Source organism: Camellia sinensis, chromosome 7 (genome assembly GCF_055761805.1).
Source record: "Camellia sinensis isolate YWXY chromosome 7, ASM5576180v1, whole genome shotgun sequence".
Lineage (NCBI taxonomy): Eukaryota > Viridiplantae > Streptophyta > Magnoliopsida > Ericales > Theaceae > Camellia > Camellia sinensis.
Window position 1 is genome coordinate 25863117 of NC_138967.1, and position 72089 is coordinate 25935205.

Sequence of the window (72089 nt, forward strand, 5' to 3'; positions counted from 1 at the left end):
CAGATGAATGGATGCAAACATGCTATCACACTGTATGCTAATTGAAACATGCCCTAATCTAACCATCATAAGTTGGTAAATAAAAGGGAGAAAGACGTGGGGTTGGAAGACATACATCACACGCACGCACACTTATTACAACATTGCCCTCGCTCGGAGGGTCTGAATAAATAATATACAGTCTGAATAAATAGTACAGTCTGAATAAATACAAAAACCCTAATTAATTGACAAATTTAACTAGGAAAGCAATAAGATGGCATGCAAATCTATGGACCGCCTTGGCTCTGTTCCAAATGGTGGATGATGCATGCTCGAGTCGCCTTTGCGCGGAAATCCATTGCGATGCCCCAATTAGCCTCTGTTTATAATTAAGCCTGGAGTATTGCACGAAGCTCCAAAAGATTGCCAGTTTCTGATTTGCTGCAACAGAGAGCAAGAATGGGGCATGACAAAGTATTTTCACACATGTATGCACGCCTACCCTTCAGGGAGTGTAGTCCTCGATCCTCGTGCCACCAATCACGCATTTCGATGCATGATGGCCGAGGAGTCGAAATGCACATCTCAATATGAAATGAATGCACATGAAAATACAACAAGACCTAAACTCCATCATGGGTAATCCGGAGTGTCGGCGACTGGGAATTGAGACACGTTCCGTCACTCGGAGTACGAAACGTCCCTCGTTTCCCGTGCTTGGGCTAACTCCTATCCCAAACACAATGCAATATGCATGACATGCATGAATGTAATCCTAACATGCAACCAAGCATACACAACGCTATGGAAGGGCGTACACAATGCACGATGTAGCGAGACATACACAATGCTCTAACATACAACCTAGCATATGCAATGCAATGAAATGAAATGGCATACACAATGCACAATGGACTTACACCAATATGAGTGGACCTTCGCCACACTCACATTAGTGGCCATTTAGATGAAAATGAGACACTCAAAATGCATGCACGTATGCACGCAAACCGAGGACCGAACCTAAGGCACCAACTGCCACTCTAACAAGGCATGGCAAGGCATGAAAGATGGCATTCAAACATGTAAATTTTAGCACTGAAATACGATGCAAAACGATCCCGAATCATGGATATATGGCACCCGATGCATGGAATGGTCCCGAAACTCAAAACTAGACATATATATTGACTTGTAGCTATACAAAGCATGCATTATTTGCCTATGAAGCACAAAGACAGAGCCAAGGCAGTCCCAAAACATGAATATTTCTAGTTCAAAGCATGGCCAAAAGATGCTAGCAAGGTGGCCTAACATAGCATGCAATTTTGACTAGCAAACATGGGTTACATGGCATGTACATGAAGCAGGTGAGAACTCATCAAACCAGAAAAAATTAGTGAATAAAACATGTGAAAATATGCCCAAATAATCACTGAAATATAGCCAATGTATGTAAAAATGAGGGGCTCCTTTGGAAGGGCATAGAAAGGGTAATTAAGCACATGCATCAAGGGCACTTAGCATGGCACAACCAACTCTGGAAATTAAATATGACAGCCCTAAATCTCACCAAATTGACCCTGAAATCAGTCTCAAAAATATGCAAAGAAAGGCCTCTTTGAAAGGCCTAAAAGATCCCCAAACAAGACAAGGAGAGAGGGGGTCGCCCCCTCTAATTTTGGCCCTCAAAAATGCGCCAAAGCCACTGAAAATCCACTGGATTTCAGTGGCTAAGAGGCCAAACCATGGCCAATGCAAGTGGTCTAATGCATAGCCCTAATCGTGAAGAGATGAAGCATGCATAGGGGAAGATGACTCCAAACAGAAAATAGACCATAATCAAACATGAATATGATGCCAAAACGGGACTTTTTTCAGTTTAGGTCGAGGTCCAAAAAGGATCACAAATAAGGCTCACAAATAAGGCTAATGTACCATGCAAAAACAACCCTAAAAGAGAGATTGAACAAACAGGGTAGCAAAAGGCCCCAAACAGCAAAGAGCCCTTCAACAAAATTGAAGAGGGACTCAAGAAAAGACACTTTACAGTTTATGGAAAATCTCAAATATGCTCACAAGTAAGGCTAAAATATGATGCAAAAATAGCCCCAAAAGAGAGATAGAGAGCAAGAGGTAGTAGCTGGCCTCAAACAGTGAAGAGCCCTTCAACAAAGTTGAAGAGGGGCTCAAAATAAAGCACTTTGCAGTTTGGCTCAAAGCCCAGAAATGCTCACAAGCGAGGCTAATATATCATGCAAGAAATAGCCCTAAAAGAGAGATAAAGGGAAAGGGTAGCAGATGGCCTCAAACAGAAAAAATTCCTTAATCAAACATGAAGATGAGCTCAAAATAAGACTGTTCCTAGTTGGGGTCGGAGCCCAAAAATGTAAGCAAAAGGGGCTAAGATATAGAACAAAATAGTGCAAAAATGGGGAGAATAGGAGCTTACCCTTGTAGCCCAACTTTGCAGCAGCCTTTGGTCCAAGGAAATGAGCTTTCAACCTCTGAAAATTACTTCCAAGGGGCTGGAATGGATGATGGTGGTGTGGTGCTATGGGTTGTAGGGTAAAATGGCCAAGAATTAAGGTGTTTGGAGGCTTGGAGTGGATAGATATAGGAGTGTATGTATCAATGGTGCCTCAGCTGGTTTCCAACCCTTAGAAATGGAGGAGGGGTGCTGGTTATATAGAGGGAGAGGTGTGAAGAAAAGGGGGGAAAAATGAATTCAAATTTCCCCCCCAAAAGGGCAGACCCTCGGGCAGGGGTCTGGTGCAAAACAGCTGGCACAGCTGTAATATACCAGGAGAGAGAAGAATGGCCGGCCAGGTTCAAGAGGTTCAGGTGGCCGGCCGGCCAGGGGTTAAAAGGGTCAACAAAGTTGCTGGTCGGCCACCCCAGAAAGGTGGCCTCCCATGTGTGTACAACACAGCTGTATGGTCAAAACCCAGAAAATGTAACCCAGGAGAGAGAAAAATCAACTTTTTTGAGGGGTTCAAAAGGGTCAGAAACAATTGATGGCCGACCTATCCATATTGGTGGCCTCCCAGGTGTGTACAACACAATGGTGTGGTGGAAAGTCAAAAAAAGTGGCCCGGGAATGGAATAAGTCAGCTTTCTAGTGAAGAAAACGGACAATGAAGAGCGACGAAGGAATAAAGCTGGTTTTCAGAACAATTGCTGGCCTCCCACCCTTCTACAATCTTCCTAACAATGAAAATAAGGTCTCTGCCAAAAATGAACCCAAACCGATGCAAAACGAAGGTTTTGGGGCCAAAATGCGCGGTCTGGGGGCCCGAAAACTGACTATTAGGCACCGGAAGTGCCGTATGACCATGAAGGTGGTCTCTCCGATCACAGTGTTCCTCTAACGGGAGGAAACAAGGTGTGTGCCAAAAACCTGAGCAAACGGAAGTAGTTAAGTGGTCCCGAACCGAGGCGCACGGCCGACGGCTCCGAAAATCGAAAACTGGGCTCCCAAACGGGAAAAATGGCCTATGACCACAAAACGTAGCCTACGGCCACTGAGAGATGGTCTACGAGACCTCTCCCTCCCTTTGGGAAGAGAAAACAGAGAAAACGGGACCTGGTTCACAAACCGAGGCAAAACACGAAAGAGCCCCGAAGTCCGGAGGCAAGGCTCGCAGCCGAGACTCTAAAACCTCAGAACGAGCACCATATGCATCATCACCGAGCGCTCAATTGGTGACATCTGAGTCTTAGGGCCGGTCAAAAATGGGGTGTCTACAGCCTGCGGGTCGTTGATGTTCGGCTTTGACTTATTGGCAATGTAGACACTTCGACACAAAATCGGCAATCTCTTCCTTCATTCCTGGCCACTAGAAATTAAGTTTCAAGTCTTGGTACATTTTTGTATTTCCTGGATGGATGGAAAGTTTTGAATTGTGGCCTTCCTGCGAAATTCGTCTTTTCAGTTCAGAATCATTCGGTACACACAACCTTCCCTGAAACTTCAATACATTATTTTCAAATCTAAAGTCCGGCCTTGGTTTGGATTCTCGTTCATCAATGATCTTTCTTAGAAAGTCATCTTGGTGTTGTTCTCTTTAATCTCCTCAATCAATGCCGGTTGAGCAGAAATAGCAGCCAATGTCCCACCTTGTTCACGCAAAACAATCTCAACTTCAAATTTTTCAAGATCACACAGTAGTTCTTTCTGTCCGGTGAGTAAACAAGCTAAATTCTCAATTGATTTCCTGCTCAATGCATCAGCAATGGTGTTAGCTTTCCCTGGATGGTACAAAATTTACAAGTCGTAGTCTTTTATCAGTTCTAACCATCACCGTTGTCTCATATTCAGTTCTTTCTATGTGAAGAAGTATTTCAAACTCATGTGGTTTGTGTACACCTCACATGTTGCCCCATAAAGGTAGTGACGCCAAATTTTCAATGCAAATACCATTGTAGCAAGTTCTAGGTCATGGGTCGTGTAATTCTTTTCATGTGGTCTCAGTTGTCAGGAAGCATACGCAATAACTCTACCATTCTGCAGTAATACACATCCCAAACCCTTATAAGAAACATCACTGAAAATAGTAAATCCATCCGTACCTGAGGGTAGAGTGAGAACCGGTGTAGTCACAAGTCAAGTCTTCAACTCCTGGAAGGCTGATTCCCTCTGATCGGTCTAATCAAATGATATCCCCTTTTGAGTCAACTGAGTCAATGGTAAGGAAATTTTGGAGAAGTCTTTCACAAATCTCCGGTAGTACCCGGCTAAACCTAAGAAACTTCGAACTTCAGTGACGTTCGACGGTCTAGGCCAATTCACTACTGCTTCAATCTTCTGTGGGTCAACTGAAATGCCATCCTTACTAATCACATGTCCCAAAAACATTACATTATCAAGCCAAAATTCACATTTCGCTAGTTTCACATAAAGTTTCTGTTCTCTTAAGGTCTGTAAGGCAATTCTCAAATGATGTTCATGTTCTTCCGTACTCTTGGAATAAATCAAAATGTCATCTATGAAAACATCTATAAATTCATCGAGGAATGGTTTGAAAACTCTGTTCATAAGGTCCATAAATGCAGCAGGTGCATTAGTAACTCCAAAAGGCATAACAAGAAAGCATAACAAGAAATTCGTAATGTCCGTACCTCATTCGGAAGGCTGTCTTTTCAATGTCCCCTGTCTTGACTTTCAACTGGTGGTATCCGGATTTAAGGTCAATTTTGGAGAACACTTGAACACCCTGTAACTGGTCAAACAAATCATTAATATGAGGTAATGGTTATTTGTTTTTCACTGTTACCTTGTTCAGTTCACGGTAGTCAATGCAAAGTCTCAGTGAGCCTGATGAACTTTTTATCTAACAATTCCTGCAACTAAACTTTTAGTTCTTTCAATTCAGTAGGTGCCATTCTGTAAGGTGCCTTGAAAACTGGCTGTGTACCCGGTAACACTTCAATGGTGAACTCAATCTCCCTATCAATCAAATCCCCTGGAAAATCATCTGGAAAACATCTGGGAATTCTCTGACTATAGGAATACTGTCCACATCAGCTTTAGTATCAGTAGGTACAGTCAATATGCAACATAGATACCCTTTACACCCCTTTCTAATTAGTTTAAAGGCTTTCATGGATGAAATCAGGTATGGGGGAGGTACTACTCCAACTCCGCTAAACACAAATTCAGGTAAACCAGGTGGACGGAAAACAACTTGTTTCGTTACACAGTCTATGGTAGCATGATATTTTGTTAACCAGTCCATTCCCAAAATTACATCAAAGTGGTCAATGTTCAAAGGCAGTAAATTAATATACAAATGTACATCCCCAACAATGACCTCACATGCAGGATACATATAAGCACAAGTCATGGATCCCCCAACGGGTGAAAATACAACTAATAAATAATTCACGGGTTCTAGTGGTCTATTTAATTTCTGTGAAAAAGCATGCGAGACACATGAATGTGTAGACCCGAATCAATTAGAATATATGCGTTTTGAGCACAAATTGAGAGGATACTTGACACAACTGTCTCGGTGTTCTGCACGTCTCCCGGTACAAGTGCAAACACCCGGCCTTGCCTCAGAGGCTCTTTTCCAGTAGCTTTGGGATTGGGTTACGGTGGAGCAGTTGATGCTGCGGCACTAGCTGCAGCTTTACTATTGCCTTGAGGAGTGGAAGGGCAATCTTTAACCATGTCGCCCACCTTACCACACCTATAACAAGCACCCGAAATTTTATAGCAAACCCCTTTGTGCTTTTTCCCACATTCAGAGTAGGGTGGTATGGAACCACTTCCCTGACTAGAACTATTCGTTGACCCAGTATTATGCTTTTTATTCGATGAGCTATTCTGGCCTTTTTTTAAACTTAAAGCCTCGTCTCTTGCCATGCCACTCAGTTGCTAGTGTTTCAGTCTGTTTTAATTCTTCGACATTCGACTCGGCTATTATTGCTCGGTCGAGGACATCCACGTATTTGAGCAGTTTCAGGACATTAATTCGATCCAGTATCTCAACATTAAGTCCACCTTCAAACTTCCTGGCCTTTTTATAATCAGTGTCCACCATGTGTGTTGCATATCTGGCGAGTTTAGTGAATTTAGGCTCATATTCTGCTACTGACATGGTACCTTGCTTCAACTATTCAAATTCGGTTACCTTGCGGTCCCTGACACACTGAGAGAAGTACTTTTTGAAGAAGGCTTCTTTAAACTGAGTCCAAGTCATGACATTATTTGCATCTCGGACAAGCATCCACCACCGCCTAGCTTCTTCTTGTAAGGTGAAGGTGGCCAATAACACTTTATGTGCCTCCGAACAAGGAAACACTTCGAACAATTTCTCGGTCTCCAAAACCCACGCTTCGGCCTTTAGTGGTTCAAGGCCTCCCTGGAATGATGGTGGTTTCATTTTACTAAACTTCTGTGTCAGCGCAATTATGTCATCATTAATATTCTATTCGGGTTGTACTGGAGGAGGTGGGGGCTGTTGGTTCTGTTGTTGTCTTAGGGCCTCCGTCAACAATTTAACCGTCCTTTCTAATCTTGCCATTCTGGCATCAGATGATTTTGTTTCATCAGCAGTTCTTGCATTGTCCATTTCACTATATGTAATACAGTAATCATAAGCATAGGAATTGCTTACTTAAGCACATTATCACATTAGCACATATATTTATGTCATGGCCACACACACTTTCATGCTCATGCAATGCCGTAATTACTTTTCTAGGACATCCTATAGCTCATTTGGACACGTGTGTGCAGTATAACTCATGCTTTAGTATCGCTCTGATATCATTCTGTCACGACCCAAACCCACCCCTATGGGTTTAGTATCGTAACCGGCTAGTAATCCGTGATTACCAAAGGCCTGCTTAACAGTAGAGAAAATAATACAAAGTACAGGGGCTGGCAGAAGCCAAAACAGTAAATAAAGATGTCCAATGAGCTGTGATATTTTGTATGCAAAAAGACTTTTCTAAACAAGCCACATGCAGAACCAAAACACATATACATTATATACACAAATATCCAGGTTAGGGACTAAATCCCTTCACCATAATTGTACAGTCTAGTCTTATTCAGTCAGTACAAAACAGAGACAAAAAGGGCGAGTCTAAAACACCCCACAGACAGCCTTGGCTTGACAAACTTGGAACCTCTCAGTGAGGCATAACGGTTGGCTTGACAAAACGGAAGCATAACCTGACGCCCCTAATTCCGGTCCGGTGCCTGGACACCTACATATAGATATAAACAGTGAGCTAAAGCCCAGTGAATAACAGCTATGTAAAGAGGTTAAGAATGAATGTCCTTTCAGTAATTAAACAGTCATATCAGTCATGTGTGATACATCCAATAGCAAAACAGTACAGTAGGTCTTAACAGACCGAACAGTCAGTTGATGGCCATCATAACAGTAAACAGTAGTAGTTCCAAACATTGGAACCGACAGAGCTCTCTGTAACACTAGTAGTAACAGTAACAGTAACAGTACAGTAACAGTAAGTTGCAATGGATACCACGAGTACAGTTCATAAAACTAGGACAAACATTCATTCAGTAAGCATTGTCATTTCAGAAAACAGTATAGTCATTCGTTCAGAAATATATATAATTGAACATATCTTTACAACATTGTTACTCACAGAGTTCCGGGCTACAGACAAGCTAATGAGCGTCCTCAGATGCCAACCCTACACAGTGATAGAACGAGCACACGCTAAGTTACACACTACGAAATCAATAACTTAGTCCCCTAACTTGACTTGGTGTGGTTCTGTATCATTATCCTCATTAAGAAGCCTTAAATTAGGCCGAGGAATGCCTAGGATGGAATGAGGATGCAAAGATGTACTTTAAAACACTTTTCAAAATTTGCTGAAATAGGGGTCCACGCTCGAGCGTGGCTTTCTACGCTCGAGCGGACATGTAGACAAAAGAGCTCCGCTCGAGCGTGACTTTCCCCGCTCGAGCGGACTGCAAACTCAAGAAAAGTACTGGATGTGCGATTTTCACACTCGATGAGCGCTCGACCTACGCTCGAGCGTGAGACTCAAGTCCTCGCTCGAGCAGACTGCAAAACACATGAACTTCTGGGCATATGCATTTCACGCTCGATCGTGACTTTCCACGCTCGAGTGGAAGTGCATGTACTCAGAGTGTACGCTCGAGCGTGAAGTCCCCCGCTCGAGCGTGGATCCAAAATCTGGAATTTCTAGATTGATACTCAAGCTCAAAACTCAACTTTTAAAGCTTCAAATTCGATCCCCTTGGGCTAATTTTCTGGAAAACTCTTGGAAACTCATAGTACAACATGTTTTTGAAGGTCATTTGTAAAATCAAGCCCAAAGGTAAGCCAATTGAACACAAAAAACTAAGTGTAGGCATGAAGAACAATGCAAGATCATACATGCATGAGTTCTCATGAGCTCTAGTGTTCCAAAACAAGATCAAATGCAATGTTGAGCTCAAAGTCATGATGAATTCATTGATCAAAACAAAGATATGAACATACATGAGGAAATTCTCACAAAACAACCTCAAAATTCAAGAATATGCACATGTATGCAAGGATTAATTCTCAATTCAACGTTTTAAACCAATTCTTGACTTTAAACTCCAAACTTCCATGAACCATGCAAGAAACAACCTAAACTCATGATCAAGAGGATGAATTCCTTACCTAGGTCTTGAATTCCGAATATAAAAGCCTAATTATGCAATCTCTCTTCAATTCCTCTAATTCTCCAAGCCAAATTCTCAATGAAACCAATATTCTCCTATTCTCCCTCTCTCTCTCTCTCTCTCTCTCTCTCTCTCTCTCTCTCTCTCTCTCTCTCTCTCTCTCTCGGTTTTGGTCTCAAAAAGGATGAAGAGATGATATGAATGCAACACTTAAGTGCAAACAAAGTTTGTAGAAAATGGCCACTCAATGGCAATTTGGTAAAATCCTCAAACTAATGTAATTTAACTTATTTAATCAAATTTAATCATCCCAAATCAATTTTTAATTAAACCTACCATAAAATCACATAAATTCTAATAAGCATATAACCTTAATCAATTTCTGGTTCGGTCGCCGATAAGACCTTCAATTCGCAATTCAAGGTTAAAACATGAACAGATCATTTAATGACTAACAGATAGAAATGCAATTAAACAGCATACTCATGCATTCAGTTCAGAATTTCAGTCTGATCAATTACTTATCATGCTTAATCAGAGATTAGCACTAATCAGAGGTGAGGGTTGTCACAATGAGTTACTTGGCAACATGGTAGAATCTAAGAATGGTTTTTATTACAGGTGGGTCCTCAATTTGCCTTATATACATTACTTCTGAGAGAATCATTACTGTGCATGTGTTTATCTTGCTTAGCACATTGTTCTTGTTTCCATACTATAAATTTATTTGATGGATGAGAGTCTTATCTTTATACTGTATCAAACATGAGCGACAGTGCATATTTTTAAATTGTTATCATACACAGTTATGGTGGAGGCATGAGTTCAGCAAAAGCAACACTAGAGAAAGACACAAAAGTTAGTTCTCCTTTAATTACCTTTGAAGGTTTGATTGACCTTGATTTTATGTAGTTTTCCCCTATTTTTATGGTTTATGCTAAGCATAGATCTATTAATTGAGTGAGAAAACTCCACTGTTTAACAACACAGATCTATTTTTATGGTTTTAACAACACAAAACCAGCCAAATAACATTTACACCCAAACAAAAAGTCCACTATTGCTTTGCCATAGATGGTTCAAGAACACAAAACCAGCATAATAACTTATACACCCAAACCAAGAACTCTCTAAAACTCTGAACACCAAACGTATAAGTTTACAACATTCATTTTAACATTAAACAAATTACAAGCATTACCATGTTAAAACCACTACACACTATGCTTGCCATTGTAAGGAATTTCATAGTTCCTACATTTGCCTCAAGCCACTCCAATCTTCGCTCCAATTTGTCCAAAGCTTCATGGTTTCTTTCAAAATCATTCCTCCACTCATCTTCATTGTTCCTATGGCTGGGATTAGGTCTCCATTGGATATTTGATTCATTGCCATGCTGGCTAGTAGGCGCCCACCATGCAAAGTAATCGCACTTGCCATCTGCACACTTGAAGTAAAGCCTCCCTAGATTTTTCAGTGAGTCTGATATCTTAACGGCCGCTTTTTTCTCACATTTGCAACATTGATTTTCAAAAAGGCGACCATCGTTGCTTGAACTAGTCGAGGTGTAAGCCATTGACATGTTACTCCTAACACTAGCATTTTCATATATAATTAGTACATTAGTCAGCAAAAACAAAAACAACTGTAATAATGTGAAATGGCCCATGGAAGCACAAAGCATTTTATTGAGGCATTTTATCATACACTTTCAATTCTCACACATGCCTTCAATTCATCATTTCAATAGGTTGATTTTTCTTCCAAAATGACAACACATTTCAGCATGTTTAAATTACTAACAAGTCTATTTGAACATGTCCGGAACATGAAATGAACCTAGGTCTTCATTGATAAAATGCCTCAACCGTGGGGTTCACAATGAAACAATGAAACAAAATGTCCAGAACATGGGAAATTCACACGTCCAAAACATGTCCAAACATGTTATCGAGGCATGTTTAAAAATTATGCTTTGTTATTTTTAGATGGTGAAATTGGTTAATTGATAACATTTTTTTGAAGACCTAGGTTTGAGCTTTGTATGACACAAAACAGAACAAAGCAAGAAAAACAAAAAATAATGGATAGATTTAAAAATGCAACAGTTTTTTGAAAAATCACACAGCAACATCGCTGGAAAAGGATTAATAAAAAAAATTCCAAAAATTTGACCTTTTCTTCGTTGTCAATGGAGGAGATTTGGGGATCTAGGGCTTGGGAATGGAGGAGATATTACGATCTAGGGCTTCGGTAAACAAAGCAACGTCGCCGAAAAACGCCGGAAGCCCTCCACCGCCGGCCAATGGGTTGGCTGAATTCAGTCTACTTGGTGGACCGAATCAGTAGAGAGAGAGATTGAAGCTTCATTTTTGGGTATGAGCCTTTGTTAATGGGTTTGTTCTATTTTGTGGGGTTGAATACAGTGAAGTAGAAAAGAGGGCTGAGCGTAGAGCGTGAATCACACGCGTCGAGGCATTCGCGCCTCACTTTGTCGAGGCGCCAATCATTTTTCTTTAAATTTTTATGCTAGATGAAATATGTAGTTTGGAATTACTTGTGGATGAAAACTTATAATAGTTGTTGACTTTAATTAAACAGGTTCAGAAATGGTTGATATATGTATTTTGTTGAATGTTCATAATTCAATTTATTTGTTGGTTTGAATGATTTTTGCAAATTACAGATTATATTGAATGAATTAGATGGATTATTATAAATTACAGGTTTATTTTGTTGGATGTTGGCAACCAAATTTTGGTTTTGTTTTTCTAGTTTTGGCGACCAATTGATTAGTCGGGAAAGATAAGTTATACTTTTGCCGACTAAATAAAATAGTCAGTGTATCACCAAGTACATTTAGCGACTAAATAATTAGTTGTTAAAATTATTAATTTTGGCAACCAAAGGATTTGGTCGCGAATAGGTCTATTGCCGACTAAAGTTTTACTTGTGCAAACATTTCTTTTGGCGACAAACATGTTTGGTCGTGGAATGTGACAATTGGCGACTAATTATTTTGGTCGTGGAATGTGACAATTGGAGACCAAACTAAGAGGTCGTAGAATGTCACCATTGGCGACCAAAATTTTTGGTCGTAGAATGTCGCAATTGGCGACCAAAATTTTTTAGTCGTGGAATGTCACAATTGGCGACCAAACTTTTTGGTCGTGGAATGTGACAATTGGCGACTAAGATATTTGGTCGGAAAAATATCACTTTTCGCGACCAAAGTGTTTTAGCGACAAAATGGATTAGTCGCAATAATGACATATTTAGCAACAAAAAATTTAGTTGGCAAATCCAACTTTTCTCGACCAACCAAAATTTTGGTCGTGAATTACTTTTGCTGACCCTCAATTGGCGACCAAAGTAGCGACCAAAAAAATTGATCACAGATAACTTTTGCCGACTAAAAATGACCTTTTAGCGACCAATTTTTTGGTCGACAAATGTGTTATTTCTTGCAGTGTATATCTTCTGTATAAATTTTCTGCCTCTGTATCAATACTCAAATAAAATATAAGGCATCTAATTGTTAAACTATATATTGTATAAAGCCTTCAATTCATTTAGTGTGAATAATCGTTTGTAGTGTACACATTTTCTTTTTCTTCAAAAAAAGAAAAAAAAATTGATAATAGCATGACACTTCTGTGAATAATTTATATATATATATATATATAATAGAGATAATTGTTGAAAAATCCAAGCTAAATAGAATATAAGACATTAGGTCCAGCAAATATTTTTTATTGGTGAGAAGTGTACCTTTTGTGAAATAGTTTGATAAAAAGTCCTTTCATTTGTTTTGAAAGACATTTTGTTTCTAATTTTACCCCTTAATTTATCGGTTAACTTTTTTTTTTTTTTATCTCTTTACTATTTTTTTTTTTTATTTTTTGGTGCCAATCTATTCAAATTTATATTTATTTGTTCAAATTTATATCTATTAGTTCAAATATATATATGTTCAATTTCTTCCACTTATTTGTTCAAATATCTATCCAAATTGTTTTATCTGTTTAATTTTTTCCTTTACCTGTTTAAATCTATTTGTAAATTTTTCTAACAAACAATCTTCAATCAGACCCTATAAGTTCAAAACTCCTATACGGGAAAATTATCTATTCAAAATTCCTATCTGTTGAAATCATTTTTTAATCTGTTAGAACAGATCCGTCCAAATTCTATTATTGTTCTAAATTTGAACAGATAATATTAAACACTACATATTTCATCATCAAATTTTTGATGAAAAATAATTGAGAGATTAAAAAAAATTATAATTGACATATGAAAAAAAAAATTCATCTATCCAAAATATATATTTCATCTGTCAATTTTTTTAAATCTGTCCAAAAAATATATTTGATCTGTCTAAAGACACTACTATTTGTCAATTTTTCAAAAATCTACTGCAATATATTTCATCATCATCATCATCATCATCAACAACAACACCACTACTACTGTTGCTGCTTCTGCTGTTGTTGCTGCTGCTATTAGTATTACGAGTAGTGCTTCGGATTCCCTGTACGGCAGCACGCCCAGCATCCCCACCTCCACGTGGGGGGCTGCCAATGGAGGAGAAAAAGAAAAAAAAAAAAAAAACAGTTTTTGGCCAATCAAAAGAGACCCCCAGCACCCCCACTGGGGGTCTCATGCATTTTCCTACTATTATTGCTTTGTCAATTTTTTATTTTATTTTAATCTCTCTGTACAAATTCTTCCTTCAAAAATGGGGCTCAGATATGGAGATGGGTGATCTGTGAAAAAGTAGTGTTATTTAGAAGCATAATGATCAACTTGCAGATCTGAAACAACAATAACGATAATATTAAACACGACGCTCACCAAGCAGATTGTTGATGATGTTGAAGAATGAAAATGGCGAGAGAGAGAGAGGGAATCTAGTGTACCAGATGTACCGTTACTGCATCTCCATGTACTGTGGCACAAATTTTGAGGCCTCAAACACCCCTTTCGGTGGCCAGCGGGCCTCAGCCGCCTTTCTCTCCCTCGCCCTTTTGGCCCCTTTCTCTAGTTCCACGTCGTCGTCCAAGAGGAGATCGCTTCCGGCGACATCAATTGCAGAATCCGATGGTACAAAACAGAGTCAATGGTTTTAGATCTACATTTCTGCTTCTTAGATCTGCAGTTCCTCAACTGCGAAGTAGATCTGGAGGTGACATCGGCACCGTTCTGAGCAACGTTGAGACTGACAATTTGGTGCCAATTTCCATCAAGTCTCCGGAGGATGCGTTGGTAGAGAGGTTTAGGGAGGTTCTCGAGGAGTTCGATCGCGAACGTCAGGCTTGCGAATCGGTGGACGACGACGAAGTGGAGGTTGGAGAGGTAAGGAGAGAGGAGAGTGAGGATGAGAGAGAGAGAGAGAGAGAGAGAGAGAGAGATAGACAGAGAGAGATTTAGGGTTTCTACAACGGAGAAAGAGATTTGAGGACTGAGAGTGAGAGAGAGAAAATCACAAAGAGAGAAGACACAGCATATTTTGGTTTTATGGATCAAAAATGCTAGAGGCTCCAAAAATTCTACCAAAAGTTTTACCAAATGTCTCACATGGGTGTGGGCCCCACACCCATGTGAGACATTTGGTAAAACTTTTGGTAGAATATTTGGGGTCTCTAGCATTACTCTTTATGGATAAAGTGTCTTAGGTTTCGTTTGGAAAGTAAATTATTATTTTTTTAATTATTTTAGTTTGAATTAAAAAGTTTGGTTTAGTTTGATGTGATATTTTGTATTATTAAATTAAAAAAATTGTTTTATTTTTTTCTGACTATTTTAACTCAAAAAATCCTCAAACCCAACATACTATGCATAAGCTTAAAGTTGGAGGGTTGACCCTTGATTAGAAATTTTTAAAATTAAATCTATAAACCGAGTGCACTATAAAATATATTAGTTCATAAATTATTTTCTATTCTTAAAATACTTGTAGACATGAAGCAAACAAAGAAAAATAAATATTAAAAAATAAATAATTTGAATTGGCAGGTATATCCGAATCAGGATCCTCTCCTTGCATTTCCTCATTATATTTCCTACTTGCAAGTCCATTGGGCCCACTTTTAGGCCCAATTTTGATAATCCAAACCGTTCATATTTTAAAATTTGTTTAGTATATCATACCTGTAAAAAATCAAGTTGCTCGGATATCAGAAACCATGTGCTCGGAAAACTCGAACTAAAAATTATTTTTTTAAAGAATTTAATAAACGGTTTTCCGAACACATATTTTCTGATATCCGATCAACTTGATTTTTAACAGGTATGATATACTGAACAAATCTTAAGTAAGACCGGTTTGGATTATCAAAATTGGGCCTAAAAGTGGGCCCAATGAGCTTGCAAGTAGGAAATGAAATGAGGAAATACAAGTAGGGGATCCTGATTCGGTATATCCATCACTATTAAGAAAAGTACTTTTTGTAATTATTACATGTCGTTACAAAGAATAAAAATACAGTCATATAAAATTTTGAGTAAATTACGTTTACACCTCCTGAGGTTTACATTTATTATAATTTTTCCTCTCACCTTTTGGAAATTACATTTCCCTCCCTGAGGTTTAAAATTTCATTACAGATTGCTCCCTTCAGTAATTTAATTTTTTTAAATATTAAATTTGCTCTCAGTGGATAAATTACATTGACACCCCTCACATTTTAGAAATTACAATCCCCTTTCCAAGGTTTAAAGTAGCATTACCAATTGTCCCCTCGGTTAGTATTAGTTGAAAAAAAATTCATTGAAAAAAAAAATTATTTGAAAAAAAATTTTGTTAGTCAAATTTTTAAATTTTCGTTTAAAAACCAACGTAAACTTATTTTTTGAATTTATGTTTTGTTTCTCAAATTTGCAAACCGAGACAACCATTTATAAACTAAAAAAAATTATCAAACAAGTTTTTACGACAGTTTTTAAAATTTTTGTAAATATAAATTGAAAACCGAAAACAAAATAGTTACCAAACAGGCCTCACATGGTAAAAATGTTGTAAAATTAACAAATAATTATAGCGATCCCAGTTTCGATCCTTTTTTTGTGTTTTGCCACTTCGTCTGGGTTAGTCGGGGTCGAGGAGGCAGCACCCCTTCGCGGGGGTCTAGGAGGCAGCACACCTTGGCGGGTCCAAGGGCAGTGCCCTGGCGGGGGTCGAGCTACCCGGTTAGCTCGTGGGCGTCCAGGGCGCAGCGCCCCTTGGCGGGGTTGAGGGGCAGCGCCCCTCAAAACAAAAATGTAAAACGCATTCGAAGTTGCTTGTCTGCTCGGTCGGTCTGGAGTGCGGGAGAGGGCCGCACGTGCGGGGAATGAGGCCGCACATGCGAAAAATAGGGCAGGGGGCTGAGCGCACTGCTAAAAAGGCACGTGCAGCTGGAGGTGCGGGAAGTTAGGTAGATCTGGAATTTTTCCTTTTCTTCTTTCTTTGGGCTGATTGAATGTCACATTTTAGATATATCTCTCTCTAAAAACATTTCTTCTCCATTCTCTCTACATTTCCTACCAAAAACCTCACAAGATCTTTGATTTCTTCAAATCCATTGGGATTTAGATCCAAATTTTTCATCAAAGTTGGTTATCTAGGCGAGGGCTACGTTGTGTGTGGTGGAGATCGAGTTTAGGCATCATTGATTTTGGGGTTTCAACTCGTTTCTTCTTCAAACTTGAGGTAGGGATTTTCTACACTCTAATATGGTTTTTAGCTTAGTTATTTGCTATTGTGTATAGATGATGAGATTTGGTTGTGGTTTGGACAAATCTAGGATTGGGGTGTGAAATGAAAAGAGGGGTTTTGATGAATATGAGGTAAACGAGTATGAGACTTGAATATAAGATCATGGTGTGCCAAAATAGTTGATTTTGGTGTTTGGGTTGATATTTGGTGAAAGGGGGATTTTGCCCTAATTTTGATTAAAGTATTATTTTGCATAAAAAAAATTAGGATTAACATTGAAAACATAAAATTGGAAGGTTGTGATTATAAATGGTGATATTGGATATGTATTATCTCACCTATGGAAGTTTTGAATGAACTATTTATTTTGATATTGAACATCTCTTCAAAAATAATTACATTGGGCTATCGGTAGAGGATAGCTATGATTGTTGTAGAAATTGCATGAGGATTAGGTGATTTAATGCTAACCCATTGTTGGCATCATTGAATATGACCATGTTATAGATACATTGTATATATATATGTTTATTGGGAGGAGAAAGGGGCTGTACTTCATATGTGATTATGTTTATAAATACATTCCATATGTATATTTGTTTGGGAGGAGAAAGGGGATGGACTCTATTTAAAGCAAGTTGGCGGGAGTGTCATGGGTGAAAGACCTGAAATTTTATATATAAATGGGTGCTGATTCCTTCGGATGAAATATCTGTAAAATGACAAGTTTGAAGTGTTTATGTGAGTTTTGCATAATTGAAAAATCATTGAGTTGTAGTCTCATTTTGATTGTTGAAAGATAACAAATTTAACTCATGAATTGAGTAGCATATATGAACTGGAAATGAAATTAAAGGAAAATGGAATAAGGTTGGTCTTAGTGGCATATGGATATGCAGGTCTTGTGAATGTTTCAGGATCGGTATTGTTTATGTACGTGGTATTTATACCTTTGCCAAACCTAATAAATTGTGTTAGATTATTTCTACTGGACTGTTGGCTCACCCTATATGGGAATACCATTTTCAGGTACAGGAGAGATGCTTCCTCCAAGGCAATAGCGTGGATGGAGTTTTGGGAAGCAAGAGCTTCTTAATTATGTTTTATGTGCGTATGTTTGTTATTTGTAAAGACAAGGGCTTAAGATGTAATGAGGGAGACTCAATTTGTGTAACCAAGCAGTGACTTGGAAACATGTAAGCCTATATGATATTTAACTGGTTGTTAAACAGTGAATTCTGATATATGAAAGTATGTTGTTTCTCATATTTATTCTGCATATGAGTTATCTTTATTATATTATTTTGGGGGCGTGACAATAATTAAATAAGTTACTAACGTAAGAAATGACTTATCAAAAGATTCTTAGGCTATGTATGGTTTGATTTTTAGAATTATTTTTTAAAAATTAAAAATTAATTTGGTTAAGAAATAAAAAATAAAAAATAATTATCATTTTTATATAATTTTTATCTTTTGAGTGTAATAAATATAAACCTCAAGGGGTGTCAGTGTAATTTTTATCTTACGTTGGTTTTTAAATAGAAATTTAAAAATTTGACTAACAAAATTTTTTTTCAATTATTTTTTTTTTTTGAAATAAATTTTTTTTCCAATTATTTTTTTTAATGTTTTTTTTTTCAACTAATACTAACCGAGGGGGTAATTGGTAATGCTAATTTAAACCTTGGGGAGGGGATTGTAATTTCTAAAATGTGAGGGGTGTCAATGTAATTTACCCACTGAGGGAAAATTAGTATTTAAAAAAATTAAATTGCTGGAGGGAACAATCTGTAATGAAACTTTAAACCTCAGGGAAGGGGATGCAATTTTGAAAAGGTGAGGGGGAAACTGTAATAAACATAAACCTTGGGGGGTGTCAATGTAATTTACCCTAAAATTTTGCTACGGCCCATGTGACGGCAAATGAGAGATGCAAATATAGGGGTGGCAAATACTTTTTGAAAGTAGCGGTTGCAAATTATTTGCGACTGCCTAACCTACTTATTATGTCTAATATTTTGCCATTGCAAAATAAAATAAAATAAAATAAAAAAATAAAAGATAAAAAATACTTACTATGTTTTACCGACCATCTTGTTACCGTTGCAAATAGTCTTCAATGACATTTGTCACAATTAATTATTTATTATAAAAATTATATATGCATTTGTTCCAACAAAAATATCAATTGCAAGCACTTAATAAATTAATTTAAACATGTAAGTAAAAGTATGCTCATATATATATATACATGAAAGGTACCAACACCAGATACAGCTCATAACAGTAAAAAAAAATTTCACTGCAACAATTTATCTATACATTGCAACTAAAACAAATCTGGGGAAAAAAAAAAAATTCGAATATCAAAATTTTGGATACCTAACAACATTATCAAAACACAATTTCAGATTGTCCTACAACTTTAGGGTTTTTGTTGGTTTTGGATTATTAGGTATCCAAGAAATGTAAAGTGAGAAGCAACAAGCCCACTTCAAGCAAGAATCAATGCCAATGTGGCTATCTTAGCTTGCCGCCTAGGCATTGCCGATAGAGTTCGAACAGGCAGCTATGAGCATTGCATTTGATTGCCTCTTGCAGAGTTTCACAGTAAAAAGTATTATTAAGTCCCAATTTTATTTTAATACCATAACTTACATGCATTATCATGCGATTACCAGCCACACCATCTGTGCATGAAAAATGACATAGAGAGAAAGAGAGAAACTATGCCTTCTTTTTTTTTTTTTATTCATATATATATATATATATAATTATGAATCCTTGTGAATATTGACTTCATATTGTGTAAGAACATCATACCTTACTCTAAGTGTTAAAATCACGATCCAATTTCATCGAAAGCAAGTTCTAATTAATCAAATCACATAAATCTCACAACTCATACCAAACTATGAACAACAATTTCATAAGAAACATACACTGTAATAGAAGAAATATAGGATTTGTCATCCTTCTCTTTCATAGGTTTTGCAATACCAATACAAAACTAAATATTGAGAAAATTTTCAAATTCTGAAATATTAATAATAGTAGTAACCAATTCACACTAATGTTACCCTTATGAATAAGTATTGACAAAAATAAAAATTGATAAGGAAAAGTCATTGGATCCATACCAGATGATGGGGCAATTACTAGTCTCATTGCTTGTAGAAAGAGGGATTGAAAGCTTTTTCACGTTCTTGTCAACACCCTAAAGCAAGCTCACCTCCTTTTGGATCAAGAGAGTCCCCAAATATAAAAATATATAAGAACTAACATAACAAGAAATCTATTGCATGAATATTGAACAAACCACAACAATTATGCAAAATAAGAAAAAATTACTCATAATGTATGAGAGTATTTGGTTAGGAGGGTGCCACAATAGACTTATTTATTTTGTTGATCGGTGGTTACCTGTCCTACTCCAAAACCCAAATGCATAATCATAAAAATTTTAAATTTCTCAAAGTCGAAACTCAAAAGCATAAGCATAGCAAACTTGTAATGCCCTAACCTTTCACCTGTCATCAATATTGTCCGCTTTAGGCCATGCCCACACGGATTTGTTCTTCCCGGTGTGTCACCCATCCCAGAACTACTCCAGCCTAAGCACGCTTAACTAGAGAGTTATGTTAGGGATTTTAACACCCGAGAACTCCCCTTCCATTCCCGATGTGGGACACCGGGACCATACAAAACTATTCAGTCATATATTAGAAATGCTACATTAACTTGCAAAGTAAAGCTTAACTTGCTGATAAAAGTGAAGGCATTAACTATTCAAGCCTATCTGGTTGCTTTTTGAGTAATAACGCCCCAGGAGTTGATCAACAGACACAGAAGGAACCAAAACAGCCTAAGAAATGCCTTCAATATCATCGCCATTATAGGATAAATAATAATAAAAAAAATATCCATGAGGTAGCAGTGAATGTATGAAGCTAAAGACATAAAAATATAGAAAGGCACAATGAATTTATCTTAATGTTTGTTCTTCATTACACAATTCATGGTTCTCAAACAAACTGAAATGAGGAGATAACATATAACGCTATAATGCTCCGTTCAGTGGTTCTCATTTCTCTCAAAATTACTCCATCAACTGTGTTTAATTTCATACAAAAACAAGAGCCAAAGCTTCTTTTTTTTTCTTTTCTTTTTTTTTTCTTATAGAACTAGAAAGATGCTTTAAAATTAGTTTAGGTTTAATAGAATTTTGTAAATTCATCATTTGTATATAACTGCGACAGAGCACGACGAGCACCCTGAGCAACACTCAAAGTAAAATAGACTTCCAAGAAAGAAAACTAATCTTGATTAATAATGCTACAATTGGGCACTGGAGATTCCTTCATGCAATCTATGAAGTGAATCCATGAAATCTTTATCGAAAAATTAACCATTCTTCAAAGAAAGAACCTTTCCACAATTTTATATTCATACCAAATTGACATTAACACTCACAATATAAAAAGTTATTAGCCAGTAAAGTTTAGTGTTATAAAAATTACCTAATAGATTGAGCATAGATTTTCCAATCAAAACCCAAAAGCTCTCTCTTTAAATCCATGTATTGTCTAGCACTGTGCTTGGCCTTTGTGTGAGATGCCAAAGCATTTTCCAAGTCAAATGACCTGTAAAAAAATTTGCAGGGAAAATTGAGATACTATAGTAGTATTAGTTATTGCTTTTTCTTTGTATTACTTCAATGCATAAGAGACAGCCCTCTAGGACTAAACACGAAAGATACAGTATAACAAACATGTAGCCAATAAAAATTGAAATGGTCCCAGAACCTCAACTAAAAAGTAAACATATAATTGACACAAAATAAAAAACAATTGCAAAAAATATATATATATATACATAAGATAAATTTATTATTAAAAATTAAATTTAAAAAAAAATAAAACAAAAGTCCTGCCAATTAATAATTTAAAAGGGGGACTTATGTGTACGTCCCATTAAATGAACTTATTCTCTAATAGATTCTATAATTAATGACCTTTTCTTATCATACACTATTAAAAAGCGTCACTAATTGTTAATTTTTAGTGACAATTTGATAAGTTTGTCACAACACTAATTTTCAACTTTCAACGACAGTTTGAAAAATTCTTCACAGAAAAACATCACTAATTATAAGATTTAGCGACAATTTATTAAAATCGTGACCAAAAAAAAAAGTCACTAATTGTTAATTTTTAGCGACATGCGACAATTGTACTAGGACTTATTTTCAATAGGACTTGATGGAGATTAAATCAAACTATCAGGATTTACTGGCAGTTTATCTCGGGGGTTTGAATATTGCGGCCTACACCCACGCCCGGGGGTTTAAATACTGTGGTCTATACCTACGACCGAGGGTTAGAATACTGCGGCCTACATCCTCGCCCGGGGTAATAATACTGCGGCCTAAGGCCCTCACCCTTATATACATATAGTTATACGTATATTTGCACATATATTCAAACATGCATGTATTCATACAGTCATTCATTCATTTTCAAGTCATTCATTCATTCATTTTCATTAATTTATTCAAAGTGTTCCTTATTAAGAAACTTAACATTTTTTTGAACAGTGTAACTGTAGGCACCCCATTTTGATGGCCCTTATGACTTGGACGTCTTTGCAGGTACATCGATGATGAGTCTGTTTGCTCACCAAGCGCTTGAAGTCCTCCGTGAAACGCCACAACTTTGAGCCTTTCAAGTCCTGCATCCTTTTTGTCCCATTTTTGGACCATGCCTTGGTCTTTCTAGCCTGCAACCTCTAATGGCCTGCCGGCCATCCCTACAGGTTGTCGGCCACTGATGTGGCTTGCCGGCCACCAGTGATGGTTGCCCGGCCACCACTGATGGTTGGCTGACCACTAGTGTTTTCTGCAGATATTTTATGCCAGTTGTTTGTACAGATGCATGCATCTGTCCACACGTGGAGGGCTGAATCTCCTTGTAGAAATTTCATGTTTTCTATATATAGGGACCCCCTCTCTGGTGTTTTGGGGTTAGAAAATTTTAGACTCAAAAATTTTCCTCTCTCTTTACAAATTCTCTACACTTTTGCCTACTTACACTACACTCTTGCCTATACTTCCTCAACCAAAGTTGATCACCTTTGAGTTGAGGTTCCTTGAGACCTTCTTTAGCTCTTGAAGTTGGTTTTGGCTTGAATTCTTGCTTAGAGTTACTCTTCTCTTCGAGAGGTATAATATTTGCTTTTTTAGCTTATTTTGCATACTTGTTTTTCTATCTCTTTCTCAATGTTTTGGGCTGTTTTTGAACTGTAAAAAACTTTGTTTTTGTGGGCTGAAATTGGCGTTTTTGGCCATTTAAGGTTAGGGGGTGGTTCACCCCTCTTTATTTCTTGTTGTTAAGACCATTTCACCTTTGTTTCCCATTTTCAAACCATCTTTTTTTGGGCCTTTAAACACTGATTTTCAGAGTATTTTAAGTGGTAAAAATAAGGTTTTGAAGTTCAAAATTGGAGGGGTTAGCCTCCCCTCCTTATGTCGTGTTTGCTATTCTAGTTAGCTCTATATGTTAGCTTATTTTTCTAGCTTGTTGTAGCTTTATTCCAGCATGTTTTAACCTCTAATTTGGACTATTCTAACTTTGTTTTGGGTTGGTTATTGCATTTGAGTCTTATATTGCATAGTTGTAGTGTAATAGTCCTCACAAGCTTGGTGTTTTAGGCCTTTAGACACCACTTGTTTGAGTTGATTGCATGTTTTGGTGCTTTTTCACACTTAATTTTAGCACTAATCATCTTTGCAACCTCCCTCTTTCTTGGCTTTTAATTTTGCTTTGAAAGTGGTTTCAAGTCACTTGTTTGCTTAAGTGTGAAATTGAGGTTTCATACTTAATGGTTTAATCCCTTAGGGGGTTCATTGCCAATGGTATGATACTTCTTTCATACCCAAAGCAACTTGTGTTTTGAGTCCTCTTTCCATTAGAGGACTTTATTCACCCAATGGACTTAATTGGATTAAAGAATGGTTGGTAAGTTAAAATGAGTAACTAAAATTTGGGACTAAAAGTGAGCAAAGATAAGAATTTGGTTGTGTCTTGGTGTGTTCAATCGGATGTTAATTGAACACATGGAACTTGGCCCATTTCATACTTGTTAGTGATGAAATGATCCAAGTCTCCAAGGTCATCTTCTTCCCTTGATCTTTCATGAAAGGGAGGAGGTTTGTGTCTCATTTTTGCATTTATTGAACTTGCACATCTTGAATCACAAGCCATCATGCAATGAAGTTGCTTGAATTGGTGGTTTGTGACTTAAGTTCATCACTCGTTGGATTTGCTGATGAAAATGAGCGGTGAATTGTGCAAACAATCCTTGAAAATACCCTGTATATGCTCTGTTTGTCCTCTGTTGCAGCAAGATGAACCAATGCATTAGTGGTCGGCAGGCCACTTTCCATGGCCGGCAAACCACTTTCATGGCCGGCAGGAGGCCGGCAATCTTCACCAGTGGGGCCACTGATGCAAATCTCAGCAGAATGTTAGTAAGGTGGAGCAAAATTGTTCTGGAAGTGTTCAATTGTGCAAACAGAGGCTTTTGAGAGCAAAACGGAGGTCTTTTCGGGTGGAATTTGAGCATGCGAATGCACATTCATCATTTCCCGAGGTAAAGTAACTAATTGGCTTAGTTTAATTACTTAGTTCAATTATTAGTTGCAATTGTTTTGTAATTATTTAATTAGTTAGTTAGCTAATTAATTCATTTGTTGTTGTAATAATTAGTTAATTAGTTTAATTAGTTAAATTAGTTATTCATTTTGATTTGTAATAATTAGCTTAGCTTAGTTATTCATTCGGACTCTCCTTCATGAGAGCATAATGTTGTAATAATGTGTATGTTTTCCAACATTACGTCTTTCTCCCTTTTATTTACCTACTTTTGATGGTTAGATTAGGAACATGTTTCAATTAGTATACCTTATGCTTGCATACATTCATTTAGTTTTGCATGCACCGAGGCTCGACATATCATTCAAACTGCATTGTTATTTTAATACTTCGATGAATACATGCTTAGACCGCATGTTATCAAAATTGATTCGTATGCCATATTAGTAGCCGAGCCTATTAATTGCATTATTACATGCGTTGCATTAGACATTTTGGCATAGTTAGGAACATGCATTTTTCTAACTAGTTTCTTTTCTTGGCTTGGAATAGTAGATGAGTTTTAGTGGTTTAGCATACTTGCATGAGTGTTAGTGATTGCCATGACTAGCATGCTTGCCATGAGGCTAAATGTTTACTTGTTGAACTGCTTGGATGCCTGTGGATGAAGGCTTGTTGTTTGAATTGGAACGATTCAATAAATGGACGTTTAAGCCCACTTTGTTAAGTGGCAAATTCGCAAACTTTAAGCCCACTTGAACTGGCAAAATCAAATCCTTTTTTGTAAAACAAACATGAAATTGAATTGTTCCAATTCAGGAAAACTAGTCTACATTAGCTTGTGCGCATCACATAGTAATGCTAGCCTAATAACCGGAACAAGAGCACATAATGTTGATAAAAATCATATCATGATTAGTAAAGGCTGATTTTTGATCGGGCAAGCAAGGATGCTCAATTCATGACCTTCCCCTCTCGAACCTAAGTTCCCGAGTCGAGGCAACTTTGGTAATGACGGACACGTGGCCTTTGGCACGAGTCATAGGTTTCCTAAATTTCCCCAAAATAAAATATTTAGGTGGCGACTTTGTATCTGGCAAAGTAGGCCAATTTTGGCATATGTGATTCAAAATCAATTTTCCAAACGATTTGTCGGATTTGGACTCTTTGGTGTTTATCAATTTCACATTGCACTTGTGAGATTAGATTCAGAACCATGGGAGTCCAAACTGTAGGGCTTCTTTCGAGTTCCCGAAAGGGGCGCGAAAAAGTCGAGCTACAATTTCTGGCGACTTTGGTGGGGATTTAGAGAACTTGACTCGAACTCATGATATGACATTTTATCTACACTTATGTGTTTCTTTGCATTTGCATTTGTATTGGTGTGCCTAAGTTACTGTGTTTGCCATCTGCTATTCCTGGACGGTTTGCCGGAGGCTTGCATGGAAAAGCTTGCCAAAAGGCTGACTGGTCGCGGGCTCTACCACGATGGGAACACAACCTTTGGATTTGGACTACTGCTATACCGTTGATCCTCCTTTCACTTCTCGGTGTTAGGTGTGAGAGTTATATTAGGTAGTCTTGTTGGGGTACCCTTTTTTGACCAATCGACCTAGTTGCATATCGAAAGCTGTAGCGACTGTTCCAAACTAGGACATGTTGCTCACCCGAATACAGGATTGTGTGAAGCCACTTTTGCTTGAATAGTGAACCCTAGTTCCTGACGAAATTAGGACAGGGTAACCCTACCCCCTCATAGGGGTGTTTTGGATCTCACTTAACTGGTATGTGCTTTTGGACTGAAACTCTATTGGAATGTACGTATCAGTTGCAAGTTTGGGTATTAGATTTTGTTTTTTTTTTTTTGGGGGGGGGGGGGGGGGGAGGGTTAGAAATCAATGTTGAGTGCAGTTCTACAGCTTATGATTATAACTATGTATGGTTAACATCTGAGCTGAGGTGCTGTGCGGTTTCTGATTTTTGTTTTCCTTCTGCTTTATTTCTTTTTGCAAGGTAGTTTATCACTGTTGCTTCGGACAGTTCAGTTACCCCCCAAGCACTCTGGACTCATGAGAGGAGACTTTACAGATCCGGGGATTTTTTCAGGAGACAACCTGTGTTTGCTTCACTCCCACCGGTTACGAAATGGAGGAGAGTTCGGCATAATTCACCAGTTCAGCAATCACCCGTATCCAGTCAGGATCAAACCTCTGCAACTAGGTCAGCAAGGGACTACTCGCCTATTCAGATGAATCAATACCCCTCAGGTATGGAAGATTTGATCTGTAATCTCCAGTAAACCATTGAAGCCATGTGTAACAAGCCCGCGGGGGGGCCTCGCTACAGCTCGGACTCGACTTTGTAGTCACTGTTCTAAGTCTGAACCAAAGAGTCCAAATCCGGCAAATCGTTTTGAGAAAAAAATAGATTTTTGAAAGAAGTGCCAAACATGGACTGCTTTGCCAGATACAGAGTCGCCACCTAAATATTTTATTTTGGGAAATTTAGGAAACCCTGACTCGGTGCCAAAAGGCCACGTGTCCTGTCATCACCAAAGTTGCCTCGGCTCGGGAACTTGGGTACGATTGGGGAAGGTCGCTTCGTGAGCACCCCCGCTCGCCCGATCAAAGATCGGCCTCTACTAACCATGATATCTATTTTTGAAAACATTGTGAGTTCTTATTCCGGTTATTAGCCTAGGTTACTATGTGATGCGCGCAGCATACAAGTATAGACTGAGTCGCCTGAATTGGAACAAAACATTTCATGTTTGCTATTTGAAAATGGTTTGCTACCCGCAGGTAGGCTTAAAATGCAGATTTTGCCACCCGCAGGTGGGCTTTAGAAAAGATGGCTTTGCCACTATCTAGTGGGCTTAAAACAAACAGTTGATGATTCATTCCAGCCCAAGTAACCCAACCTTCACCCACAGGCATTCAGGCAGTTATATCAAATAAGCATTTAGCCTCATGGTAAGCATGCTATCATGGTATTCACTCACACGCATGCAAGGATGCTAAAGCATAAAGCTTACCGAGTACTCCAAGCCAAAACAGAAACTCATTAGAAATCATGCATGAATCCTAAGTATACAGAAATGCCTAATGCAACACATGCAAAATGCAACTATAGCAGGGTCGGCTATTCTAAACATGGCATATGAGATGTTACAACTAACATGTATTCAATTTGGAATTGAAATACAAATGCAGTTAGTATGATGCGCCGAGCCCGGTGCATGTAATACAGATGAATGATGCAAACATGCTGTCATACTGTATGCTAATCTAAATATGCCCTAATCTAACCATCCTAAGCAGATAAATAAAAGGGAGAAAGACGTGGGGTTGGAAGACATACATCACACTCACGCACACTTATTACAGTTATGCCCTCGCTCGGAGGGTCCGAATAAATATACAGTCCCGAATAAAAGAATATTACAGTCCAAATAATATACAAATTCCTAATTAATTAACAAATTAACTAAGAAAATAAATAAAACTAGCGTGCAAGCCAGGGACTGCCTCGCTTCTGATGGATGATGCATGTCCGGGTTGTCTTGCGCGGAAATCCACCGGGATGCCCCAATTAGCCTCTGTTTAGCAGTTATTCTTGAAATGCGTGCCAAGTCCCGAAAAATTGCTGATTCCTGATTTTGCTGCAACAGAGAGCAGGAAAGGGGCATAGCAATGTATTTCACAAATATATGCATACCTCGATCCTCGTGCCACCAATCACGTATACCGAGGCATGATGGCCGAGGAATCGAAATGCACAATTCAATATAGGATGAATGCACATGAAACACAATAAAACCTAACTCCATCATGGATGATCCGGAATGTCGATGACTGGGAAATTGAGACACATCCCGTCACTCGGAGTACGGAATGTATCTCGTTTCCCGTGCTCGGGCTAACTCCTATCCCGGACACGATGCAATATGCACGACATGCATGAAATGCAACTAAGATACAATCCTAACATACACAATGCTATAAAAATGAGATGCCTCAAAATGTGTGCACACGGGCACGCAAACCGAGAAGATGACAGAATGCGATCTAAGATACAACCTAGTATGCACAATGCTGTGAAAATGAGATGCCTCGAAATGTGTGCACACGGGCACGCAAACCGAGGCGATGGTATACGCGATGCAAATGACATGAAAACATGATATGGGCTTATACCAACATGAGTGAGCCTCAGCCACACTCACATAGGATGCCGATGGATGAAAATGAAGTGCCTCGAAATGCGTGCACGCGGCCACACAAACTGAGGCAATGGTAGAATGCGATGCAAATGACATGAAAACATGATATGGGCTTATATCAACATGAGTGAGCCTCAGCCACACTCACATAGGATGCCGACGGATGAAAACGAAGTGCCTCGAAATGCGTGCACACGGGCACGCAAACTGAGGCAATGGTAGAATGTGATGCAAATGACATGAAAACATGATATGGGCTTATACCAACATGAGTGAGCCTCAGCCACACTCACATAGGATGCCGACGGATGAAAACGAAGTGCCTCGAAATGCGTGCACACGGGCACGCAAACCGAGGCAATGGTAGAATGCGATGCAAATGACATGAAAATATGATATGGGCTTATACCAACATGAGTGAGCCTCAGCCGCACTCACATAGGATGCCGGCGGATGAAAACGAAGTGCCTCGAAATGCGTGCACACGGGCACGCAAACCGAGACAATGGTAGAATGCGATGCAAATGACATGAAAAGATGATATGGGCTTATACCAACATGAGTGAGCCTCAGCCGCACTCACATAGGATGCCGATGGATGAAAACGAAGTGCCACGAAATGCGTGCACACGGGCACGCAAACCGTGGCAATGGCAGAATGCGATGAAAATGACATGAAAACATGATATGGGCTTATACCAACATGAGTGAGCCTCAGCCGCACTCACATAGGATGCCGACAGATGAAAACGAAGTGCCTCGAAATGCGTGCACACGGGCACGCAAACCGAGGCAATGGTAGAATGCGATGCAATGACATAGAAATGGAAAGAAATCATTCTAATAGAATTTCAGCAATGAAATATGGGGTAAAACAGTCCCGAAATGAGGCGAAATGACACCAAATGCATGGAATAGTCCAGAAATGCGAATTTAGGCACCCGAAATGGCCTATAGCTATGCCAAACATGCACGATATGGACATGTAATGCAAAGACAGAAGCTAGGCAGTCCCAAAAAAGGCACTTTCACAGTTATAAACATGGCCAAACAGCAAGCATAGGTAGGGCAAAAATGGCATGCAAGAATAGGGGCCAAGAGAGGGGTAATGACGCAAGTGATATAAGCAAAATCCAAACTGCAAAATTTCCTTCTACAACATTGAAGAGAGACCAAAAATATGAATGTTTACAGTATATGGAAAACCTCAAATCAATATACAAACATGCTAAAAAAAAGGCACAAGATTGAGGCTCAAAAGGTGCTATAACATGAAGTATACAAAATAATCACCAAACAGAAAAAAAATGTTAATGAAACATGAAGTATAGGCCAAAATAAGGCCACTTTCAGTTCTGTGAAAAAGCCAAAAACAGAAGCAAGGGGGGCTGCCAATTTATGCAAAAATGGGGGCCAAATAAGGGATATAACTACAAGTGGCACATGGAGGCATCAAATGGTGAGGGGCCCTTCAACAATGTTGAAGAAGGGCCCAAAATAAGCACATTTACAGATTACATCATGCTCAAAAACAGATTACTCATGGGCCAAAAATAGCATGCAAGATTATGACATATAAGAGGATCAATGAAGCAAGTGCATCATGGAGGACTCAAACAGGGTTGAGTCCTTGATGAAAAGTGAAAATGAGCTCAAAAGAAGGCCACTTTCAGTTAGGGCCGGAGCTTGAAACAATAAGCATATAGGGCTTACAAATGGATCAAGAAAGAGGGTCAAAAGAGGAGAAATGTTACTCACCCTTGAAGACCAAAGCTTTTGTTGCTTCTTGGACCAATTTGCAGCTCCTTTAGCCTTTGAGAAGCCCTCCTTGTTGCTGGAAATGAAGTGGTGGTGGTAGAGCATGGTGGTGATGAAGAAAACAAGGTGTAGGACTTAAGGTTTTTTAGGAAAATGAGAAGGATGGAGGGAGATATGGATCTTGAGGCTTGAAGAACAAATTTTCTCACCCCTAAATGTGATATGGCTTGCTGGTTATAAGGACCAAAAAGGGGGTGTAAAGGTGGGGGAAAAGGAGGCCAACTTTCCCCCACAAAATATCCCCCGGATATTGATATTTTCTGGGGGATAAAGCTATACAGCTGTAAAGTGAACAGTGTGAGGATCTCGGCCGGCCAGTTATTTTGGTTGCAGGTGGCCGGCCGGCCACACCCCCTAGCCGGCCGGCTAGGGGTCAAAAGGGTCAAGCAGATTTAGTGGCCGGCCACCACATGATGGTGTCCTCCCATGTGTCCTTAACACAACCCTGTGGTTAAAAGTCCAAGAAAGTGGCTCAAGGGTGTTCAACATTAGCTCGGAAAGAGGGGTTCAAAAGGGTCAGGTGGAATTACTGGCCGGCCACCAACTTTTAGGGTCCTCCCATGTGTGTACATCACAAATATGTGGTTCAAAGTTCAAGAAAGTGGGCCCAGGGTGTTCAACATTAGCCCGGAAGGAGGGGTTCAAAAGGGTCAGGTGGAAATACTGGCCGGCCACCAACTTTTAGGATCCTCCCAAGTGTGTACATCACAAATATGTGGTTGAAAGTTCAAGAATGTGACCCCAAGGTGTTCAACATTAGCCCGGAAGTGTGAAAAACGGGCGTCGGAGGGCGTCGGAGGATGTATAACTGGTTGCTGCAACAATTACTGGCCTCCCACCCTTCAGTGACCTTCCTAGTGATAAAGTAGAGGTACCTGCCAAAAATGAACGAAAACCGTTGCAAAACGAATGTTCGGGGGCCAAAACATGTAGTTCGGGGCCCCGGAAACTGCCCGTTAAACACCGAAAATGGTATTCGACCTCGAAGTGGGTTTCTCAGACCCCAGTGTCCCTCAAAAGGGATTAAATAAGATGTACGCCAAAAAATCAGAGCAAACGGAGATGGTTAGGCGGTCCCGAACCGAGGCACACGGCCAACGGTCCTGAAAAACCGGAAACCGGACTCCGAAATGGGCAAAATGGCCTACGGCCGCCAAATGTAGCACACGGCCACTGAGAGATGGTCTACGGGACCTCTCCCTCCCCTCAGGAAAAGAAACAAAGAAAACCGAGCCTGGTTCGCAAACCGAGGCAAAGCACAAAAGAGGATTCGGAAGTCTGGAGGCAGGGCTTACGGCCGCAACTCTGAAGCTTCTGAACGAGCGCATTATGCAACATCACCAAGCGCTCAATCGGTGACGTCTGAGTCTTAAGGTCGGTCAAAAATGGGGTGTCTACAGTTGCCCCTCTTTGACAGAACTCGAAAGTCAGAAGTGACGGGAGTGAATGTCAAAGCCCAGAGACGACCCATTTTTGACAAGGCCGAAGACTTAGACAAATGTACAAGATAAACAGAGATGTGCCCGCAGGCATGCCCGCAGGCAGGGGCAAAATGAAAATGATATGCAAGAAGCCGAACATAACTCAATGATCATGCAAATGCAGCAAGCTGTAATGAAGCAAGTATTCGCAAATAGATGCAACAGTTTTAAGCAAGAATGCAAAGCAACAACTACATTTCATGCAGTTAAGAATGCGGAGAATTATTCAATCCTCGCCACGTCTCACACGGAGAAGATACGATACCTGCGCGATTCGTCTGGTTGCACCAGCCTCAAATGAACCGTACATACAATATCGTGCCTGCAAAAGAGAGAAATTGCAACAAGTACAATATGCTACCAACATATATCCAATGTGATTCTGGAAGTTTGACACACGCAGTGCCGGTGAGTGAATGCATCGCAATGCAAGAGTGGAACATGCGTGACAACGTATGCTCAAACATAGAGGTATGCCAATATCAAGAAATGTGCATAAAAATGTGAGTATGCTCATGAGAATGCAAGTTATGTGCATGATAGTGCAAAGCGAGCATAAGTCAACGTGCCCGTTTGTTACGAAACAACGAGCAATGGAAACGCGTGTTTCGGCGAAGGCAACTCGATCACGACCTCCGATTTACTTCCTGGAAAGGCTACAACTCATTCAAAAAGGATACACTTTGATTTTGATGAATGATGATGAGACACATGTCAGAACTTGAAGTTGAAGTCCCGACGGAGCAATTTCACAACCGGAAGTGCACTTTTCTTGAACTTTTTCAGGTCCCGGGAACTCCAATCTTCCTCAAAATTTACAGGGAGCTAGGTGAGCCTGTGAGGGACATGGCCGGCCGTTTATCTTCCCAAGGGGAGGCCACCAACCGGTTTTCCATAAAGTAAAAGGCTGGCCGGCCGATTTTCCAAAAAGGAAATGGCTGGCCGGCTAGAAAAGGTGGCCGGCCGGCTATATGCCCAAATCTGAGGGCATTTTGGTCCTTTCACCTCCCTTTTCATGCTCCTTCGTCCCAAGATTTGGAGCCTATATAATGCAGCCGAGATTTCTTCCTCTCTTGCCTCCTACAACACTTTTTTCTCCAGATCTGAGTTCCATACGCGTTTTCCAACGCCCCACGCAAGTTGTTTCCGCAAAAACATTCAGTTTCAAACACTTTGAAGCGATTTAATTTCGGTTTCGGAGCTTCTTTTCTCATTTTCACCACTTGAGGTAAGTTTGTCTCAATATTTGGAAGATTTTCTCAGGAGTTGACTTTTGTTGACTTTTTCATTTCCCGAGAGTTGACTTTTGTTGACTTTTTCCAATTTTGGCTCATTTTCGCTCATTTTCGCTCATTTTTGCTCCTTTTGCAGATTCTTTGAAAATGGCGGGTAATTCTCCCCACGGCGGAGGTTTTCCGGGTGCCGGGGACAATTTTGATCCCATGACTTTGCCCCCGAGGACCCGACCTTTTATTCCTGGGAGGTACAATCCGCCAGCACATGTCCTTCCGCGTGCCGTTTTCCGTCACTTCACTAGATTTGACGAGCGAGCACCTGGGGATCTGCTTCTCCGAGAGCCAGAGCATCACCTCTCTCATGAGGCCCGAGAGGTATTTACTTCATTTTCTGTATTTTTCGTACATCTCGAACCTTTGCCATGCTTGAACACGCAGTTTAGCTTACGACATAGTACTTTACTTGCATCCTGAACATGTGGTTTTAAACACTCGAATTTCTGAACACTCGGCTCATTAATTAATTGCGAACGCACAGTACACATTAGTTAAGAGGTGAACACACGGCTCAAACACTGATTTGTCGAACACACAGCCCGAATTCGAAAGTGAACACACAGCCCACACTTTAAATTTTCTGAACACACAGCCCAGATTAGAATAGTGAACACGCAGCCCATACTTGTTGAAATTTGAACACGCAGCCCAAACTTTAAATTTTCTGAACACGCGGCCCAGATTAGAATAGTGAACACGCAGCCCACACTGATTGAAAATTGAACACGCAGCCCAGATTAGAATAGTGAACACGCAGCCCACACAGATAGAAAGTTGAACACGCAGCCCAAACTTTAAATTTTCCGAACACGCAGCCCAGATTAGAATAGTGAACACGCCGCCCACACTGATTGAAAGTTGAACACGCAGCCCAAACTTTAAATTTTCTGAACACGCAGCCCAGATTAGAATAGTGAACACGCAACCCACACTGATTGAAAGTTGAACACGCAGCCCAAACTTTAAATTTTCTGAACACGCAGCCCAGATTAGAATAATGAACACGCAGCCCACACTAGTTGAAAGTTGAACACGCAGCCCGAACTTTAAATTTTCTGAACACGCAGCCCAGATTAGAATAGTGAACACGCAGGCCACACTAGTTGAAAGTTAAACACGCAGCCCAGATTAGAATAGTGAACACGCAGCCCACACTGATTGAAAATTGAACACGCAGCCCAAACTTTAAATTTTCTGAACACACAGCCCAGATTAGAATAGTGAACACGCAGCCCACACTAGTTGAAAGTTGAACACGCAGCCCAGATTAGAATAGTGAACACGCAACCCACACTGATTGAAAGTTGAACACGCAGCCCAAACTTTAAATTTTCTAAACACGCAGCCCAGATTAGAATAGTGAACACGCAGCCCACATTAGAATTTGCATGTAGCTTGTTTCTCTTCATCGGTACACAACCCATTTCATTTCATCGGCACGTAGCCTATTTCATTCCATTGGCACGCAACCTAGTTCATTTCATTATTGACACATGTATTCATTCTGAATGCATGTTGGTTCTCGCAGTGTACGGGGGTATGGTTCCACCGCCGCGCGGGACTGGTACGCTGAGCTCCCGGAGGGTGTCCGAGATTTGGTAGACTTGGCAGGGTTCGGGCCCTTCTGCGTCGGGTTGTCACGTTGTTCCGCCAGGAGGACTCTGATGGCAGCCTTGGTAGAGAGATGGTGGGACACCACCAACTCTTTTCATTTCTCTGCCACTGGAGACATGACCATGACGCCTCTAGACTTCGCTGTGTTGACTGGCTTAGACATAGGAGGTTGGCCCATCCCCTATGATGAGGATATGGGCGAGTGGGAGGCCGCTTGGATGTATCTATTGGGGGCTCGCCCGCCTGTTGACAGGGTTTCTGGGAGAGTCCGATACACTTGGTTCTCTTCCCACTTCCGGCGGGCGGAGATGGTGCCCGAGACTCCTGAGGAGATGGAGCAGTACGCCCGTGGTTTCCTTATGTTCCTCTTCGGGACTACCCTGTTCGCCGATAGAGGGAACACAGTCGGGCTATACCTGCTGAGCGCTCTGGTTGACCTATCACAGGTCCATCGATATGACTGGGGTGGCGCCGGCCTGGCTACCCTTTACTTTTATATGAGCGCGACCTCCCGCGGGCGGGGCGATTTACTTGGCGGCTACTGGAGAGCCTAGGAGGTACTTTTCTGTCCCCTTGATTTACATTTCTGCTTTTCATTACTTGTACATTGCACTCACAGCGCACTTTTACAGTCTGTATTTTGCTCTCAGCATTTCGTACTTACATTCTGCACTGCTTTTCTCAGCTATGGGTCTATGTATACTTCCCAGCATTAGCCCCAGAGTTGGAGGTGGCAGGGCTTCCCATGACCCCATACTCACTAGTGTTCGAGGGCCCGCACCGGCCGAGACCCCGAGAGACCCTCATTTACCTGCGACAGTACTTTGACATTGTGCGGCATTCGGAGGTACTTCAGAACTTTCAGTTCCTTTCATTTTCATCTTTGATTTGCTCTGTATATTCCCGATTTCTGATTGGTTTATGCATTTATCATCCGCAGATCTCATGGCAGCCTTGGGCGCCCCTGGGTGATGGTCTCCGACTTCAGTATACCGGAGGGTCGGACATCTCCCAGTATAGGGTCCTGCTCGAAGGGCCGGTTGGCAGGGCATGGTTCCTGGGGGAACGCTTTCTGCGTCAGGTATGGGGGTATCTTTCTCAGGATCCTCCCGCAGTACCCCCAGTCAGTATGCGGACTGCTGACAGGCTCTCTTACTCGGAGGTAGTCGGCGCTATGCTGGGTAGCGATGCTTTACTATATCTTGAGGAGGGGGACTACGCCACTTACCGTCACATATATTTGATGCCTCCATTGACGGGAGCTCGCACCCCGATGACGAGGCTTGCCGGTATGTCATCCTCGGGCCAGGCCCGAGCTCGGGCTGCAGACGCCCCTTCTACTAGTAGGGCTGGTACATCTAGAGGTGGGGGTAGACCGGTTCCTCCGATTCTGTCGACTTATCCTCATCCTGGATGGCCAGATATGCCGACTGAGTTGATGGCGTGGCAGTATGGGGCTATCTCTCCGACCCCGATCCCGCTAGAGCCTCCGATGCCCAGTGATCGATACGCCATTGATCCTGACTCACCGCTGGTATGCTCCACTGTTTTTCATTCATCATTCAGATGTTTAGACATTCTTTTGTTCACTGATGATTATGAGCTCATATTTGCAGCCACCGCGAGGGTACATGGAGGAGGTGGTTGGACTGGTGGGCACACTCGAGGGCATGGTCCTGCGTAGGGAGGCACAGTTGTCTGTCGCGGGCATTCAGGTACTTTTCAGTTTTCTGGCATTTATCATACTTCTGATGACATGTGGATTTCTACTGCATCGATAGACTACTTGTGTAGAGCACATCTGACACACACCACACTTGTACACTGTATTTACATGCACCCACTTCACGTAGCCTTTGCTTGTATCTGCATCTGATGTATATATTTGGACTGATGTATTTGAATTGAACTCTTTGTTTTCAGATGCCTTCATGGTCCGGTCAGCCGCAGGCCAGGCCACCTGGGCCTCCTTGGGGAGCTAGGCCATCTGGGCCTTTTCAGGGAGTTGGGTCACCCGGGCCTTTTCAGGGGGCGGGGCCATCCCGGCCTTTCCGAGGAGCCGGGCCATCTAGACCTTTTCGAGGAGCTCGAGGAGGGCCTGTCCGCAGACGCAGGGCTCACGTTGTAGAGGCGGAGCCTGATGAGGAGGAGGAGGATGCTGAGGAGGAGGAGGAGGCTACCGACCGTCAGTCAGAGACATCTGCTGAGGAGGGGGGCTCCGGTCTTGGTTCGGGGAACAGAGGCGAGGCTGAGGGGGATCCTGAGGATGACAGCTCCGACTCAGATGATGATGATGGCGCAGAGGTTGTCTCGCAGAAGAGGATGAGGAGTGCTTCTCATTCCCGTTCCCGAGGACATTGATGCTGCTGTTTCCTGCTTTATTTTTCTTTTACTAGTAGTTTGTAGCACTTTGCACATTGTTAGGCAGTTTTATTTTTTGTAAAACTTGTACCTTTGTTTGTTGTAAAGCATGATGGGATGAAACAGCTTTTGAAAAGGTGTTTGTATTTTAAACTTTAGCATCGTATCGCATCATTTTATTTTGCACAAAAATGAAATTGAATGGTAATGTGCATTATGTAATCACCAAGTCAGGTAGTGAACCGACGCAACAAACTAAGCAACTCAACTTACTAAGATATAACAGAACCTTTAGCAAGTTTACAACTCGATAAACAAAATGCAATAACGTTGACAACGCAAATAAACAAGACTTAAACAAAGGTTGCTTAAACAGAGCGCAATGACTCGAAAACACGTCCGCTCGACAAACAACTCGATAAGCAAAACAACAACTCGATAATCAAAACAATAACTCGATAAACAAAACAACAACAGAGTGTACTTCTGACGATCTGGGCACCAGAACGCATCCGAAGCAGAGGGAAATGAAGGCCTTTAACTCTCCCTTTGCATGGAAATGCTTGCAACTTTCCCTCGAAGGGTAAAACAGGGCCAAGGGGATACACTGCAGCATTGCCGGCCACCTTTGGGAGCCGGCCGGCCAATTTTGTGGAGAGAGACAACTGGCCAGCCATTTTTGAAAAAGAGAATGGCTGGCCAGCCAGAAAAGGTGGCCGGCCGGCCACTTATTCCTGCAGCCACCTGGTTTTTGACACGTGTCCCCGTGAATAGTGTTTTTCCCCCTATAAAAGCCTCAACTTCGGGAACATTCAATTCATCTTGGTTTTAGACAAAGATGGAGGCATTTCTCGCGGAAAATCTCACATCTTGGATCTCTTCTCTAGATGGCTCGGAAAAGCTGAACTTCCGGGGTTTCGGCTTGAATGCACTATTCACGCTGAGCCGTACTCCGCTACAGCTCCCTTTTCTCCATGCCGCGGCAAGGTTCTGGAATCCAGTGACGCACGTTTTTAGCTTTGGCGGCCAAGAGATGTGTCCCACTTTCGAAGATTTTCAGGTTTTGATGGAGTCTGAATGCTCTGAAGTGATCTTGCCCCGGCTCCGTTTTGGCCATGCTCGGGCTTTAGGGTGGATGTATGGGCTCACGGCGCATGACGCTCGATCTCTGATCTGCAGTGGGGAACTGGACATCCTTGGCTTGATCCACCGTTTTTCCGACGCCGGTGACCGCAGCAACCATTATTGGCAGGGTTTCCGGCAACACGCCCTCTGCTTATGTTTGTTGTCTCACTTTCTGCTTTCCTCGAGCTTCGGCGAGGCTAGCATTCGCCTGATTGAAGTCGCCCAGGGCTTGAGAGAGGGGAAGAGCTGTATTGCCATGACCTTGGCCGAGACGCTGATGGGCTTAGATTCTGTCTATCGCCGGGAGGTGACTAGGTTTGCCGGGAGTCCACTGCTGCTGCAGGTAATGTTTCCCACCCATCCTTACATATATATTTGCTCGCATCATTCGACCCTCAGGCTCGGTTTTTCTCACAAAACCCTTGTCTTACTTTTCTCTCATCGTACATCTCTCTGTTCTTTATTCTCTCATTTTCCATCCCTCCCCTAGGTATGGTTAATGGACAAGTTGCAGGTTGTGGACTCTTCCCGGCCTATTCAGCTCGAGGCTACTTCTTTCGGCAGCGCCTAGTCAATGCTCTTGACGAAAGGTGGTGGTTTGATTGGATGTGCAATTTGTCCGCAGACGGCATTGCTTGGCGTTGTCCTTGGCTCAACCTCCCGGCAATGAGCTATAGTATGTCCCGGCTGATCGGGATCCAATTGATTGGTCTAACCCACTGCGTATTTTATTTTCCGTTCCGGTTCCTGCGTCAGTTTGGTCATGATCAGACCTGCCCACCGGAGGGGATTGAGTACCCAGCCGCTTTCCCGGTCTGGGGTGCACAGCTTGCCCGATATGCCACAGCATGGAGGACTAGAGAGCTCCTGGCCCCTGCTTCCACTTTCAGTTGCACTTTGTCCGATGAGTGCTTGGATTGGCTCAATGAGGAGGCACAGGTTGGGCCTAGCTTGGCATCAGATGCTTCGTCCAGCTCCGGGAGGGGACGCAGAGATACTTGATTCAACTATGCCCCAAATTTATTGCTTATTTAGCATTTTCAAGTTTTCTTTATGAATGTACTAAAAAAGCAACCTCGATTGTAATGCAAGAGCAGGAGAACTCAGTTTTAAAATCAATGAAATTGAAAGTTGTGGTATTGAAAATTTTCCGCTTTTGGTCCAAAAATGGTCTTAGTTGTAAAAAGATTAATTTGAACAAAGTCAACTTTTATTAAAACTTTTCAAAACTATTTTCGATGTGGATCAGAACTGGACACGCCGAAGATCTGTCACTGAGATGCACAACCCCAGATCCCTGCAACTGGAAAGTTGCCCCTAGTCTGAAGAACAATGCGGCACTGCACGGCAACGGAAAGTTGCCCCTTGTCTGAGTAACTTTGCACCGTCGCGGCAACGGAAAGTTGCCCCTAGTTTGAACAGCACTGTACCGGAGATCGCGATAAATGCTGATGGATAAAGATGACTGAGATGATCGAAATGGACAGAGTTGATTGGGGAAACGTTTATGGCTGAACTTCAAGGTGAAGTTGCCTACGTATCCCAAAGATGGGAATCAAGCCTTACGTAGTTCAGGCTCGGGTTCACTCGAGTATTTTCACTCTCCTTTTGCGCTCTAACTTTTGCCCAGGCCGCCCTTTGCGGGTTTTCAACCTTGCGAGCTTAGTTTTTATATTTTCTAATTTTTTTGTGCTCTGACGTTTGCCTAGGTCGCCCTTTCGGGTTTTCGGCCTAGCGAGCCTCTCAAGGATAGTATTTCTTCAACTTGTCCATATTGATCGGTTGTGAGAACTCCAAGCCATCTAGATCCATCAGAACCACAGCTCCACCTGACCAGATAGCTTTGATGATGTAAGGACCGGTTCAATTGGGTTTGAACTTGCCCCTTGGGTCGTGGATGGGAGCTCGGTTGTCTTTGAGCACCAAATCTCCTTCTTTCAGATTCCTGGACTTAACCTTCTTGTTGAAAGCCCGGGAAATTCTGCGTTGATAGCCTTGGATGTGGTACAGTGCTTTCAGTCTTCTTTCATCAAAGAGCATGAGTTCTTCGAATCTGCTTTGTTGCCAATCTGCTTCGGCTATCTGGCATTCAGCCAATACTCGTAACGACGGAACCTCAATCTCGATGGGTAGAACAGCCTCCATTCCATAGACCAATGAATATGGAGTTGCTCCAGTAGAAGTTCTGATTGAAGTCCTGTAGCCCCACAAAGCAAATGGCAGCTTGTCTGGCCAATCCCGGTAGGTTCCCACCATCTTCTGCAGTATATGCTTGATATTCTTGTTGGCGGCCTCAACCGCTCCGTTGGCTTGCGGCCGGTATGTAGATGACTTATGGAAAGCCACATTGTATTTTTCCAACAAGTCTATCACTTCTTTCTTGAAATGGGAACCATTATCTGAAATTATCTCGTTTGGCACCCCGTAGCGACAGATGATGTTATTTCTGATGAACTTCGCGACGTGCGACGCCTTCAACACCGCGTATGATTGGGCCTCGACCCACTTTGTGAAATAATCTATCGCTACCAGGATAAACTCATGCCCGTTTGACCCCTTCGGGGTAACAGCTCCGATCACATCAATTTCCCAGACTGAAAAAGGCCATGGCGAAGTCATGTTGTACAGTTTTGACGGCGGGATGTTCATGCGGTTTGCATGAATTTGACACTTGTGGCATTGCCGAACAAAACTAATACAATCCTCCTCCATGGTTGACCAGTAGTAGCCCTGTCTGAGGATCTTTCTGGCCAGCATTACTCCATTCATGTGTGCACCGCACTCCCCCCCATGGATGGCTTCCATCAGGCGTTTCGACTCTTCAGCTTCTACACAGAGCTTATGCATTCCCAGATGACCCCTTTTGTACAGCTTACCCTCGCAGATAATGAACTGAGCAGCCATTCTTCTGATGGCCCTCTTATCCTTGGCATTTGCCCCTGGTGGATATGTCTCCTTTTCCAAGAAGTTCCAGATGTCGTAATACCAGGGGTTGCCGTCTTGAACCTCATCTATGGCGGAAATCGACTCGTATGCTGGCGCAAACTTTTGATCAATAATGACTGGACGCATCCGGACTCCGGACGGGATGTCTATCATGGAAGATAGAGTTGCTAGTGAATCTGCAAACCTGTTGTTCTCTCTTACGAGGTGGGTGAAATTTAGCTTCTCAAACCGAGGAATTAGCAAATCCAAGGTTTGGTGGTAAATTATCATCCTTTCCTCCTTGACTTCCCAATCTCCTTTTGCTTGAGACACAACAAGGTTCGAGTCCCCAATGACGTCCAATCGTCTTACCCCTAGTTCTAGGGCTGCTTCCAGGCCAGCAATACATGCCTCATACTCTGCTTCATTGTTGGAGACTTTCAACCGAAGCTTGAATGCTAAAGGGATACGGGAATCGTCAGGCGCTATCAGCAACACCCCTATCCCATACCCATACTGGTTTGACGCTCCGTCAAAGTACATCGTCCAAGTTTCATCTTCGACGTGCAGAATGGCTTCATCTGGGAATAGATACTCAACCGCTTCATCCCCCTCAACCGGGTGGTCGGCAAGGAACTCCGCTACCGCCCTCCCTTTTACTGACTTGCGCGTTACATACTTCAAATCAAATTCGGAGAGCAACAGCAGCCAACGAGCTAGCCTACCCGTAAGTTCTGGTTTCTCGAAGAGATATTTGACGGGATCCAAACGTGAAACCAACATTACGGAGTGAGCTAACAGGTAGTGCCGCAGCTTCCTGGTTGCCCATACCAAGGCCAAACAAGCCTTCTCCAGCGGTGTATAGCGGGTCTCGTAATCCAGCATCTTTTTGCTCAGATAGTAGATGGCTCTTTCCACTTTGTCTTCTGACTCCTGCGCGAGCATGCAGCCCATGGTAGTCTCAGTTACCAAAAGATACAATATCAACGGTCTCCCCGGCTCTGGTGGTGACAACACGGGCGGGTTCTGTAGATACTCTTTGATCTGCTCAAAAGCTGCTTGACATCGGCCGTCCCATTGGAATTTCTTTCCTTTCTTCAGGAGACCAAAAAGTGGTTCACAAGTCAAGGTTAATTTAGAAATAAACCGTCTTATGAATTGCACTTTACCCAGAAAGTCTCGCACCTCCTTTTCAGTCCTTGGTGGTGGCATTTCTAAGATGGCCTTGATTTTGGAAGGGTCGACCTCGATGCCCCTTTGTGTAATCAGAAACCCTAGCATCTTCCCTGCTGTAACACCAAACGTGCACTTCTGGGGATTCAATCGCAGCCAAAACTCTTTGATCCATTGAAAGAATTTTTGTAAGGCGGTGTAGTGGCCCTCTCTTTCTTTGGACTTGACAATCATGTCGTCCACATACACCTCGACCTCTTTATGGATCATATCATGCAATATTGTAGTTGCTGCCCGTTGATACGTAGCTCCAGCATTTTTCAACCCGAATGGCATCACTCTATAACAATATGTCCCCCACGGGGTAGTGAACGCAGTCTTCTCCGGGTCTTCGGGTGCCATTACTATCTGATTATAGCCTGAGAAACCATCCGTAAACGAAAGCAAGGCGTGTCCTGCCGTGAAATCCACCAATTCATCAATGTGTGGCAAGGGAAAGTCGTCCTTCGGACTGGCCCTGTTCAAATCTCTGAAGTCTACACAGACCCGAATTCTGCCATCCTTTTTTGGCACCGGAACAATGTTGGCCAACCAAGTTGGGTATTCAGATACCAGCAGGAACCCTGCGTCAATTTGCTTGGCGACCTCTTCCTTAATCTTGAGGGCCCAGTCCGGGCGGATCCTTCTGAGTTTCTGTTTGACAGGGCGGGCCTCGGGGTCAAGAGGGATCCGGTGCTGTACAATCTCAGGATCGATTCCAGGCATGTCTTCGTAGGACCACGCGAAAACATCTTTGAAATCTTTTAATAAAGCGACTAAGCGCTCGCGCTCCTCCGAAGACAACGTGGACCCGATCTGGACCAGCCGCGGGTCCTTCTCAGTATCAACATTCACAGTAGTGATTTCATCCATTAAAGGTTTAACAAATCTTTCCTGCTCTTGATCAATTAATCGTTGCAAAACTGGGGGAATTTCTCCCTCGTTGTTTTCATCAAAATTTTGAAAATCCTGATTTAAGCAATAAATCAAAGGCACAGAAAAATACTCAGAAACCACATCCACATCATTCTCATTAAATATTTCCAAGCCGTCAGATTCCTCTGTTACAACAGACTCAAAAGAAAATGAAAACGACGACCTAAACAGGACTGTGGCATCCGAGTTATCACCCCCAGGAATACCGGACTCAGACTCAGTCGAGCTGGAATCTGATTCCGACGCACAAGATTCGGTGGAATCAGATTCCGGCTCACTACCTGACTCGGAGCTGCTAGATAAAAAGCCTTCTTCATATTGCCAGATGAGAGAAGGTGCGATACATGCATCGAAGATCGGCGCTGGAAAGCCCACAGCTATTTCATCTCCAATCATAGAAACCGAAGAGTTATCCCCCAAGCACTCTTGGTCGATCGGAGGATCTGATAGTAGACACGCCAGTGCTACCCCCATTTCAAGCTCTGTGCTCTCAGGATCCACTACTTCACATTGTTCAACCTCAGTTGGTGGGTCTGTCTGCGCTTCGGCAACGTCATCCCCAGATAATTGTATGTCGAAGAAGATTTCAAAACCAGGCACGCGCTTCCCCTCCGCGTTTAGCCATGGCTCTGGGAAGCCGCAGAATGGAAAATCTTCCCCCTCCCGGACGAAGCGTCCGTTTAGGGTACCCCAGATGGGCCTATGCATTAACTCAAATGGCTTCCCGGCCTTCTTTGCCCTGGCTCTTCCGGCCATTTCTTTCCCTTTCCTCAACGAGTCCTCTTTGGTGGGCAGATAACCCAGTCCAAAGGTGTGAGGGTTGTGCGGCACTTCGGCCAACACTAAGACGCCCTTCCGGCCGCTTCTCCCTAATCCCATCCCGGGGGTATGTTTTAGCTTGTTCATGAGGTAGATAGATTGAGCACTAACGTACATACCCTCATTCACAGCCATGACATTCTGCACCACTTGAGCCTCGGCCAAAGTGAACCCCGACAAAAACACATCCACCATGCCGTGCTTGATCTCCAAGACAGGTGTGGACACTTCCGGCGGCGGATGGATTGATGAATTCCCAAAAACGATTGCTACCCCTTTCCCGTGAGGGTACTTTAGCATCTGATGTAGAGTGGAAGAGACTGCTTTGACCTGGTGCAACCACGGTTGCCCCAAAAGTAGGTTAAAGGTTGCGGGAACGTCCAAGATATGAAATTCGATGCTGTGTTGTCCTGGACCAACCTTGGTTTGAATTTTAATAGTCCCCATCACTTCTCTGCTGGTATTGTCGTATGCTCTGATCACTTGGGTAGTTGGGACGAAGTCCGCAGGCTTTAACCCGATTGCATATGCCGTTCTGGTCAGGCAGACATTAATCGCAGACCCGGTATCAACAAGTACCACCGGTATCCACTTATCTCTACACTCCACAGAAATATAGAAAGGTTTGTTATGACTTGTGCCCTCAGGCGGTAGTTCCTTGTCCGAAAAGGTTAATGCCGGGGAACCTCCTCCCCGAAAAACTAGCCCAACCAGCTGTTCAGGCGTGGTGTCTATGGAGAGTTTGGACTTGTCCATGGCAGATAGGACATCTTCTCTATGTACTCGTGATGCCATTAGCAGTCCCCAGATGGAGATGTCTGCTTGTATCTTCTTTAATTGTTTCAGCACAGCTTCCTCCTCAATCTGCTTCTCCTTCTGTTTCTCCGCTTCTCTATCCTTCCCGGATGCCTCGGGTTGGCCCAGGTGTGGGGGTTTGAAGTACCGCCCACTTCTCGTCATATGGTCAACCTCATCGAGGTACCAAGTGTCATCCGGTTGATTATTTCCCCAGTCTTCATCCGTGTGGGCAAGACATAAGTCGTCGTCTTCCCACCACATTCCGTCGGCAGCCAACAGACACCTGTCTGGCTCCGGTTTAGTTGCACTCGCAGTACTCCCTGCGCACAGCACTTTCAGTCCCCTCAGGGCCCTTAGCTTTCCTAATTCTCTCGGCATCCTCAAACTTTTCTCGTTCCAGCTGCCTCAGTACAGCTGGTTGTTCAACAATTCCCGTATTCATAATGCCCAAATCTCGAGCGGAATTCTTAGCACCGGCGCTCTCCGGCGATACAACTTGACTTTCGGCCATTCCGGCCACAACTGATACTTCTGCCCCTACCGGGCTCTGTTCTGGTTGGGCTTCCCCCACTGCATCTGGTTGATCCTCGAGCCATCCAGTGGCCTCCGCTGATCCCTCATAATCGTACCAGTTGATTGACGCATCCCCCGGTTCCTGGTCATCGAAAAATTGCAGGTTGGCAAAGTCCTCCTCTACGGCTGTTAGATCATCTGCCCATAGCCCAGATCCATCCCCTCGGATCATGCATAGCTCTCCTGTCTCTGGCAATTCTATACCTAGGCCAATTCGGCTCGTTGATAGGATGTACTCGCTTGGATCATAGGCTCCCCCAGCAAAATTCTGTCCAGTCCCAGATTCAACAATCTCATTCTCTCCCAAAATCTGCCCTGCCCTATCTTCGACGGTCACCACTGTCGATTCTGGTTGGGTTTTGGAGATGTCCACCATGCAGAAGAAATCAGTGCAGTCGGGGAGGAGCACCTCCGGCTTGGGTAGGTGGGTGGGCGTAATATAGATGCTAGGATCGTAAGATGCGACCCTAGTCTGGATAAAATTGATTCTATTGGGAGGAGGAGCTTGGTTATGTGGTGGGAGAGGGTTGGTTGTGACATTGGGTTTATCAGGAGGCGCGATCACCTGTTTGTCAATAAGATCTTGGATCTCATGACGCAATCTGTAACAACGGTCGGTGTCGTGACCGTGTTGTTGGTGATACGCGTAGTACTTTGACGGGTCATAAGAGGGGGGAGTGGACTCGGTAGTGGCTTGGGCTCCAGGGGTTTTAAATGCTTTTTCCTAATCAATATTCCCAGAACTTTGGTCAGGGGCATATATAGTGGGGTAAAGGTTCTTTGGCCTCGCGGTTGGAATCTGTTGGTTTGTGTGTTGCTTCCGGACGTGCCGGAGAAGGGTGTGGCAGCCATGGGCCTTGGAGGGGGAGGGGGAGTGGTGGTGACCATACTAACTTCCGAGGCTCTCGTATTTGCAGCGCCACTCGGGCCCGCATTGTTGTTACGGTTGAAAGTCCTCCTCGGTTGTTCTCTGTCGTGGTCAAACAGACCTTGTTTCATTGCGTCTTCGATTTGCACCCCCATCTCGTGTAAATCTGCGAAAGTAGGGAAGGGGACTACAATCATTCTCTGCATCAACTTTGGGTGGAGATTGCGCACAATCATCCGGATTTGATCTTTGTCAGTGGGCCTTAAAGTCATCATTGACGCCTTTGCCCTCCATCGGATTACAAAGTCCGAGAAAGTTTCCTTGGGCTCTTGCCTCGTTGTCTCGAGATCGCGGGTTGTGATCTCGATCTGAGTGTTGTACGAATATTGCGTGACAAAGGCCTCAGCCATTTCATCCCAATTCTTCTTCACTTCATCTTGTAACTTTGCGTACCAGTGGGCGGCCACACCCGACAGGGTTCGGCCGAATAGTGAAAGCTTCTGTGGTCGTGTTAGGCCCATTGGCCGCAAGATGTCTTCAAACAGTCGGAGATGGACCATGGGGTCGCCGGACCCGTCAAAGCGGTCGATTTGTGGCATTTTGAACCTATCGGGGAGTGTTACGGCCTCCTCGGTATATCCGTCTTCGATATCCGGCATAGCCTTGACCCCTTGGGATTTCTTGAAGAGCTTCTCCAGTTTGCTCAATTTCAGAGCTGTATGATCAACCTCGACCTCGAAGGGAGAGTCCGGGTGATTGGGTGTATGGACCTTGGACAATTGTGGCGGAAGCGGGGGCAGAGCTGGCCCCGTTGGAAGATTCGTGCCCTCTTGCAGGTTCTGGATAGTCGGCACAGTATTCTGGGTGTTTGGAGGAGCGTTCTGAACAACAGGTGTCTGCTCAGGTAATAGAGCCCTCACCGGAGGAGGAATTTGTTGTGAAGCAGATGCTGTATTCTGTTGTTGCAGTCTGGTAATCAGCTCAGCCTGCTGGGTCATAATTTCGGCCTGTTGCTTAGCGAGTTCATCTCGGCGAACGACATCCAGCTACATGGCCCGCATGGTTTCCTGCATTTGGCGCATCATTTCCTCAACTCCTGTTGGTGCCGTCATACTGTTTCGATTTGTCTGAACTACTGGCAGATCTGTCTCAATGGGGATCTCAATCCGACTGTCCACTGATGGGGGAAACCACTGTTCTGGTGATCTCTGTTCAGATACACTGCGCTTTTTCTGCTTTCTTCTGGTAACAGGGGGTAGAGAATGGAACACTGGCTGTCCGTCGATTAGATCCTCAGATCGATGGAGTCGACGACCTCGTGTCCAAAGTGCTTGGGGAATGCCTGCTGGGTTGGAAGCAATTGTGCTAAAACTGACCTAGCAAAAGATAAATAAAGCGAAAAGGAAATACATAAACAGATAAACGGACAGCATAACAGCTTAAAATAAAATGCATGACACACAGCCGGGCATAACAACACACAGTCAATAAGCTGAATACACACTGTCCTCAAACACTGATTATTATCCCTGTATCACTGTCCCCTAAAATAGAATCTGATACCCGCAGATAGCTGATTCTCAAATACTGGCTGATGCCCGCAGGCCTGATACCGACAATACTGAACTGATGCCCGCAGGCCTGATACCCAAACTCATATACTGAACTGATGCCCGCAGGCCTGATGCCCAAACTCATATACTGATACATGCATTCCTGTAGAGACGCACTCTAAAGCACATAACAGATAAGTGAGAGCCAAAACACCCCTATGTTGGGGTAGGGTTTCCCTGTCCTATTTTGTCAGGAACTAGGGTTTCACTATACATGCAGTGGTTTCAAACAACCTATAAACGGGTAAGCAACCTGTCCTAATTTAGAATAGTCACTATGGATCCGAATATGCACTAGGTCGAAAGGTCAAAGAGGGTGCCCCGGTAAAACCGGGGTTTGTGTTCCCATACTGGCAGAGCCCACAACCGGTCAGCCTTATGGACATGCCTTGACAAGACAAGCCTCCGGCAAACCGTTCAGGAATAGCAGATGGCAAACACGGTGTCCTAGGCGCACCAATGCAAATGCAATGCAAAGAATCACACAAGTGTAGTCAAAAACAGATATCAAGAGTTCGAGTCAAGTTCTCTAAATCCCCAGCAGAGTCGCCAGAAACTGTAACAAGCCCGCGGGGGGGCCTCGCTACAGCTCGGACTCGACTTTGTAGTCACGGTTCTAAGTCTGAACCAAAGAGTCCAAATCCGGCAAATCGTTTTGAGAAAAAAATAGATTTTTGAAAGAAGTGCCAAACATGGACTGCTTTGCCAGATACAGAGTCGCCACCTAAATATTTTATTTTGGGAAATTTAGGAAACCCTGACTCGGTGCCAAAAGGCCACGTGTCCTGTCATCACCAAAGTTGCCTCGGCTCGGGAACTTGGGTACGATTGGGGAAGGTCACTTCGTGAGCACCCCCGCTCGCCCGATCAAAGATCGGCCTCTACTAACCATGATATCTATTTTTGAAAATATTGTGAGTTCTTATTCCGGTTATTAGCCTAGGTTACTATGTGATGTGCGCAGCATACAAGTATAGATTGAGTCGCCTGAACTGGAACAAAACATTTCATGTTTGCTATTTGAAAATGGTTTGCTACCCGCAGGTAGGCTTAAAATGCAGATTTTGCCACCCGCAGGTGGGCGTTAGAAAAAGATGGCTTTGCCACTATCTAGTGGGCTTAAAACAAACAGTTGATGATTCATTCCAGTCCAAGTAACCCAACCTTCACCCACAGGCATTCAGGCAGTTATATCAAATAAGCATTTAGCCTCATGGTAAGCATGCTATCATGGTATTCACTCACATGCATGCAAGGATGCTAAAGCATAAAGCTTACCGAGTACTCCAAGCCAAAACAGAAACTCATTAGAAATCATACATGAATCCTAAGTATACAGAAATGCCTAATGCAACACATGCAAAATGTAACTATAGCAGGCTCGGCTATTCTAAACATGGCATATGAGATGTTACAACTAACATGTATTCAATTTGGAATTGAAATACAAATGCAGTTAGTATGATGCGCCGAGCCCGGTGCATGTAATACAGATGAATGATGCAAACATGCTGTCATATTGTATGCTAATCTAAATATGCCCTAATCTAACCATCATAAGCGGATAAATAAAAGGGAGAAAGACGTGGGGTTGGAAGACATACATCACACTCACGCACACTTATTACAGTTATGCCCTCGCTCGGAGGGTCCGAATAAATATATAGTCCCGAATAAAAGAATATTACAGTCTAAATATTACAGTCCAAATAATATACAAATTCCTAATTAATTAACAAATTAACTAAGAAAATAAATAAAACTGGCGTGCAAGCCAGGGACTGCCTCGCTTCTGATGGATGATGCATGTCAGGGTTGTCTTGCGCGGAAATCCACCGGGATGCCCCAATTAGCCTCTGTTTAGCAGTTATTCTTGAAATGCGTGCCAAGTCCCGAAAAATTACTGATTCCTGATTTTGCTGCAACAGAGAGCAGGAAAGGGGCATAGCAATGTATTTCACAAATATATGCATACCTCGATCCTCGTGCCACCAATCACGCATACTGAGGCATGATGGCCGAGGAATCGAAATGCACAATTCAATATAGGATGAATGCCCATGAAACACAATAAAACCTAACTCCATCATGGATGATCGGGAATGTCGGTGACTGGGAAATTGAGACACATCCCGTCACTCGGAGTACGGAATGTATCTCGTTTCCCGTGCTCAGGCTAACTCCTATCCCAGACACGATGCAATATGCACGACATGCATGACATGCAACTAAGATACAATCCTAACATACACAATGCTATAAAAATGAGATGTCTCGAAATGTGTGCACACGGGCACGCAAACCGAGAAGATGACAGAATGCGATCTAAGATACAACCTAGTATGCACAATGCTGTGAAAATGAGATGCTTCGAAATGCGTGCACACGGGCACGCAAATCGAGGCGATGGCATACGCGATGTAAATGACATGAAAACATGATATGGGCTTATACCAATATGAGTGAGCCTCAGCCACACTCACATAGGATGCCGATGGATGAAAACGAAGTGCCTCGAAATGCGTGCACACGGGCACGCAAACCGAGGCAATGGTAGAATGCGATGCAAATGACATGAAAACATGATATGTGCTTATACCAACTTGAGTGAGCCTCAGCCGCACTCACATAGGATGCCGATGGATGAAAACGAAGTGCCTCGAAATGCGTGCACACGGGCACGCAAACCGAGGCAATGGTAGAATGCGATGCAAATGACATGAAAACATGATATGGGCTTATACCAACATGAGTGAGCCTCAGCCACACTCACATAGGATGCCGACGGATGAAAACGAAGTGCCTCGAAATGCGTGCACACGGGCACGCAAACCGAGGCAATGGTAGAATGCGATGCAAATGACATGAAAACATGATATGTGCTTATACCAACTTGAGTGAGCCTCAGCCGCACTCACATAGGATGCCGATGGATGAAAACGAAGTGCCTCAAAATGCGTGCACACGGGCACGCAAACCGAGGCAATGGTAGAATGCGATGCAAATGACATAAAAACATGGTATGGGCTTATACCAACATGAGTGAGCCTCAGCCGCACTCACATAAGATGCCGATGGATGAAAACGAAGTGCCTCGAAATGCGTGCACACGGGCACGCAAACCGAGGCAATGGTAGAATGCGATGCAAATGACATGAAAACATGATATGGGCTTATACCAACATGAGTGAGCCTCAGCCGCACTCACATAGGATGCCGACAGATGAAAACGAAGTGCCTCGAAATGCGTGCACACGGGCACGCAAACCGAGGCAATGGTAGAATGCGATGCAATGACATAGAAATGGAAAGCAATCATTCTAATAGAATTTCAGCAATGAAATATGGGGTAAAACAGTCCCGAAATGAGGCTAAATGACACCAAATGCATGGAATAGTCCCGAAATGCGAATTTAGGCACCCGAAATGGCCTATAGCTTTGCCAAACATGCACGATATGGACATGTAATGCAAAGAAAGAAGCTATGCAGTCCCAAAAAAGGCACTTTCACAGTTATAAACATGGCCAAACAGCAAGCATAGGTAGGGCAAAAATGGCATGCAAGAATAGGGGCCAAGAGAGGGGTAATGAAGCAAGTGATATAAGCAAAATCCAAACTGAAAAATTTCCTTCTACAACATTGAAGAGGGACCAAAAATATGAATGTTTACAGTATATGGAAAACCTCAAATCAATATACAAACATGCTAAAAAAAAAAGGCACAAGATTGAGGCTCAAAAGGTGCTATAACTTGAAGTATACAAAATAATCACCAAACAGAAAAAAAATGTTAATGAAACATGAAGTATAGGCCAAAATAAGGCCACTTTCAGTTCTGTGAAAAAGCCAAAAACAGAAGCAAGGGGGGCTGCCAATTTATGCAAAAATGGGGGCCAAATAAGGGATATAACTACAAGTGGCACATGGAGGCATCAAATGGTGAGGGGCCCTTCAACAATGTTGAAGAAGGGCCCAAAATAAGCACATTTACAGATTACATCATGCTCAAAAACAGATTACTCATGGGCCAAAAATAGCATGCAAGATTATGACATATAAGAGGATCAATGAAGCAAGTGCATCATGGAGGACTCAAACAGGGTTGAGTCCTTGATGAAAAGTGAAAATGAGCTCAAAAGAAGGCCACTTTCAGTTAGGGCCGGAGCTTGAAACAATAAGCATATAGGGCTTACAAATGGATCAAGAAAAAGGGTCAAAAGAGGAGAAATGTTACTCACCCTTGAAGACCAAAGGTTTTGTTGCTTCTTGGACCAATTTGCAGCTCCTTTAGCCTTTGAGAAGCCCTCCTTGTTGCTGGAAATGAAGTGGTGGTGGTAGAGCTTGGTGGTGATGAAGAAAACAAGGTGTAGGACTTAAGGTTTTTTAGGAAAATGAGAAGGATGGAGGGAGATATGGATCTTGAGGCTTGAAGAACAAATTTTCTCACCCCTAAATGTGATATGGCTTGCTGGTTATAAGGACCAAAAAGGGGGTGTAAAGGTGGGGGAAAAGGAGGCCAACTTTCCCCCACAAAATATCCCCCGGATATTGATATTTTCTGGGGGATAAAGCTATACAGCTGTAAAGTGAACAGTGTGAGGATCTCGGCCGGCCAGTTATTTTGGTTGCAGGTGGCCGGCCGGCCACACCCCCTAGCCGGCCGGCTAGGGGTCAAAAGGGTCAAGCAGATTTAGTGGCCGGCCACCACATGATGGTGTCCTCCCATGTGTCCTTAACACAACCCTGTGGTTAAAAGTCCAAGAAAGTGGCTCAAGGGTGTTCAACATTAGCTCGGAAAGAGGGGTTCAAAAGGGTCAGGTGGAATTACTGGCCGGCCACCAACTTTTAGGGTCCTCCCATGTGTGTACATCACAAATATGTGGTTCAAAGTTCAAGAAAGTGGGCCCAGGGTGTTCAACATTAGCCCGGAAGGAGGGGTTCAAAAGGGTCAGGTGGAAATACTTGCCGGCCACCAACTTTTAGGATCCTCCCAAGTGTGTACATCACAAATATGTGGTTGAAAGTTCAAGAATGTGACCCCAAGGTGTTCAACATTAGCCCGGAAGTGTGAAAAACGGGCGTCGGAGGATGTATAACTGGTTGCTGCAACAATTACTGGCCTCCCACCCTTCAGTGACCTTCCTAGTGATAAAACAGAGGTACCTGCCAAAAATGAACGAAAACCGTTGCAAAACGAATGTTCGGAGGCCAAAACACGTAGTTCGGGGCCCCGGAAACTGCCCGTTAAACACCGAAAATGGTATTCGACCTCGAAGTGGGTTTCTCAGACCCCAGTGTCCCTCAAAAGGGATTAAATAAGATGTATGCCAAAAAATCAGAGCAAACGGAGATGGTTAGGCGGTCCTGAACCGAGGCACACGGCCAACGGTCCCGAAAAACCGGAAACCGGACTCCGAAATGGGCAAAATGGCCTACGGCCGCCAAATGTAGCCCACGGCCACTGAGAGATGGTCTACGGGACCTCTCCCTCCCCTCAGGAAAAGAAACAAAGAAAACCGAGCCTGGTTCGCAAACCGAGGCAAAGCACAAAAGAGGATTCGGAAGTCCGGAGGTAGGGCTCACGGCCGCAACTCTGAAGCTTCTGAACGAGCGCATTATGCAACATCACCAAGTGCTCAATCGGTGATGTCTGAGTCTTAAGGTCGGTGAAAAATGGGGTGTCTACACCATGTAGCAAGATGCTGCTTGCCAAGCCGATGTTACAGCCCACCAAGCTGAAATCATAAATAGGTTGCAGCAACAGTAACCACAGCAAGCAACGACTTCTGCTTCCCCCATGCACCCCCTGCCGGTATTCCAGTACCTAGAACCACTGCCAATATCCAAGAAAATCTAGGCAATCCAGTAGACCCCATTCCACTACAAGCCTCCAAGGTACCATTTTACCAAATTGAGCCTCCGTTTGAATTCGAGGTTGACCCCACTGTACTGAAAGTCAAGAAGCTAGAAAAGCTTTTTAAACGGGCACAGGGTGTGAACTCAATCCCTGACATCAAAGATGGATATATCGACTCCACAGTAACTTTGCCAGACTGGTTTAAAATGCCACACATAGACCGATTTGATGGCTCTGGGGATCCCATGGTTCATTTACGGTTGTTCTCTAATATCCTGCGGCCAATGGGCCTTTTCAAACTTTAAAAGCTATCACTTTTCGGCCGGACCTTGTCAGGAATAGCCACTATCTAGTATGCAAAGCTAGAGGACTCTGTAAAGTGAAACTGGGAAGAAATGGCTGAGGCCTTCATCGCACAGTACTCCTACAACACGTAGATCGAGGTCACAACCCGTGATCTTGAAGCAACTCGTCAGGAGCCAAAGGAGGGCTTCTTAGACTTTGTAACATGGTGAAGAGCCAAGGCTTCGATGATGACTACCAGGCCGTCAAAGAAGGATCAATCCAAGATGGTGGTTTGCAATCTGCAAGGGAAATTATTGCAGAAGATGATTGTCTTGCCGTTGTTCACATTCACTAAGCTCCACGAAATAGGGGTTCAGATTGAAGATGCAATGAAACAGGGGTTGATAACTGATGAAAAGGAGCAGCCTAAGAGTCCTTTTACACGCAGTTCCAATGCAACCACGAGTGGTAGCACAATTGCGCGGCAATCTGATGTAAATGTCGTCACCACTACAGCCAAGACAGCCAACCCTTTTGCCAGCACAACTCCACAAACCTCAAATAACCAGGCCCGATCCCAGAGGACCTTTACCCCGCTCTATATGTCACCATCCCAAACCCTAAGGGTTCTAATAAAAAAAAGGCATCTTAAGCCGTTAGAACAACGCTCACTACCTGATCCTCTCCCACCTAAACATAACTCGGCCAAATACTATGTTTTTCACTAGCAGCATGGTCATGACACCGACCAATGCTATAGGCTGCATCATGAGACTCAAGATCTCATCGACAACAAGGTGATAGCACCACCTCAAAAGCCGAACGTGACCACCAACCCTCTCCCCGTCCACAATTAGGTCCCTCCACCCCGGCACTTAAACCTAATACATACACTGGCCATTCCATATGACCCCAGCGTATATATTGAAACGTCCCAAAACTTTCGGTAGGGTATATCTATTTATGCAACAAAGCCCACATGATAAACAAATATATGAATATAGCATACTATTCCATACTTCCATTTCTATTAAATTCCAAATGCCAAATACATGCTATTCACATCTCAATGCTCCAGTTCCAATTCCAAACATGCATTTTACAACAAGTATGAAATGAAAGCCAACAAAAAATAAGTGCCCTATAGGCTTACAAATTTATCCAAGAACATGCTTGGTTACACAAAATGGAGTTTCAACTCAACACAAATACAGCCCTGGGCTTACATTCAACAAATAACAATAAGACAAAAATGAAGCCTTAGCTCCGAGTCCTCCCAAGTCAATGCCTTGGCAGAGGCATAGCACCTGTACTTGAAAATGATTTCCCTTATAGGGTGAGCCACAGACCAGTAGAGATATACTACACAACATATGAACATTGACAAGACTAAAGAGGAGTATGCTCATGCCATGCTCATGATAAAACAGTTTATCTCTCTTTTTATAAAGCATGCAATGCTGAGATGCACAACAAATATAAAACCATTTCCATTTTAAATCATATCTGTTACATGAATATGGGCCTTGTGAATCTCTAGGTGAGTGTCTGCAATAAGGCCCTAATGCACTACCACTGTCATTTTTACCAGTAAACTGGAAGGCTCGACACACCCGCTACCCAGATTCACCATGTATTCATCTTTTCACAAATAGATACATTTCCAAACATTTCTCAAAAATAGATACATTTCCAATGAAATGAATGTAATGCAATGTCCATTGCAACAAATGAGAAATATGGTTCGATTTACCTAAGTCTCATGCATTTCTACAACAATTACGACTATCCTCCACCGATAGCCCAAAACAGATATTTCTAAACGGATATTTAAACAATTAAATTCCATAACAATTTCAATAAATACAATCTATTCCACATCTCATCAAATATAAAGAACTACACTAGTTTTCATATCACAATCACGTTCGGTAATCTCTCAAGGTCCATTTCTAACCGTGTCGGTTTTATTTCAACAAATACATTAAGCAAAATAATATCATTAATCCCAAGAAAATATCATTTTCTTTCAAACTCATTCTCCAAACATTATTCAACTATGACATCCTACTTTGATCAAAAGCCCCCAAAATTAAATGTAATTCCTTTATTTTCTGAAAAGATGCTCTTTTGGTCACAAACCGGTAAAAATTTCAAAACCAATCGAGTCGAAGTCTGTTTTTGTTCAAATTTAAAACATAACTCTTTCATAACCTCACAAACATATTCCAAGTTTACACTTTCGCAATTTAGGCATCAACTCTTTATTTTTCTCAAAATTTCCCTTTTAAGCAAATAAAACACAATTTTTCAAAAATTCTAATTAAATTATATACAACTCTGAACTCCCTATAATCAAGTAAAAGTGCATAAAGAAGTATAGGAAAATCCCTACCTCAAGTATGAAGAAAAGCTAATCCAAATTTTTGATTTTGCCGGATTTTGATCTCCACTGATCAAAATGTTGCTCTCACTAAACTCTTTACTTTGGCCTCAAGAACAGGTTAAAGGAGATACCACTTCCATAGTGTCATTCCCGAGATCCTTTCCACCCATAGAAAGAGCATTCATACATGCCATGCAAGTGTTTTTATCCAAAAATGATGCAAGCTTTGTTGTCCATCACTCTTAAAAGCAGTCCTAGCAACTGCAGAATAGAACATTCCCAAGGTCATCACTGCCAAAACACCAGAAACATCAGCTCCCTCTTGAGCAGTGAAGTAAGCAATGTAGCTCATGGTAAGTGTCAATGCAATCTCTATCAAAGTGTCATTGAAAATAAATCCAAGCCACAAAACAGAGGCTATTCCAAAAGCTAGACCAATGCCTATAGTTCCAAGAGAAACTTGGGTTAGAAATTTTAGGACAGAGCCCACATTAAAGCTCTGTCCAAGGACCATTCGATAGAATAGTTGATAGACCACTATGGTCGTCCCGTCATTCATCAAGGATTCTCTTTCTATTATAACAGAGCTACAATAGCCACATGATCAGTAGCATTAAGAAGTCCCCTAAGCAACGAAGACATTTTCTAACTCCATTGATATGGAAAGGTAAGCTTTAAAGCAGCGCCAAGACAGAAAGTAGAAATGAGAACTCTAGGCCGGCAAGTAGAATCATTTGTGCCATACATCTCTTTATTTGGTGCACCTCCATCGCAAATGAACTCTAAAAAAAAAGCGCAGGAAGAAGAATAGCCAAATTCGGTAGAAGCATGGGCCCAGAAGAACCAATGAGATATACAAACCACAACAGAGTCAATGCCACATGGTGTATAAGCACCAAAAGCACTATCTGTCATTGTTGCCCAAACCCAAATCCTCATCTCCCACAGATGGCCTGGCCTCAACAGTTACATTAAATCTACTATAAGGTGATTCATCATTATCTAGAACCATGTTGTTATTAACTTCCTCGATGCCCTCAACAACCTCACGCACTATATCACTGTTTAAGCCTTTCAGTGGTATAGATTATATCTCCAGTGGTAGCATTACAGCTGTTCAAAGCCTTTGCAATCTTGTCACAGCAATTAGCCAGCGCATTAACCTCCTATGTTTGAACCCCACACCAGTACTCACTTCTCTCTTCTTTTATCATTACTGTCTCTGCTTTCATGATGAAACGTCCACTCCCTCTTTTCTTTTATATTCCTTCATGTGAAGGGAGAGGTGTTTGGTTTCTTTTCTTTTTTTTTGGTTTTTTTTTAAATTATTTTTGGGTCATCACATGTATCACCCCCTCTCACCTACATAAACTGGCCGTGTTCATCCCTGAAAGCACGGACTTGTGAATGATGGACACGTCTATACTTCAACCCAAACCCGTGGTGGTGACAATGGTAGAAGGAGAGAGATTGGCCTTGGAGGAGAATGTCAGTCTATTGCCTGAGGGCTCTACGGACTTATCTGAGGGGGTGTATGACCCGTGCTATTACATTGTGTCAGTTGAGCAAGCTAAACCAGAAGTGGTATTGCCAACAGCAGCGGAGGTCAGTTTGGTCAGAGAGGATGGCCCAAGTCAGGGACTGGATGACCCGGCAGAGCTAGAGGATGACCTAGACAATCTGCAGTTCTACGATGAACAAGATCAGGGGACGTGCAAATTGATTAGTTTGATTTGAATGGGTCAACAGATAACTCAGGATGGTTGAGCGATGAACCCGACGTGGAAGAGAGAACTAAACCAAAACTTGCAGTGGCCGGAATGGCCAAGGACAAGGGGAAATTGTTGGAGAGCGCCGACATCAAGAATTTAGCTTAGGAATTAGGCACCGTGAGTACAACGGATACAGAACATGAAGCCGCATTGAAGCGGTTTGTGCAAGAAAGGGATCAAGACAAAGAGGAAGCTGGAAAAGTCCAACTCCCTGCGGGGAATACTTGTGATGAGAGAATGGTTAGACCGGAGCCGAACAATTGTTTGTCGGCTGCCAGAGGTATATAATGGGAAGATGATGATCTGCATCTTGCCCACACTGGCGAGGATTGGGGTGAAGACCTGCCAGACAACACTTGGTACACTGAGGAAATTGACCATATGACGAGGAGCGGGTGGTATTTCAAGCCCCCACACTTGGACCAAGCTGAAGCTTCCGAGAAGGATAAAGAGGCAGAGAAGTAGAGGGAAAAGCAGTTGGAAGAGGAGGCGATGCTGAAACAACTAACGAAAATTCAGGCCGATATTTCAATCTGGGGCTTGCTCATGGCTTCTCATGTGCACCGACAGGCTGTACTATCAGCGATAGATAAAGCCATATTATCCACTGATACGACTCCGGAACAGCTTATGGGGTTGGTCTTCCCCGGAGGTGCTACGTTGACTTTAACCTTCTCAGTCTACACCAGCCCTTGCAAGTTTCTCTATAACCCATCAATACATCAACAAGTATGACGCAAGCTCGACTGAGGGCAGCCCAAGAGGTGGTCGTTTCAGCTGCTGAGGCCCACATCTCGCCATCTAGGAAGCGACCTCGAGCAGTACTACCACTTGATATATTTTTGCATTTTTTCTTTGTGTGAACTTTTGTCCTTATCCTAATGGTCACATTACCTTTTTCTTTTGAAGGCTCATTTACTTTAGGGCAATGCACTAGTTCAACCGCCCCACCTGCGGGCCCTGGAAGCCCTATGGATGTGGAGAAGGTCAAAGCAATTGTGGAATGGCTCACTCCTTCTAGTATCCAAGAAGAACGGACTTTTCATGGTTTGGCTACTTTCTATAGGCAATTTATCCGCAACTTTAGTAGCATCGCTGCCCTTTTGACCAACATTCTCAAGCTTCAAGCTTTTGAGTGGAGCAAGGAAGCCGCCGATAGCTTCCATCTTTTGAAGAAGTTGCTTACCGAGGCCCCAATTTTGGCATTACCGGATTTTGACAAGACCTTTGAACTTGATTGTGATGCATCGGGATTGGGTATTGGAGGCGTTCTTAGCCAAGAAGGGCAACCATTGCTTTCTTTAGTGAAAAGTTAAATGGGGCTAAGCTCAAGTATTCCACTTATGACTTGGAATTTTATGCCATTATCTAAGCCATCAAGCATTGGAGCTACTATCTTGCATACAAAGAGTTTGTGCTCAACACCAATCATGAAGTTCTTAAGTACATCAACAGTCAATACCATCTTAACAAGCGCCATGCCAAATGGGTGGCCTACTTGCAACAATTCACATTCTCTTTGCGCCACAAATCGTGGGTTCTTAATAAGGTGGTCGATAGGTTGAGTAAGCGAACGGCTCTCTTGGTTGAAATGAAAAATGAAGTTGTGAGTTTTGATGAATTTCGCACATTCTATGCAAGTTATTGTAACAAGTCCGCGTGGGGCCTCGCGCTACAGTTCGGACTCGATTTGTGTCACGGTTCTAAGTCTGAACCAAAGAGTCCAAATCTGGCAAATCGTTTTGAGAAACAGATTTTTGAAAAAGTAGTGCCAAACATGGACTGCTTTGCCAGATACAGAGTCGCCACCTAAATATTTTAAAATGGGGGAATTTAGGAAACCCTGACTCGGTGCCGAAGGCCACATGTCCGTCATCACCGAAGTTGTCTCGGCTCGGGAGCTTGGGTACGATCGGGGAAGGTCAGCTATGAGCACCCCCTTTCGCCCGGTCCGAAGACCGGCCTCTACTAACCGTGATATCCGTTTTTGAAAACTTTATGTGTTCTTAAACCAATTGTTAGCCTAGAATTACTATGTTATACGCGCAGCAAACAAGTATAGACCAAATCGCCCAAATTGGAAATAAAACATTTTATGTTCGTTTTGAAAATGGTTTGCTACTCGTAAGTAGGCTAAAATGCAGGTTTTGCCACCCTCAAGTGGGCTTTTAGAAAAGATAATTTTGCCACTATCTAGTGGGCTTAAAACTCACAGTTTTAATGCATTATTCCAATTTAGGTAATTCAACCTCCATCCACAGGCATTCAAGCAGTTATATCACATAAGCAGCTAGCCTCATGGTAATCATACTGTCATGGCAACACTCACACGCATGCGATATGCTAAAGCATAAAAGCTTACCTAGTACTCCGAGCCAAAACAGAAACTAGTTAGTAATCATATGCATGATCCTAGTTCATGTTTAGAAATGGCTAATGCAACACATGCAAAGATGCAATCTAAGCAGGCTCGGCTATCCTAAAGATGGCATGTGAAATGCTGCAACTAACAAGTTCTCAACTTGGAATTGAAATACAAGTGCAGTTAGCATGATGTGCCGAGCCCGGTGCATGTCAACAAATGCATGAATGCACGCATGCATAGCATAAGGTATGCTAAAATAAATGTGCCCTAATCTACCATCATAAGCAGGTAAATAAAAGGGAGAAAGAAGTGAGGGTTGGAAGACATGCACACACACACCCACACTTATTACAAGTTTGCCCTCGCTCGGAGGGACCAAATAAATATTACAAATTAATTAACTACGCGAGCTAATTAAATATTACAAATTAATTAACAAACTAATTATTCTAAGAAAACAGTAAACTGCCTCGGGAAGCGCGCCGCCATGCGTAGGCTGCCCCTGTTTTCTTTCCTGTGCTCCTCTGGAGGCTGCCAAAATTTCAGGACGGCTTCCTTGGATGCTGGGAGACACCACCGGCTGGGTGAAATTGCCACCGGCACTGAGATGTTGCCACCGGCACAAAGTTGAAGCTGTCGGCAGAGAAAATATTGCCGGCCGGCACCTTACACTGCCGGTCGGCAGAGTATTCCTGCAGAACCTGCAACCCACAGCAACAGAGGACAAGGCAAAGCATGGCAGCACATTTCAAGGCATATATGCACCAACCATGTCTCTTATCATTGTAATGACTCAAAGGGACATGTGCCTCGATTCTCGGACCACCAATCACGCATTTCCATGCATGATGGCCCAAAGAACCAAGTATGCAACTTTGATTTCAAATGCAATGCAAACCAAATAAACACACAAGGAGGCCTAACCTCTATCATACTCATCTCAAGAGGCAAGGTGATGCATGCAAGATGCAATGCAACTTAGGCATACGAGCTAAGGATGCAACATGCCGATACAAGCAAACATGCAAGATGAGCATGCAAAAAAGCAAAGGATGGTCTTAAACATGAATTAGGCAGCTCTAGTTAGGCCCAAAACAGTGGCCATAATATGAAAATGAAGTGCCTCGAAACGCGTGCACACGGGCACGCAAATCGAGGCAATGGCATATGCAATGCAATGGCTAAAACGGCATATAGAATGCAACATGGACTTATACTAACATGAGAGAGCCTCAGCCACACTCACATAAGAGGCCGATGAATGAAAATGGAGTGCCTCGAAATGCGTGCACACGGGCACGCAAACCGAGGCAATGGCATACGCAATGCAATGGCATGGAAATGATATGCAAACATGCCAATGGGATTTCAGCAGCAAAATGAGGGGCAAAACAGCCCCGAAATGAGGCGAAAGTACGCCCGATGCATGGAATTCCTCCCGAAATGCGAAATTAGGCACCCGAAATGGCTTACAGCTATACAAAGCATGCATAATATGGACATGGAGCATGAAGACAGAAGCAAGACAGCTCTGAGACAAGCATTTTTACAGTTTATGACATGGCCAAACAGCAAGAAAAGATGGGGCTAAAATGGCATACAAAAACGGCCCTAAACATGCGATTATGAAGCAACTCACAGCTACTAACCCCAAATGGGTTAGGGCCCTTCAACAACATTGAAGAGGGGCCCAAAATATGCACATTTACAGTTCATGGCAAGGCTCAAAAACAGATATAAGCGTGGCAAACAATTTATGCAAGATTAAGGCCACAAAAGGGCTATAACATGAAGTACACAAAATATTCATCAAACAGCCAAAGACCCTAAATAAAACATGTTCAGGAGGTCAAAATAAAGCCACTTTTAGTTCGGAGCAAGGTCCAAAAACAGCAACATCAGGGGCTGCCAAGACATACAAAAATGGGACCAAAAAAGAGGATATAAAGGGAAGTACAACATGGAAGTCCCAAACAGTGTTGAGCCCTTCCTCAATGTTGAAGAGGGGCTCAAAATAAGCCTATCTACAGTTTACTACATCCCCAAAAACAGATTACTCATAGGCCAAAAACAACATGCAAGATTAGGGCCTAAAGGAGAGATAAAGAAGGAAGTGCTAGCTACTATTCTCAAACAGCAAGAGGTCCTCAATCAAACATGAATATGACCTCAAAATATGATGATTTGAAGTTTGGGTCGGAGCCCAAAGATGTAAGCAACTATGGCTTAGATATTAAGCAAGAAAAGGCTAGAAAAGGGAAGATGAGGACTCACCCTTGAAGACCAGCAAATCAGCGCCTCTTGGACCAAGTTTAGGTGCTCCTAAGCTTTGGAGAACAGCCTCAAGCTACTGGAATGGGCGTTGGATGCCTTGTGCTATGAGTTGATGAAGAAATGACCCAAGAACAAGGGTATTTGATGGTTGAATGAGAGAGATATGGAGAGAGATGGAGGGTTGTATGTATGTATATCAGATATATGTCTATATATCTCTGGTTTTTTGTTCCAAAAATCCAACCTTAACAAAGGAGGAGGAGAGGTGCTTATATAAGCAAAGCTAAGCTTCTAAGACAAGCTTCAAAGGGGCCAAGGGGTTCAAAGGGGGTGCAAGGCTTCTAGAGGAAGCTAAAACAGCTGGCCAAGCTTCTTGAAGGTTCAAGCTTCTAGAAGGTTAGGGGGGTCAAAGGCTCACAAGGTGCAAAACAAGCACACATGCACGTGGGGGATCAATTCTGTGCATTCCAGCTGGCACAACTGGAATCCACTCAATCTGCAGAATGCTCCGGAAGGTCATCGGCTAGCAAAAATTGCCGGTCAGCACAATAAAGTGCCGGTCGGCACAATAAATGGCCGGTCGGCACAATAAATTGCCGGCCGGCACAAACAGAGTGCCGATGGGTGACCGGTGAGGTCAAAAAAGTGCCGGTGGATGTCCAGATTGAAGCCCCGGAAGTTAGCTTTCCAATGGCGCAAACCTTGCATTAAAATTCCTTCTGTGCAAAACGTTATGCCCTTTTCCGTGAAGCCGCGCAGATTCGATCCAACCGGGATGATGCCCGACTTCAACTGATCATATCTCCCCCACCCGGACTTGGCTCTAGGAGATTCTTCAGTGGAAAATGAAGCCCCGGAAGTAAGCTTTCCGACGGTGGTGGCTTCATAGCTAAACTCCAAGTGTACAGATAGATAAGCCCGATTCAGCGAGGGCTGCTCAACTCGCTTCTACCCGGATTCAGGCCGAACTTTTCCCAAACTAGTTTTCTCCTCTCCTTTCCTCTCTTCTTCAACTCCAAACCCCTAAACAAAGTGTTTTGAAAGATTTGCCTCTCTTCTGGCCGAAGAAACTGATTCTTTGCCCTGCACATCTCTCAACACCGAGCAAACCATCAGTAACGCCCAAGTCTTAAGGGCGGTCAAAAATGGGGTGTCTACAGTTGCCCCTCTTTGACAGAACTCGAAAGTCATAACAATGACGGGAGTGAATGTCAAAGCCCAGAGACGACCCATTTTTGATAAGGCCGAAGACTTGGACAAACAAACAAAATACTGATAAATAAATGGTTGTGCCCACAGGCTGCCTACGTATCCCTTTGCAAGGAATCAAACCAGCGTAGTTCAGGGGCATGATGCAAATGATATGCAGGAAGACTTTGATAATTGGACTTATACGTCACGCGAAGCCGGTTTGAACATTGGACTTATATGCTACGCAAAGCCGGTTTGTAATTGGACTTATACGCTTTCGCGAAGCCGGTTTGATAAAACAATGCAAGTGGAAAGTGCGTGACAACGCAAGTGAAGAGGTGTGCATGACAATGCGACCTAAGATGAATTCCAAACACACTGAAATTGTGTGGGGAAATGGGACAGGGAGAAACATAGGGACATATCCCGGTGTTTCGGAATGGTGTGAGCATTGGAACGTATTCCGAACGCTTTTAACTGAAGAGGGAGAAACATAGGGACGTATCCCAAGGATTAGGGACGTATCCCAAAGGTTAGGGACGTATCCCAAAGGTTAGGGACGTATCCCAAAGATGAGGGACGTATCCCAAAGGTTAGGGACGTATCCCAAAGGTGAGGGACGTATCCCAAAGATTAGGGACGTATCCCAAGGATTAGGGACGTATCCCAAAGATTAGGGACGTATCCCAAAGATTAGGGACGTATCCCAAGGATTAGGGACGTATCCCAAGGATTAGGGACGTATCCCAAGGATTAGGGACGTATCCCAAAGGTTAGGGACGTATCCCAAAGATTAGGGACGTATCCCAAGGATTAGGGACGTATCCCAAAGATTAGGGACGTATCCCAAAGATTAGGGACGTATCCCAAGGGTTAGGGACGTATCCCAAGGGTTAGGGACGTATCCCAAAGGTTAGGGACGTATCCCAAAGATGAGGGACGTATCCCAAAGATTAGGGACGTATCCCAAGGATTAGGGACGTATCCCAAGGATTAGGGACGTATCCCAAAGATTAGGGACGTATCCCAAAGGTTAGGGACGTATCCCAAAGATTAGGGACGTATCCCAAAGGTTAGGGACGTATCCCAAAGGTTAGGGACGTATCCCAAAGATTAGGGACGTATCCCAAGGATTAGGGACGTATCCCAAAGGTTAGGGACGTATCCCAAAGATTAGGGACGTATCCCAGTGTCTCGGAAAAGGGAGAGAAACATAAGGACGTATCCCAGTGTCTCGGAAAAAGGGAGAGAAACATAAGGACGTATCCCAGTGTCTCGGAAAAAAGGGAGAGAAACATAAGGACGTATCCCAGTGTCTCGGAAAATGAGGAGAAACATAGGGACGTATCCCGGTGTTTCGAAAAAGGAGAAGAAACATAGGGACGCATCCCGGTGTTTCGGAAAGAGAGAGAAACGTAGGGACGTATCCCGGTGTTTCGGAATGGAAGAAGAAACATAGGGACGTATCCCGGTGTTTCGGAAAGAAGGAGAAACATAGGGACGTATCCCGGAGTTTCGGAAAGAGAGAGAAACGTAGGGACGTATCCCGGTGTTTCGGAAAGAAGGAGAAACATAGGGACGTATCCCGGAGTTTCGGAAAAAGAGAAAGAAACATAGGGACGTATCCCGGAGTTTCGGAAAAAGAGAAAGAAACATAGGGACGTATCCCGGTGTTTCTGAATAAGAGAGCGTGCATAACAATGCAAATGTAATGAGCATGACAATGCTGGATAGATGTGCAAAATCAATGCAATGAATGAGCATAACAATGCTAGTGAAGTGGGTGCATAACAATGCAATTGGAACGTGCATCATAATGCAAGATTGATCTTGCGCCTGAGGTAGAGGTACACTCATATTTCGGAGCATTGACAAGGCCCTGAAGAGGTACGTCCGGAGTACAATCACGGAATTTTCTGAAGTTGACACAAACTCAGATACTTCGATTTTCGCTCTTTTGCTTTTGCTTTGCAGTCTGGACTTATCATAGCTTCAGATAGGTCCTGGTTTCACCGTTCACACTTATCGGGGATGGACCCTGCAGTTTTCGAAAGAACAAATTTCCTTTTTTGCACAAATGTGGAGAATGGCACAGCACTCTGAGCACACAACAAATCATTTTTTTGAAATTGAGAAAATGAGTTCTCGACCAGGTATTGGGCCTACGACTGAACACAGCGAGAAAGACTCAACAACGGAAAACAAAAGGTAAACAACCTAAACACGTCGAGACACGCTCGGAACGACTCAAAACAAGAATCGAGACAAACAAAACAAAAGACACGACACATAGACGTGCACAGGGAGCCTGTTTCACCGGGTATTATTCCCACCCTTTCTTATTTGTGATTCTCACATCACTCGGCTCTCAAGCTCGGTTTTTCTCTCAAAACCCTTTTCTCGCTTTTTCTCTCAGCGCACATCTCTCTATTCTTTAATCTCTCGTTTTTCATCCCTCCCCTGGGTGGTTGATGGATAAGCTGGAAATTGTGGGCTCTTGCCCCTGGTATTTTACCAGACTCTTGTTCACAACAGTGAATTTCTCCCACAGAGGGGTTGCAATGCGACCAGACGCGCAGCAGATCTGCAATTGACATCGGTTGACGATGCTCCGCTGGGGAGTTTGGACGTGATCAGATCTGTCCAGATGAGGGAGTGGAATATCTTGATCCTTTCCAGTTTGTGCTTCGCACTTGACTTGATTCCTCGTTGCTTGGAGGATGAGAGAGCTTTTAGCCCTTTGTTGTTGACTTCAGTTGTGCCCTTTTCTGGCAGGTAGAGTGCCCTTCTTGGCAAGTATGTTCTGACAACGGGGGAAAGACAGGAAGCCTGACTCAACTGTGCCCCTAGTTCATTATTTTGACCATTTTTTGTTTTTGTTTTCTACTAAAACAATTTTGACCAACATGAGAGTTAGATTGACACACTTGTTCAATTTTTGATTTGAAATCATGCAAGTCAGGCTATGAGCACTGAAAATTTTCCTTTTTTTTGCGTCCAAGAAATGGTCCAGTTTTTGGGAAAGATGGAACAATTTTCGAGGGATCAGTCAACCTCAGTAAAAATTCTCAAAAATTATTTTTGCAAACGGCCAATGCTTAACAAGCACGGAACCCACTCTTGAGACGCACAACCTCGGATTTGGAGGAAAATTGCCCCTTGTTGGAGGGAAGCTGCATGGCAACGGAAAGTTGCCCCTTGTTTGAACGGCACCGCAGTGCATTGAATGGCAACGAAAAGTTGCCCCTTGTGTGAATGGCACCGCGGCGCATTTATAATCAGTCCTCGAAGCGATGATTGCAACCGAACTCTCGGATACAGAGAAGGCAAAGATTATCAGAACCATTACATGGACATTATCGAATTCGAAGTGTTTGTGGCTGGACTTCAGAATGAAGTTGCCTACGTATCCCAAAAATGGGAATCAAGCCTTACGTAGTTCGGGGTTAAGGTACACTCGGGTATTTTAACCTTCACTTTTTTTGGCTCTCACTTTTGCCAAGGCGCCCAATGCGGGTTTTCGACCTTGCGAGCTTCTTTTCATTTTCTATTTCTTTTTCTTCTTTCTTTTTTTTTTCTTCTTCTTGCTTTTTTTTTCTTTTTCTTTTCTTTTCTTCTTTCCTTTTTCGCTTTTTTGTATTTTTTCATTCTTTCTTTTGTATTTTTCTCTTGCTCTAACTTTTTCCTGGACCGCCCTTCCGGGTTTTCGGCCCAGCGAGCCTCTCAAAGGGTAAAAGTGTAGCAAGTCCATGCCAAATGGTTTCTTGAAATTGAAGCCTCTCTGTGTCTAGGAGAACGGCTGTTGCACTGATTTACTGAAGGATCCATCTTCGGCTCTTCGAGCATATCTGACATTTTTGCCCCTAGTTTGAGGGGGGCTTCTGATCTAGCTTTACAAGCTTCCTTTGATCTGGTCTAATCTTCTTGATCTGACTTTCTTGCCTCTTGTCCGAGGGCTGCTTCGAATCTGGCCACACAGGCCTCACGTTGTGGTTGACCGTTGAATGTTCTGAACTCAGGTTCAAGGTTTGAAAGTGAGGGGTCGAATCTCGAGGCTGAGAGCGATCCTAAGCTGCACAATCTCAAGAGTGATCCCACACAAGTCTTCGCAGGACTGCGCAAAGTATTTTTTGAAATTTTTTAAGAAAGCGACAAATCGCTCGCGCCGAAGACAGTGTAGAACCAATCTGGATCAAGCCAGGGTCCTTCTCAGTACTCACATTAACAAGCATGATCTCAATCATTAAGGGCTTAGCATGCCTCTCTTTCTCTCAAATGATCAAAATTTTGCAAATCCCGAGGAATTCCTTCCTCTTCGTTTTCACCGCAGTGTTCAAAAAAAGTTTTGAAAAAAAAAAAAAAAAAAAAAAAAAACTTAGGTCGATATAATGATTTCAAGGCACAGAAAAGGCAGGCGAAGAGCACTGTCATTCCATTCAATACTTCCGGCACAACTGGCACACGGCAGAAGCAAACACAAGAGTGTGAAAATCACTGCTGTTCATTCAAATCTGTTGGCACAACTGGCTCCCTGGCAGAAACAGACTCAAAAGGACAAACACAAAGCAAAATAGTGATATCCGAAGTAACACCCCCGGAATCACCCGACTTTAACAAAACAGGACTGACTCGACACAACAAGACAGACCCGACTGACTCAGCATGAAAAGACTGACCCAATACAAAACGACAAGACTGACCCAATACAAAACGACAAGACTGACCCAAAACCCAAGTCAGAAAGTACAAAACTAACATTCACAAATGCTCAAAACAGTGCGTGCCATACACCATATCTGGAGTAAACTGAGTGCCGCCCGCAGGTGGTCCAACCTCTGATCACATCACATTATCCCCCCACAAGTTCACTGATCAAGTGTCGATAGACTTCGCAGGGCCTGGTGCGGGGATGACCCCGTTGTCAATCAAATTTTGTATCTCGTGGTGGAGACGGACGCAACTGTCGGTGTCATGACCGGTTTGTTGATGGAAAGCACAGTACTTAGTCGGGTCATGTTTTGGAGGGAGAGGATCGGGTAAAGGCTGTTGCTCTAACGGTTTCAGATGTCCTTTCCTGAGTAGGACCCCCAGGGCTTTAGACAAAGACATATAGAGTGGGGTGAAAACCCTCTTGCCTCGGGGCAGATAGTCTGAAGTTCGGGGGTTTGAAGTGGATGCACCAACAAAGGGGGTGGCTGCTCTTGGTGTGGTGGTGGTGACCATGCCCACTTCAGATGATCTTGCAGCTGCGTCACCGCTGGTGGTCACATTCGAACTACGGGAAAATGCCCTCCTGGGCTGCTCCTTATCCTGGTCAAACAGACCTTGCCTCATTGCATCTTCGATTTGTACCCCCATATCGTGTAAATCTGAGAAAGTGGGAAAGGGGATTACAATCATTCTCTGCATTAGCTTAGGCTGGAGATTGCGCACAATCATCCGTATTTGATCCTTATCTGTTGGCCTAATGGTCATCATTGAGGCCTTGGCCCTCCAGCGGGCCACGAATTCTGAGAAGCTCTCCTTAGGCTCCTGCCTCGTCGTCTCAAGATCACGGGTTGTAATCTCGATTTGGGTATTGTATGAATATTGTGCGACGAAGGCCTCAGCCATCTCATCCCAACTTCTCTTGACGTCATCCTCCAATTTGGCATACCATGCGGCCGCTACACCCGACAGGGTCCGGCCAAACAAAGACAGCTTCTGCAATCTAGTGAGGCCCATTGGTCTTAGGACGTCTGAAAATAGTCGCAGGTGTACCATGGGATCCTCAGATCCATCAAAACGATCGATTTGTGGCATCTTAAACCGATCTGGCAGCGTCACAGCTGCGTCGATGTATCCGTCTCCAATGTCCGGAATGGACTTCGCACCTTGAGATTTTTTGAACAGCTTTTCAAGCTTGTGCATTTTTAATGCCACGGGCTCCACCTCGGGCTCGAAGGGAGAATCTGATTGGTTGATAGGAGTGGGTGCCTTGGAGAGTTGAGGCAGAATCGGGGGTGGAGCTGGCCCGACTGGAATGTCCGTATCATCCTGGACATGGGTTGCCTCCCCGAGTATGGGAACTCTTGGTGGGGGAAGAGCCTGGTGTGAAGTAGATACTCCAGTTTGCTGCTCCAATCTGGCAATTGTCTCTGCCTGTTGGGCTATGACCACAGCCTGTTGCTTGGCGAATTCTGCTTGACGGACAGTGTCTTGCTGCATGGCTTTCATACTATCCTGGAGTTGGCGCACCATCTCTTCTAGACTCGACATACTGTTCTAATCTAACTGAGCAACCGGTATATCTGTCTCTGTGGCAAAAGCAGATATCTCAACCCAACTGCACACAGGCGAGATGGATAATGACTGTTGATCTGAAGACTGTTGAACTGATGATCTGTGCCTGACTAGCTTGCTCTGGCCCTGATTACCCTTGAACTGAGTCTCTGACCTAACAAAGTCTATCAGCACAAGTCCGATGAACCTCGGGAGATATCGGAGCCTTCTGAAGCTATGGTTCCAGGACTACCTTGCAAAAGGAAAAACAGAGAGCATCTCAGCCTAATTTCACTGGAACAGATTTGAGCATACTAGGATGAATGTACCCAATACTGATCACTGTTTCCTAAATATCTGCCTGTAAACTGATACCCTCAGGTAAAACTGATTCCCCAAATACTGATGCTGATGCCCACAGGCCTGATACCCAAACTTGCAAACTGGTATATGCATTCCTGTAGAGATACACTCTAAAAGCACATAGCAAGTAAGAGAGAGCCAAAACACTCCTTGGGCATAGAGTCATCATCTCGCGCTACAGTTCGGACTCGATTTGTGTCACGGTTCTAAGTCTGAACCAAAGAGTCCAAATCTGGCAAATCGTTTTGAGAAACAGATTTTTGAAAAAGTAGTGCCAAACATGGACTGCTTTGCCAGATACAGAGTCGCCACCTAAATATTTTAAAATGGGGGAATTTAGGAAACCCTGACTCGGTGCCGAAGGCCACATGTCCGTCATCACCGAAGTTGTCTCGGCTCGGGAGCTTGGGTACGATCGGGGAAGGTCAGCTATGAGCACCCCCTTTCGCCCGGTCCGAAGACCGGCCTCTACTAACCGTGATATCCGTTTTTGAAAACTTTATGTGTTCTTAAACCAATTGTTAGCCTAGAATTACTATGTTATGCGCGCAGCAAACAAGTATAGACCAAATCGCCCAAATTGGAAATAAAACATTTTATGTTCGTTTTGAAAATGGTTTGCTACTCGTAAGTAGGCTAAAATGCAAGTTTTGCCACCCTCAAGTGGGCTTTTAGAAAAGATAATTTTGCCACTATCTAGTGGGCTTAAAACTCACAGTTTTAATGCATTATTCCAATTTAGGTAATTCAACCTCCATCCACAGGCATTCAAGCAGTTATATCACATAAGCAGCTAGCCTCATGGTAATCATACTGTCATGGCAACACTCACACGCATGCGATATGCTAAAGCATAAAAGCTTACCTAGTACTCCGAGCCAAAACAGAAACTAGTTAGTAATCATATGCATGATCCTAGTTCATGTTTAGAAATGGCTAATGCAACACATGCAAAGATGCAATCTAAGCAGGCTCGGCTATCCTAAAGATGGCATGTGAAATGCTGCAACTAACAAGTTCTCAACTTGGAATTGAAATACAAGTGCAGTTAGCATGATGTGCCGAGCCCGGTGCATGTCAACAAATGCATGAATGCACGCATGCATAGCATAAGGTATGCTAAAATAAATGTGCCCTAATCTACCATCATAAGCAGGTAAATAAAAGGGAG

The 72089-nt window shown here is 43.0% G+C and overlaps 1 protein-coding gene, 1 long non-coding RNA gene and 1 pseudogene across 2 annotated transcripts; 1 reads left to right on the forward strand and 2 right to left on the reverse strand.

Annotated features, from left to right (window-relative positions):
• Positions 1–10187: 10187 nt before the first annotated feature.
• LOC145795007 (uncharacterized) lies at positions 10188–14641 on the reverse strand. The gene is made up of 2 exons (XR_014335076.1): positions 14009–14641; positions 10188–10746 (listed from the first exon to the last, which is right to left on the reverse strand). It is a non-coding gene; the product is annotated as an uncharacterized LOC145795007 (long non-coding RNA).
• Positions 14642–36344: 21703 nt separating this feature from the next.
• Positions 36345–37293, forward strand: LOC145795681 (uncharacterized). Its single transcript, XM_082880538.1, has 3 exons — positions 36345–36466; positions 36549–36647; positions 36856–37293. The coding sequence occupies exons 1-3, from the start codon at positions 36356–36358 to the stop codon at positions 37291–37293; spliced, it is 648 nt and encodes a 215-aa protein (XP_082736664.1). The 5' UTR covers positions 36345–36355.
• Positions 37294–56873: 19580 nt separating this feature from the next.
• LOC145795682 (sodium/hydrogen exchanger 8 pseudogene) lies at positions 56874–57522 on the reverse strand (annotated as a pseudogene).
• Between the last annotated feature and the right edge of the window lie 14567 nt (positions 57523–72089).

Excerpts from the sequence above, each read along its gene's own strand:
- LOC145795681 (XM_082880538.1), top strand. The coding sequence starts at position 36,356 with ATGCCGACTGAGTTGATGGCGTGGCAGTATGGGGCTATCTCTCCGACC. Across the intron at positions 36,467-36,548 it reads TTGATCCTGACTCACCGCTG|CCACCGCGAGGGTACATGGA; the intron begins GTATGCTCCACT and ends TCATATTTGCAG. Across the intron at positions 36,648-36,855 it reads TGTCTGTCGCGGGCATTCAG|ATGCCTTCATGGTCCGGTCA; the intron begins GTACTTTTCAGT and ends CTTTGTTTTCAG.